Raw genomic sequence first — 67,733 nt, 5'->3', positions numbered from 1 at the left:
GAGTCCAGTAATGTTGAAGATAGTGGCTTCTGTTCAAATGAAGTGAAATCAAGCCCAAATCTGCTCAAAACTTGTCTCTCTATTAGAGAAAGCTGTTTCATTCAATATTCAGTGCAAATCTTGCCAAAACTGAAACATGCTTATGTCTTATGAAATAAAATGTTTTCTGCAATGCTGTAAGACAGTTTTTAATGGTGTTAGAAGTTATATGCACAAAAACTAATGTTAGGACTTCAATGATCAGATTGTCAGTTTACAGCTTTCTGAGTCAGTAATGTTGAAATAGTGCTTCTGTTCAAATAAAGGGAAATCAAGCCAAATTGCTCAAAAACTTTTCTCTCTATTAGAGAAAGCTGTTTCATTCAGTATTCAGTGCAAATCTTGCCAAACTGAAACATGCTTATGTGCTTATGAAATAAAATGTTTCTGCAATGCTGTAAGACAGTTTTTAATGTGTTAGAGTTATATGCACAAAAACTAATGTAAGGACTTCAATGATCAAGATTGTCAGTTTACAGCTTTCTGAGTCCAGTAATGTTGAAATAGTGCTTCTGTTCAAATGAAGTGAAATCTAGCCCAAATCTGCTCAATAGCTTGTCTCTCTATTAGAGAAAGCTGTTTCATTCAGTATTCAGTGCAAATCTTGCCAAACTGATAGATGCTTATGCTTATGAAATAACAATGTTTTCTGCAAGGCTGTAAGACAGTTTTTAATGTGTTAGAAGTTATATGCACAAAAACAAATGTTAGGACTTCAAAGCTCAAGATTGTCAGATTACAGGTTTCTGAGTCCAGTAATGTTGAAATTGTGCTTCTGTTCAAAATGAAGTGAAATCTAGCCCAAATCTGCTCAAAAGCTTGTCTCTCTATTAGAGAAAGCGGCTTCATTCAATATTCATTGCAAATCTTGCCAAACTGAAAGATGTTTATGCCGTATGAAATACAATGTTTTCTGCAATGCTGTAAGACAGTTTTTAATGTGTTAGAAGTTATATGCACAAAAACTAATGTTAGGACTTCAATGATCAAAATTGTCAGTTTACAGCTTTCTGAGTCCAGTAATGTTAAAATAGTGCTTCTGTTCAAATGAAGTGAAATCAAGCCCAAATCTGCTCAAAAGCTTTTCTCTCTATTAGAGAAAGCTGTTTCATTCAGTATTCATTGCAAATCTTGCCAAACTGAAAGATGTTTATGCCGTATGAAATACAATGTTTTCTGCAATGCTGTAAGACAGTTTTTAATGTGTTAGAAATTATATGCAAAAGAACTAATGTTAGGACTTCAATGATCAAGATTGTCAGTTTACAGCTTTCTGAGGTCCAGTAATGTTGAAATAGTGCTTCTGTTCAAATAAAGGGAAATCAAGCCCAAATCTGCTCAAAAACTTTTCTCTCTATTAGAGAAAGCTGTTTCATTCAGTATTCAGTGCAAATCTTGCCAAACTGAAAGATGTTTATGCCTTATGAAATACAATGTTTTCTGCAATGCTGTAAGACAGTTTTTAATGTGTTAGAAGTTATATGCACAAAAACTTATGTTAGGACTTCAATGATCAAGATTGTCAGTTTACAGCTTTCTGAGTCCAGTAATGTTGAAATAGTGCTTCTGTTCAAATGAAGTGAAATCAAGCCCAAATCTGCTCAAAAGCTTGTCTCTCTATTAGAGAAAGCTGTTTCATTCAGTATTCAGTGCAAATCTTGCCAAACTGATAGATGCTTATGCCTTATGAAATACAATGTTTTCTGCAATGCTGTAAGACAGTTTTTAATGTGTTAGAAGTTATATGCACAAAAACTAATGTTAGGACTTCAATGATCAAGATTGTCAGTTTACAGATTTCTGAGTCCAGTAATGTTGAAATAGTGCTTCTGTTTAAATGAAGTGAAATCAAGCCCAAATCTGCTCAAAAGCTTGTCTCTCTATTAGAGAAAGCTGTTTCATTCAATATTCAGTGCAAATGTTGCCAAACTGAAACATGCTTATGTCTTATGAAATAAAATGTTTTCTGCAATGCTGTAAGACAGTTTTTAATGTGTTAGAAGTTATATGCACATAAACTAATGTTAGTACTTCAATGATCAAGATTGTCAGTTTACAGCTTTCTTAGTCCAGTAATGCTGAAATAAGTGCTTCTGTTCAAATGAAGTGAAATCTAGCCCAAATCTGCTCAAAAGCTTGTCTCTCTATTAGAGAAAGCTGTTTCATTCATTATTCAGTGCAAATCTTGCCAAACTGATAGATGCTTATGCCTTATGAAATACAATGTTTTCTGCAATGCTGTAAGATAGATTTTAATGTGTTAGAAGTTATATGCACAAAAACTAATGTTAGGACTTCAATGATCAAGATTGTCAGATTACAGCTTTCTGAGTCCAGTAATGTTGAAATAGTGCTTCTGTTCAAATGAAGTGAAATCAAGCCCAAATCTGCTCAAAAGCTTTTCTCTCTATTAGATAAAGCTGTTTCATTCAGTATTCAGTGCAAATCTTGCCAAACGGATAGATGCTTATGCCTTATGAAATATAATGTTTTCTGCAAAGCTGTAAGACAGTTTTTAATGTGTTAGAAGTTATATGCACAAAAACTAATGTTAGGATTTCTATGATCAAGATTGTCAGTTTACAGCTTTCTGAGTCCAGTAATGTTGAAATAGTGCTTCTGTTCAAATGAAGTGAAATCAAGCCCAAATCTGCTCAAAAGCTTGTCTCTCTATTAGAGAAAGCTGTTTCATTCAATATTCAGTGCAAATCTTGCCACACTGAAACATGCTTATGTCTTATGAAATAAAATGTTTTCTGCAATGCTGTAAGACAGTTTTTAATGTGTTAGAAGTTATATGCACAAAAACTAATGTTAGGACTTCAATGATCAAGATTGTCAGTTTACAGCTTTCTGAGTCCAGTAATGTTGAAATAGTGCTTCTGTTCAAATAAAGGGAAATCAAGCCCAAATCTGCTCAAAAACTTTTCTCTCTATTAGAGAAAGCTGTTTCATTCAGTATTCAGTGCAAATCTTGCCAAACTGAAAGATGTTTATGCCTTATGAAATACAATGTTTTCTGCAATGCTGTAAGACAGTTTTTAATGTGTTAGAAGTTATATGCACAAAAACTTATGTTAGGACTTCAATGATCAAGATTGTCAGTTTACAGCTTTCTGAGTCCAGTAATGTTGAAATAGTGCTTCTGTTCAAATGAAGTGAAATCTAGCCCAAATCTGCTCAAAAGCTTGTCTCTCTATTAGAGAAAGCTGTTTCATTCAGTATTCAGTGCAAATCTTGCCAAACTGATAGATGCTTATGCCTTATGAAATACAATGTTTTCTGCAATGCTGTAAGACAGTTTTTAATGTGTTAGAAGTTATATGCACAAAAACTTATGTTAGGACTTCAATGATCAAGATTGTCAGTTTACAGCTTTCTGAGTCCAGTAATGTTGAAATTGTGCTTCTGTTCAAATGAAGCGAAATCAAGCCCAAATCTGCTCAAAAGCTTGTCTCTCTATTAGAGAAAGCTGTTTCATTCAATATTCAGTGCAAATCTTGCCAAACTGAAACATGCTTATGTCTTATGAAATAAAATGTTTTCTGCAATGCTGTAAGACAGTTTTTAATGTGTTAGAAGTTATATACACACAAACTAATGTTAGGACTTCTATGATCAAGATTGTCAGTTTACAGCTTTCTGAATCCAGTAATGTTGAAATAGTGCTTCTGTTCAAATGAAGTGAAATCAAGCCCAAATCTGCTCAAAAGCTTTTCTCTCTATTAGAGAAAGCTGTTTCATTCAGTATTCATTGCAAATCCTGCCAAACTGAAAGATGTTTATGCCGTATGAAATACAATGTTTTCTGCAATGCTGTAAGACAGTTTTTTATGTGTTAGAAGTTATATGCACAAAAACTAATCTTAGGACTTCAATGATCAAAATTGTCAGTTTACAGCTTTCTGAGTCCAGTAATGTTGAAATAGTGCTTCTGTTCAAATGAAGTGAAATCAAGCCAAAATCTGCTCAAAAGCTTTTCTCTCTATTAGAGAAAGCTGTTTCATTCAGTATTCATTGCAAATCTTGTCAAACTGAAAGATGTTTATGCCGTATGAAATACAATGTTTTCTGCAATGCTGTAAGACAGTTTTTAATGTGTTAGAAGTTATATGCACAAAAACTTATGTTAGGACTTCAATGATCAAGATTGTCAGTTTACAGCTTTCTGAGTCCAGTAATGTTGAAATAGTGCTTCTGTTCAAATGAAGTGAAATCTAGCCCAAATCTGCTCAAAAGCTTGTCTCTCTATTAGAGAAAGATGTTTCATTCAATATTCAGTGCAAATCTTGCCAAACTTAAACATTCTTATGTCTTATGAAATAAAATGTTTTCTGCAATGCTGTAAGACAGTTTTTAATGTGTTAGAAGTTATATACACAAAAACTAATGTTAGGACTTCAATGATCAAGATTGTCAGTTTACAGCTTTCTGAGTCCAGTAATGTTGAAATAGTGCTTCTGTTCAAATGAAGTGAAATCTAGCCCAAATCTGCTCAAAAGCTTGTCTCTCTATTAGAGAAAGATGTTTCATTCAATATTCAGTGCAAATCTTGCCAAACTTAAACATTCTTATGTCTTATGAAATAAAATGTTTTCTGCAATGCTGTAAGACAGTTTTTAATGTGTTAGAAGTTATATACACAAAAACTAATGTTAGGACTTCAATGATCAAGATTGTCAGTTTACAGCTTTCTGAGTCCAGTAATGTTGAAATAGTGCTTCTGTTCAAATGAAGTGAAATCTAGCCCAAATCTGCTCAAAAGCTTGTCTCTCTATTAGAGAAAGCTGTTTCATTCAATGTTCATTGCAAATCTTGCCAAACTGAAACATGCTTATGTCTTATGAAATAAAATGTTTTCTGCTATGCTGTAAGACAGTTTTTAATGTGTTAGAAGTTATATGCACAAAAACTAATGTTAGGACTTCAATGATCAAGATTGTCAGTTTACAGCTTTCTGAGTCCAGTAATGTTGAAATAGTGCTTCTGTTCAAATGAAGTGAAATCAAGCCCAAATCTGCTCAAAAACTTTTCTCTCTATTAGAGAAAGCTGTTTCATTCAGTATTCAGTGCAAATCTTGCCAAACTGATAGATGCTTATGCCTTATGAAATACAATGTTTTCTGCAATGCTGTAAGACAGTTTTTAATGTGTTAGAAGTTATATGCACAAAAACTTATGTTAGGACTTCAATGATCAAGATTGTCAGTTTACAGCTTTCTGAGTCCAGTAATGTTGAAATAGTGCTTCTGTTCAAATGAAGTGAAATCTAGCCCAAATCTGCTCAAAAGCTTGTCTCTCTATTAGAGAAAGCTGTTTCATTCAGTATTCAGTGCAAATCTTGCCAAACTGATAGATGCTTATGCCTTATGAAATACAATGTTTTCTGCAATGCTGTAAGACAGTTTTTAATGTGTTAGAAGTTATATGCACAAAAACTTATGTTAGGACTTCAATGATCAAGATTGTCAGTTTACAGCTTTCTGAGTCCAGTAATGTTGAAATAGTGCTTCTGTTCAAATGAAGTGAAATCAAGCCCAAATCTGCTCAAAAGCTTGTCTCTCTATTAGAGAAAGCTGTTTCATTCAATATTCAGTGCAAATCTTGCCAAACTGAAACATGCTTATGTCTTATGAAATAAAATGTTTTCTGCAATGCTGTAAGACAGTTTTTAATGTGTTAGAAGTTATATACACACAAACTAATGTTAGGACTTCTATGATCAAGATTGTCAGTTTACAGCTTTCTGAATCCAGTAATGTTGAAATAGTGCTTCTGTTCAAATGAAGTGAAATCAAGCCCAAATCTGCTCAAAAGCTTTTCTCTCTATTAGAGAAAGCTGTTTCATTCAGTATTTATTGCAAATCCTGCCAAACTGAAAGATGTTTATGCCGTATGAAATACAATGTTTTCTGCAATGCTGTAAGACAGTTTTTAATGTGTTAGAAGTTATATGCACAAAAACTAATCTTAGGACTTGTGGGATTACAAATTTAGAAAATGTAAATCTAGGTTCCTATATAATAGCAGAGTTTTTTGGGGTAATAAAGTTGACATCCAAGAAGCTCAAATCAGGAAACTCAAGTGTCTGAGACATTAACCTTTTGTCTTTGTGCTCTTCCTTGCCATTTGGCTTTTTAAGCTCAAGACACAGATGTGCCTTTTGTCTCTGATACTGTCAGGCACCTCTGTATTTAAATGACACTGTTATGCTGATAAGATCAAGGCTGGGAAGATGCCAGTGTCTGGTATCTTCCTGATTGCATTTGCATGCTTTGTTAAAATGGTCTCCACCTCTACTGTATGGATCCCTCCCACTTGAATGTATAAAAACTACAATGTCTTAAGGACAAATTAGACCTCTTGATGACTGCAGCGCCACGCAGAGCGTTCTCAATAAAGAATCCTGCTGAAGATTACCCAAGAGTCTCCTGGTCTTCGTTTCTGAGTTCCCAACAGTTTTTGGTGCCGTGACCCGGATAGAGCTTCTCACCTGAATCCAGATTGAAACTGCAACCTCAACAGAGATCAGACTTCATTCCACACTGAATCTTTCTGTACAACCAATGGTTGGTGAGTGTACCTCTATCCAAAAGAACCTTTAAGACCAGAACAAATTTGTTAGCCTCTGCACCGTCAGAGAAGAGTTAACAGACAGCTGTAGGGTTTGGTTAACTAAGTTACCCTCTAAAAAGGATATTTTAGAGATGAAAATAATCCTCTGTATAGGCAGGGAATATTAGCATCACAAGCTAATATTTTGCTACCCTCTGTGTCTGACAGGGAAGTTTAGCATAAAGTGCTAGAAGTTTGTGTTAAGTGACCCTCTAAAAAGGATATTTTAGAGATGAAAATAATCCTCTGTATAGGCAGGGAATATTAGCATCACAAGCTAATATTTTGCTACCCTCTGTGTCTGGCAGGGAAGTTTAGCGTAAAGTGCTAAAAGTTTGTGTTAAGTGACCCTCTAAAAAGGATATTTTAGAGATGAAAATAATCCTCTGTATAGGCAGGGAATATTAGCATCACAAGCTAATATTTTGCTACCCTCTGTTTCTGGCAGGGAAGTTTAGCGTAAAGTGCTAGAAGTTTGTGTTAAGTGACCCTCTAAAAAGGATATTTTAGAGATGAAAATAATCCTCTGTATAGGCAGGGAAGATTAGCCTCACAAGCTAATATTTTGCTACCCTCTGTGTCTGACAGGGAAGTTTAGCGTAAAGTGCTAATAGTTTGTGTTAGAAGTGTCCTTTTGTGTCAGAAAGACATTACAAAATGTTGAGAAGAAATCCTAAGCTGATTCCAACAACTAAGAAAGGTGGACTAGCTACTCCTTCATGGACAGACAGTGAGTTCAAATCATTGTTAGGACAGCACATGGACTCAATAGTGACAGAGTCAGTCAGATTGGATTTGATAAAGAAATTTTGTATTGATCCAGAAAAAGTATGGTCAATTGAAGAATGTAAAAAGGTACTAGGATCATGTATTCGCAAAAACAATACGAAAGGCATTATCTGCTGCCACAGAGAATTTGGTTTAGCACTAGCTACACAACATTCTCAGCGTACCTCAGAACTAGAGGAACAGATCAAAGAGCTCAGAGCTGGAGTATCGTCTTTGACTAAGAAACTGAATCGCAACAAAGCTGCAGCAAAAACTGATGTGGAAGAAGTTAGTCAGACTGATAACAATTATCCTGACTTACAAGCTTTCTTTGAAACAGATGTAGCCATCCAGTCAGTAACTGATGTAACTGTAGATTCTGTAGACAGTGTAGCTACTTGGGAAAGAAACTCTGATATCAAAGCCACAGTAAAGATTGCAGCAGCATCTTTTCAGGTCAAAACAGAGAACCGACCTACAGTATTGTTCAAAATAATAGCAGTACAATGTGACCAACCAGAATAATCAAGGTTTTTCGTATATTTTTTTATTGCTACGTGGCAAACAAGTTACCAGTAGGTTCAGTAGATTCTCAGAAAACAAACAAGACCCAGCATTCATGATATGCACGCTCTTAAGGCTGTGCAATTGGGCAATTAGTTGAATTAGTTGAAAGGGGTGTGTTCAAAAAAATAGCAGTGTGGCATTCAATCACTGAGGTCATCAATTTTGTGAAGAAACAGGTGTGAATCAGGTGCCCCCTATTTAAGGATGAAGCCAACACTTGTTGAACATGCATTTGAAAGCTGAGGAAAATGGGTCGTTCAAGACATTGTTCAGAAGAACAGCGTACTTTGATTAAAAAGTTGATTAGAGAGGGGAAAACCTAGAAAGAGGTGCAAAAAATGATAGGCTGTTCAGCTAAAATGATCTCCAATGCCTTAAAATGGAGAGCAAAACCAGAGAGACGTGGAAGAAAACGGAAGACAACCATCAAAATGGATAGAAGAATAACCAGAATGGCAAAGGCTCAGCCAATGATCACCTCCAGGATGATCAAAGACAGTCTGGAGTTACCTGTAAGTACTGTGACAGTTAGAAGACGTCTGTGTGAAGCTAATCTATTTTCAAGAATCCCCCGCAAAGTCCCTCTGTTAAAAAAAAGGCATGTGCAGAAGAGGTTACAATTTGCCAAAGAACACATCAACTGGCCTAAAGAGAAATGGAGGAACATTTTGTGGACTGATGAGAGTAAAATTGTTCTTTTTGGGTCCAAGGGCCACAGGCAGTTTGTGAGACGACCCCCAAACTCTGAATTCAAGCCACAGTACACAGTGAAGACAGTGAAGCATGGAGGTGCAAGCATCATGATATGGGCATGTTTCTCCTACTATGGTGTTGGGCCTATTTATCGCATACCAGGGATCATGGATCAGTTTGCATATGTTAAAATACTTGAAGAGGTCATGTTGCCCTATGCTGAAGAGGACATGCCCTTGAAATGGTTGTTTCAACAAGACAATGACCCAAAACACACTAGTAAACGGGCAAAGTCTTGGTTCCAAACCAACAAAATTAATGTTATGGAGTGGCCAGCCCAATCTCCAGACCTTAATCCAATTGAGAACTTGTGGGGTGATATCAAAAATGCTGTTTCTGAAGCAAAACCAAGAAATGTGAATGAATTGTGGAATGTTGTTAAAGAATCATGGAGTGGAATAACAGCTGAGAGGTGCCACAAGTTGGTTGACTCCATGCCACACAGATGTCAAGCAGTTTTAAAAAACTGTGGTCATACAACTAAATATTAGTTTAGTGATTCACAGGATTGCTAAATCCCAGAAAAAAAAAAAAAATGTTTGTACAAAATAGTTTTGAGTTTGTACAGTCAAAGGTAGACACTGCTATTTTTTTGAACACACCCCTTTCAACTAATTCAACTAATTGCCCAATTGCACAGCCTTAAGAGCGTGCATATCATGAATGCTGGGTCTCATTTGTTTTCTGAGAATCTACTGAACCTACTGGTAACTTGTTTGCCACGTAGCAATAAAAAATATACTAAAAACCTTGATTATTCTGGTTAGTCACATTGTACTGCTATTATTTTGAACAATACTGTAAACGTAGAAGTCCTAAGAAGGAGGGCAGTTGTCATTTTTGTGGTAAAACTGGACACTGGTTGAAAGAGTGTAGGAAAAGAAAGAAGACATTAAGAGAAAATTACTCAGCTCCTACTCAGTCTACTTACCACTCTGAAGCTGCCCCTCCCCACGTCACCTAACTGCTGGAGCAGCTTGCTCAGGTGTTAACTGTGAGGGCTGTGAGTGCTTAACTTCCCCAGTAATGTGCAACAAAGATGAAACATCCTTTGTAAACACATTGACTGTCACTTCCTTTCATTGAGAGAACGTTAAGTACACTCACAGCCTTCAAAGCTATACTAAAGCACACTCCAGTCACTCCTATTCTTTTTGGGTTATGATGTCTTGTTATGACTGATGTTTCATTAGAGGATGGAGATGTCACACAGTAAAGTTTTCACACCAGCTACAGGGACAGACTAGGACACAGACAGACCAGTGAGGAGCCCAGGGAAGAACCGAAGTGCAACAGGCCTCGGGGGCCAACCCTGTGGTGAAGACTTCCTCATAGGTTTCCCCTATCCGTAGTTTTATCCCCACCTCACTGGTCCATAGGTGTCAAATTACTTAAAACTAGTTTGAGAAAAACACTATACGATCACCAGACTTAAAACCACTATACGATCAACAGAAGTCTAAAAATGTCTATGCATGAATACTGCTTGTCTGCTGTTTTCTTTGTTTTTCTTGTGTTGCAGGTATGCGTGCATGAGAAGTCATTTCCATATGTGACACCCTGGTGTAAAGCATCACTTCAGACATCCATGAACAAGCTTCATGAGGACAAAGAGTCATCTGAGTGAATCAACATGCGAAATGGACTACAGAAAACAGACTTCACAGCTATTCTTACGCCATGGACTTCAAGACTTCCACTCTTATGCTACAAGATTTTTTCTGTGTCATCATGTAGTTTTTACAACGTGTTACCATCCATGCCATATGTGTCAACAGTTATGGTTCTAAAAATACACCTAAGTAAATCTAGTATAAGACACAGAATAAGTTAAACGTGCCTGTAACCTTTTCAAGTTACATGACTGAAGATGGGGCTTATGTTAACAAACATAGGCCATATAATGGACTTTTAAATGTTTAAATTTTTATTATTGTGAGAGTTATTAGAACTCTCAACGGGAGGACTGTGGGATTACAAATTTAGAAAATGTAAATCTAGGTTCCTATATAATAGCAGAGTTTTTTGGGGTAATAAAGTTGACATCCAAGAAGCTCAAATCAGGAAACTCAAGTGTCTGAGACATTAACCTTTTGTCTTTGTGCTCTTCCTTGCCATTTGGCTTTTTAAGCTCAAGACACAGATGTGCCTTTTGTCTCTGATACTGTCAGGCACCTCTGTATTTAAATGACACTGTTATGCTGATAAGATCAAGGCTGGGAAGATGCCAGTGTCTGGTATCTTCCTGATTGCATTTGCATGCTTTGTTAAAATGGTCTCCACCTCTACTGTATGGATCCCTCCCACTTGAATGTATAAAAACTACAATGTCTTAAGGACAAATTAGACCTCTTGATGACTGCAGCGCCACGCAGAGCGTTCTCAATAAAGAATCCTGCTGAAGATTACCCAAGAGTCTCCTGGTCTTCGTTTCTGAGTTCCCAACAGACTTCAATGATCAAAATTGTCAGTTTACAGCTTTCTGAGTCCAGTAATGTTGAAATAGTGCTTCTGTTCAAATGAAGTGAAATCAAGCCCAAATCTGCTCAAAAGCTTTTCTCTCTATTAGAGAAAGCTGTTTCATTCAGTATTCATTGCAAATCCTGCCAAACTGAAAGATGTTTATGCCGTATGAAATACAATGTTTTCTGCAATGCTGTAAGACAGTTTTTAATGTGTTAGAAGTTATATGCACAAAAACTTATGTTAGGACTTCAATGATCAAGATTGTCAGTTTACAGCTTTCTGAGTCCAGTAATGTTGAAATAGTGCTTCTGTTCAAATGAAGTGAAATCTAGCCCAAATCTGCTCAAAAGCTTGTCTCTCTATTAGAGAAAGATGTTTCATTCAATATTCAGTGCAAATCTTGCCAAACTTAAACATTCTTATGTCTTATGAAATAAAATGTTTTCTGCAATGTTGTAAGACAGTTTTTAATGTGTTAGAAGTTATATACACAAAAACTAATGTTAGGACTTCAATGATCAAGATTGTCAGTTTACAGCTTTCTGAGTCCAGTAATGTTGAAATAGTGCTTCTGTTCAAATGAAGTGAAATCAAGCCCAAATCTGCTCAAAAGCTTTTCTCTCTATTAGATAAAGCTGTTTCATTCAGTATTCAGTGCAAATCTTGCCAAACGGATAGATGCTTATGCCTTATGAAATATAATGTTTTCTGCAAAGCTGTAAGACAGTTTTTAATGTGTTAGAAGTTATATGCACAAAAACTAATGTTAGGACTTCTATGATCAAGATTGTCAGTTTACAGCTTTCTGAGTCCAGTAATGTTGAAATAGTGCTTCTGTTCAAATAAAGGGAAATCAAGCCCAAATCTGCTCAAAAACTTTTCTCTCTATTAGAGAAAGCTGTTTCATTCAGTATTCAGTGCAAATCTTGCCAAACTGAAAGATGTTTATGCCTTATGAAATACAATGTTTTCTGCAATGCTGTAAGACAGTTTTTAATGTGTTAGAAGTTATATGCACAAAAACTTATGTTAGGACTTCAATGATCAAGATTGTCAGTTTACAGCTTTCTGAGTCCAGTAATGTTGAAATAGTGCTTCTGTTCAAATGAAGTGAAATCTAGCCCAAATCTGCTCAAAAGCTTGTCTCTCTATTAGAGAAAGCTGTTTCATTCAGTATTCAGTGCAAATCTTGCCAAACTGATAGATGCTTATGCCTTATGAAATACAATGTTTTCTGCAATGCTGTAAGACAGTTTTTAATGTGTTAGAAGTTATATGCACAAAAACTTATGTTAGGACTTCAATGATCAAGATTGTCAGTTTACAGCTCTCTGAGTCCAGTAATGTTGAAATAGTGCTTCTGTTCATAAGGCATTGTATTTCATAAGGCATAAGCATCTATCAGTTTGGCAAGATTTGCACTGAATACTGAATGAAACAGCTTTCTCTAATAGAGAGAAAAGTTTTTGAGCAGATTTGGGCTTGATTTCACTTCATTTGAACAGAAGCACTATTTCAACATTACTGGACTCAGAAAGCTGTAAACTGACAATCTTGATCATTGAAGTCCTAACATTAGTTTTTGTGCATATAACTTCTAACACATTAAAAACTGTCTTACAGCATAGCAGAAAACATTTTATTTCATAAGACATAAGCATGTTTCAGTTTGGCAAGATTTGCAATGAATATTGAATGAAACAGCTTTCTCTAATAGAGAGACAAGCTTTTGAGCAGATTTGGGCTAGATTTCACTTCATTTGAACAGAAGCACTATTTCAACATTACTGGACTCAGAAAGCTGTAAACTGACAATCTTGATCATTGAAGTCCTAACATTAGTTTATGTGCATATCTGCTCAAAAGCTTGTCTCTCTATTAGAGAAAGCTGTTTCATTCAGTATTCAGTGCAAATCTTGCCAAACTGATAGATGCTTATGCCTTATGAAATACAATGTTTTCTGCAATGCTGTAAGACAGTTTTTAATGTGTTAGAAGTTATATGCACAAAAACTTATGTTAGGACTTCAATGATCAAGATTGTCAGTTTACAGCTTTCTGAGTCCAGTAATGTTGAAATAGTGCTTCTGTTCAAATGAAGTGAAATCTAGCCCAAATCTGCTCAAAAGCTTGTCTCTCTATTAGAGAAAGATGTTTCATTCAATATTCAGTGCAAATCTTGCCAAACTTAAACATTCTTATGTCTTATGAAATAAAATGTTTTCTGCAATGCTGTAAGACAGTTTTTAATGTGTTAGAAGTTATATACACAAAAACTAATGTTAGGACTTCAATGATCAAGATTGTCAGTTTACAGCTTTCTGAGTCCAGTAATGTTGAAATAGTGCTTCTGTTCAAATGAAGTGAAATCAAGCCCAAATCTGCTCAAAAGCTTGTCTCTCTATTAGAGAAAGCTGTTTCATTCAATATTCATTGCAAATCTTGCCAAACTGAAACATGCTTATGTCTTATGAAATAAAATGTTTTCTGCAATGCTGTAAGACAGTTTTTAATGTGTTAGAAGTTATATGCACATAAACTAATGTTAGGACTTCAATGATCAAGATTGTCAGTTTACAGCTTTCTGAGTCCAGTAATGTTGAAATAGTGCTTCTGTTCAAATGAAGTGAAATCTAGCCCAAATCTGCTCAAAAGCTTGTCTCTCTATTAGAGAAAGCTGTTTCATTCAATATTCATTGCAAATCTTGCCAAACTGAAACATGCTTATGTCTTATGAAATAAAATGTTTTCTGCTATGCTGTAAGACAGTTTTTAATGTGTTAGAAGTTATATGCACAAAAACTAATGTTAGGACTTCAATGATCAAGATTGTCAGTTTACAGCTTTCTGAGTCCAGTAATGTTGAAATAGTGCTTCTGTTCAAATGAAGTGAAATCAAGCCCAAATCTGCTCAAAAACTTTTCTCTCTATTAGAGAAAGCTGTTTCATTCAGTATTCAGTGCAAATCTTGCCAAATTGATAGATGCTTATGCCTTATGAAATACAATGTTTTCTGCAATGCTGTAAGACAGTTTTTAATGTGTTAGAAGTTATATGCACAAAAACTTATGTTAGGACTTCAATGATCAAGATTGTCAGTTTACAGCTTTCTGAATCCAGTAATGTTGAAATAGTGCTTCTGTTCAAATGAAGTGAAATCTAGCCCAAATCTGCTCAAAAGCTTGTCTCTCTATTAGAGAAAGCGGCTTCATTCAATATTCATTGCAAATCTTGCCAAACTGAAAGATGTTTATGCCGTATGAAATACAATGTTTTCTGCAATGCTGTAAGACAGTTTTTAATGTGTTAGAAGTTATATGCACAAAAACTTATGTTAGGACTTCAATGATCAAGATTGTCAGTTTACAGCTTTCTGAGTCCAGTAATGTTGAAATAGTGCTTCTGTTCAAATGAAGTGAAATCAAGCCCAAATCTGCTCAAAAGCTTGTCTCTCTATTAGAGAAAGCTGTTTCATTCAATATTCAGTGCAAATCTTGCCAAACTGAAACATGCTTATGTCTTATGAAATAAAATGTTTTCTGCAATGCTGTAAGACAGTTTTTAATGTGTTAGAAGTTATATACACACAAACTAATGTTAGGACTTCTATGATCAAGATTGTCAGTTTACAGCTTTCTGAATCCAGTAGTGTTGAAATAGTGCTTCTGTTCAAATGAAGTGAAATCAAGCCCAAATCTGCTCAAAAGCTTTTCTCTCTATTAGAGAAAGCTGTTTCATTCAGTATTCATTGCAAATCCTGCCAAACTGAAAGATGTATATGCCGTATGAAATACAATGTTTTCTGCAATGCTGTAAGACAGTTTTTAATGTGTTAGAAGTTTTATGCACAAAAACTAATCTTAGGACTTCAATGATCAAAATTGTCAGTTTACAGCTTTCTGAGTCCAGTAATGTTGAAATAGTGCTTCTGTTCAAATGAAGTGAAATCAAGCCCAAATCTGCTCAAAAGCTTTTCTCTCTATTAGAGAAAGCTGTTTCATTCAGTATTCATTGCAAATCCTGCCAAACTGAAAGATGTTTCTGCCGTATGAAATACAATGTTTTCTGCAATGCTGTAAGACAGTTTTTAATGTGTTAGAAGTTATATGCACAAAAACTTATGTTAGGACTTCAATGATCAAGATTGTCAGTTTACAGCTTTCTGAGTCCAGTGATGTTGAAATAGTGCTTCTGTTCAAATGAAGTGAAATCTAGCCCAAATCTGCTCAAAAGCTTGTCTCTCTATTAGAGAAAGATGTTTCATTCAATATTCAGTGCAAATCTTGCCAAACTTAAACATTCTTATGTCTTATGAAATAAAATGTTTTCTGCAATGCTGTAAGACAGTTTTTAATGTGTTAGAAGTTATATACACAAAAACTAATGTTAGGACTTCAATGATCAAGATTGTCAGTTTACAGCTTTCTGAGTCCAGTAATGTTGAAATAGTGCTTCTGTTCAAATGAAGTGAAATCAAGCCCAAATCTGCTCAAAAGCTTGTCTCTCTATTAGAGAAAGCTGTTTCATTCAATATTCAGTGCAAATCTTGCCAAACTGAAACATGCTTATATCTTATGAAATAAAATGTTTTCTGCAAAGCTGTAAGACAGTTTTTAATGTGTTAGAAGTTATATGCACAAAAACTAATGTTAGGACTTCTATGATCAAGATTGTCAGTTTACAGCTTTCTGAGTCCAGTAATGTTGAAATAGTGCTTCTGTTCAAATGAAGTGAAATCAAGCCCAAATCTGCTCAAAAGCTTGTCTCTCTATTAGAGAAAGCTGTTTCATTCAATATTCAGTGCAAATCTTGCCACACTGAAACATGCTTATGTCTTATGAAATAAAATGTTTTCTGCAATGCTGTAAGACAGTTTTTAATGTGTTAGAAGTTATATGCACAAAAACTAATGTTAGAGCTTCAATGCTCAGGTTTGTCAGTTCACAGCATTCGGAGATCACTAATGCTGAAATAGAGTTTCTTTTGAAATTAAGTGAAAACATGCCCAAATACGCTAAAAATCTGTTAACTCATCAACGTTCTCAGTTAGAGAACGTTGCTTCATTCCATGTTAAATACAAATCTTGCCAAAATGAAAGATTCCTCTGTCTTGTGAACTGAAATGCTTTTTGCACGACAGAAAGACAGTTTTCAATGTGTTAGAATGCCTATGCACATAAACTTATGTTAAAGCCTCAATGCTCAGGTTTGTCAGATCACAGCATTCTGAGATCACTAACGCTGAAATAGTGTTTCTATTGAAATGAAGTGGAAACAAGCCCAAATATGCTAAAAACCATCTCTCTCATTTAGATAATGTTGCTTCATTCAAAGTTAAATACAAATCTTGCCAAAATGATATACAAATCTTGCCAAAATGATAGATGACTCTGTCTTGTGATTAGAAATGCTTTTTGCAAGACAGAAAGACAGTTTTCTGTCTTTCTAAATACAAATCTTGCCAAAATGATAGATGACTCTGTCTTGTGATTAGAAATGCTTTTTGCAAGACAGAAAGACAGTTTTCAATGTCTTAGAATTCCTATGCACATAAACTTGTGTTAGAGCCTCAATGCTCAGGTTTGTCAGTTCACAGCATTCTGAGATCACTAATGCTGAAATAGTGTTTCTGTTGAAGTGGAAACAAGCCCAAATATGCTAAAAACCATCTCTCTCAGTTTAGATAATGTTGCTTCATTCAAAGTTAAATACAAATCTTGCCAAAATGATAGATGACTCTGTCTTGTGATTAGAAATGCTTGCTGAGGCACGGCGGCGACCGCGATAGCAGGAATCGCACATAATCTGGCGAACGGGTTGGAGACGGCTCGTCCTATCTCCACCCGTGTTTACTAGATCTATAGCTCATTCTCGAGGCTTGGAAACCAGCGCTGCAGTTTCTTCACCCTCTGAGACAGCTCGCTGCAGCATCCATAGTTCTCTGAGGAGATTTATGTTATTTGTGTGACTGAGTAGCATAAGATAATAAATATATAAAAAAGACATGAGCGCTGCCGAGGCAACGTGTGTATTACATGGTTTGGTTTCATTTTTATGTGAGTTTTCTACACCAGATCGAGTTTACTAGTCTGGTTGCTGACTACATTTAATTCTAAGGAATAAAATGACATATTTATCTGACTATGTGAAGTTAGATGTACAGGGGCTCTAGGGATGTGATTTCGTTTGTGAGAACACGTGTGTACCGCTCTTCCTCTGAAGAGGTTGAGGCGGTCAGGGGCTGCTGGGCGGAGCAGTCCCAAACGTGTTCCAGCCCCACGTGCCGGGGGTGTCACTTTTGTACTCCGCAGACGCTAGAGTCAAAGTGGCGCTCCCAGGCCAAAGGCTTCTAGTGGAAAGCAGTTCTACGGACCGTTGTTTTCGCTGGATAGCCTTCATCATAACATCCTGACGCCTAGGACGTTTTGAGGGCCAGCTCCCTCTGGGGAAGAGTGGTGTACACCGCATTACACGGTGCCCGTCTCTCCTCAGTGCCCTCAGGAGATCGTTCTGCCAACCCTGCCGTTGTTCCAGGGCGCAGTGATCTCCGGCGAGCGCTTCTCTCAGTTACCGCCCGGAAACGTAGCGGTGCTGAGAGGCTCGCTACCTCTACGGAGGTCTCTAGAGCAGCTAGTACGGTTATCCCCTGCCGGTCCACCGCTTCAAGGCACCGAGCTAGTGGCTCTAGGCGCACCAGAGGCCAGTCTCGCGAGACTGGTTCCCTTAGGAGGTCACATGGCGGTGTGGGAGCCCCTGCCAAGTGTACTTCACGGGGTCCTGCCCCGAGCAGGCTCTGGTCTTCCTGACAGACGATATGGGTCTGAGGACCATCGTTTTTAGGAGACTTCAGCTATGATAGTACTGATGCTGCGGCTCAGGACCTCGGAGGGCAGGCCCCTCTGGGGAAGAGCGGTGTACACCGCATTACACGGTGCCCGTCTCTCCTCAGTGCCCTCAGGAGATCGATCTGCCAACCCTGCCGGTGTTCCAGGGCGCAGCGGTCTCCAGCGATCGCTTCTCTCAGTTACCGTCCTGAAACGTATCGGTGCTAAGAGGCTCGCGACCTCCTGGGAGGTTTCCAGAGCAGCTAGTTCGGCCGTCTCCTGCCGGTGCGCTGCTTCAGGGCACCGAGCTAATTGCTCTGATACAACCAGACATCAGTCTTGAGAGGCTGATTCCCTTAGTAGACTATATTGCAGTGTGAAAACTACTGCCAAATGTGTCTCAGTGGGTCCTGCACACTGTAGTGAGAGGCCACAGAATCCAGTTCTGGTGGGCCCCAAGCAGGCTCTGGTAATGGAACAGAAGTAGACTCTCTCTGAGGATGGAGACCATTGATGGTGGCCCCTCCTTGGGCTGCAGAGTCCGGGTCCTACAGCCGGTACTTCACTGTTCCGAGGAAGGATGAGGTGTTGTGTCCTTTTCTAGATCTGTGCTTTTGAACCTCTCAGTCAGGGGACTGAAGTTTAGCACGCCTGCACAGGCCAAGTCCGAGGACTCGTGTGTCACGATCTATCAAAAGATGCACTTATCTCCATCCTTCTTCATCGGAAGTTCCTGAGGTTTGCTTTTGGGGGCAAAAGCATACCAATAAGGATCTTCCACTGGCCTTGCACTCTCACCCCACACTTTCACGACTCAACCACATTGACGATTGGTTGATGTCAGCTCAATTTGAGCAGATGACGGTTCGGCACCGAGGTGTCGTTCTCACTCACATGAAAGAGCTGGGGTTAAGACTTAACCCCAAGGAAAGTGTGCTTCCTCCAGTTCAGAGAACCACTTATCTGGGCATGGTGTGGGATTCGACCACGATGCAGGCACGTATGTCACCTGCTCAGATCGAGTCGATCCTCACTGCAGTCGCGAGAGTGAGAGAAGGCCGGTCACTCACTGTCAAGCAGTCACGGAGATTGCTGGGTCTGATGGCAGCTGCGTCCAACGTGAATACTATTGGCCTGCTGTACATGAAACCCCTACAGTGGTGGCTCATGACCAAGGGGTTCTCCCTGAGGGGAAACCAACTTTGCATGCTAAAGGTCACGCGGCGCTGCCTACGTGCCTTGGAAATGTGGAGGAATCCTTGGTTCTTGTCCCAGGGCCTGGTGCTGGGAGCTCCTTGTCGCCGCGTGATGCTAGCGACGGATGCGTCCCTCACCGGCTGGGGTTTGGTCATGAGTGGCCACCCTGCCCGTGGTCTGTGGAGTGGTCGCCATCTGACATGGCACATCAACTGCTTGGAGATGCTGGCCGTGCTTCGTGCACTTCGTTAATTTCTCCCAGACCTAAGAGGTCACCATGTGTTGGTGCGCACCGACAACACAGCGGTGGTCTCTTACATCAACCACAAGGAGGTCTGCACTCACCCCATTTATACAACTAGCATACCAGATCCTTGTGTGGGCCCAGGACGAATTCCTCTTGCTCAGAGCAGTTCACATTTCTGGGCATCTTAATATGGGAGCAGACATCCTGTTGAGCAGGGGCCGAGGCCCGGGGAATGGCGGCTTCACACTGAGGTGATGAAGCAGAGTTGGAGATGTTGGCCAGACTCGGGTGGATCTGTTTGCGACTCGAGAGACATCGCACTGTCCCCTGTGGCTTCCTCTGACTCATCCAGCTCCACTGGGGCTGGACGCCATGGTACACGACATGGCCGAGGCTTCATCTGTACATTTTCCCCTGAATGCTCTGCTCTCGGGAGTTCTGGAGAGAGTGTGCCGGGACGGAGTCCGGCTGCTGTTAGTAGCCCCGTTCTGGAAGGGCCGGGTATGGTTCCTGGGCCTGATTTCTCTTTTTGATGGCACTCCATGGGAGGTTCCCGTCAGGAGAGATCTCCTCTCGCAGGCGGAGGGTGTGCCCCCGCATGGAGCTTAGAGGCTGTAGGTGTTGTCTCTGAGGAGGCACAACTCTTAGCTTCCGGTCTCTCAACCGAGGTTGTAAGACCGTTCTCCAATCCAGAGCTCCCTCAATGAGGAAACTGTATGCCTTGAAGTGGAAGCTTTTCACTTCTTGGTGCGGAGACCGCCAGCTCGACCCAGTTAACTGCCCGGATGGTACAGTGCTGGAATTCCTGCAGGCTCTCCGCAGGGTTGACCCACTCCACCTTGAAGGTCTACATGGCGGCCATGGTGGCCTACCACACCCCTCTCGGTGGCCAGTCAGTGAGCAGAAACCCTCTGGTTACATGTTTCCTCCATGGTGCGATGAGGCTGAGGCCTCCGGCCAGAAGAAGCTTATGCTAAGCGGTGATCAGGATGCTGTCCTAAGCCTCGAGTCCTCTGATCTCCCCTCTCCTGGGGGTCAAGGCTCACTCCACTAGAAGTGTGGCGGCCTCCAAGGCCTTCCTAGCAGGTGTCTCTATGCGTGACATCTGCGAGGCCTTGACCTTCGTAAGATTTTACGGTCTAGATTTACTCTGACGTCACCCGCCTATGACGTCTCGCCCTTCCTTTGGACTGATTATACTTATTATTCAGAGACGTCACGCTGGACACGTTCCCCAATCGTTCTCGACGCAGCGTCTCATTCCTTCGAGGAACCAGGGTTACATACGTAACCTTAGACATTTTCAATGTGTTAGAATTCCTATGCACATAAACTTGTTAGAGCCTCAATGCTCAGGTTGGTCAGTTCACAGCATTCTGAGATCACTAATGCTGAAATAGTGTTTCTGTTGAAATGAAGTGGAAACAAGCCCAAATATGCTAAAAAACATCTCTCTCAGTTAGAGAATGTTGCTTCATTCCATGTTAAATACAAATCTTGCCAAAATGAAAGATTCCTCTGTCTTGTGATTAGAAATGCTTTTTGCAAGACAGAAAGACAGTTTTCAATGTGTTAGAATTCCTATGCACATAAACTTGTGTTAGAGCCTCAATGCTCAGGTTGGTCAGTTCACATCATTCTGAGATCACTAATGCTGAAATAGTGTTTCTGTTGAAATGAAGTGGAAACAAGCCCAAATATGCTAAAAACCATATCTCTCAGTTAGAGAATGTTGCTTCATTCCATGTTAAATACAAATCTTGCCAAAATGAAAGATTCCTCTGTCTTGTGAATTGAAATGCTTTTTGCAAGACAGAAAGACAGTTTTCAATGTGTTAGAATTCCTATGCACATAAACTTATGTTAGAGCCTCATGGCTCAGGTTTGTCAGTTCACAGCATTCTGAGATCACTAAGGCTGAAATAGTGTTTCTGATGAAATTTAGTGGAAACAAGCCCAAATATGCTAAAAACCATCTCTCTCAGTTAGAGAATGTTGCTTCATTTCATGTTAAATACAAATCTTGCCAAAATGAAAGATTACTCTGTCTTGTGAATAGAAATGCTTTTTGCAAGACAGAAAGACAGTTTTCAATGTGTTAGAATGCCTATGCACATAACCTTATGTTAGAGCCTCAATGCTCAGGTTTGTCAGATCACAGCATTCTGAGATCACTAATGCTGAAATAGTGTTTCTATTGAAATGAAGTGGAAACAAGCCCAAATATGCTAAAAACCATCTCTCTCAGTTAGAGAATGTTGCTTCATTCAATGTTAAATACAAATATTGCCAAATGAAAGATGCCTCTGTCTTATTAATTGAAATGTTCTTTGCAATGCAGAGAGACCGTTTTTAATGTGTTAGAATTCCTATGCACATAAATTTATGTTAGAAGTTCAATGCTCAGGTTTGTCAGTTCACAGCATTCTGAGATCACTAATGCTGAAATAGTATTTCTGTTGAAATGAAGTGGAAACAAACCCAAATATGCTAAAAACCATCTTTCTCAGTTAGAGAATGTTGCTTCATTCAATGTTAAATACAAATCTTGCCAAAATGACAGATGCCTCTGTCTTATGAGTTGAAATGTTTTTTGCAATGCAGAGAGACAGTTTTTAATGTGTTAGAATTCCTATGCACATAAACTTATGTTAGAGCCTCAATACTCAGGTTTGTGAGTTCACAGTATGCTGAGATCACTAATGCTGAAATAGTGTTTCTGTTGAAATGAAGTGGAAACAAGCCCAAATATGCTAAAAACCATCTTTCTCAGTTAGAGAATGTTGCTTCATTCCATGTTAAATACAAATCTTGCCAAAATGAAAGATGCCTCTGTCTTGTGATTAGAAATGCTTTTTGCAAGACAGAAAGACAGTTTTTAATGTGTTAGAATTCCTATGCACATATATGTTAGAGCCTCAATGCTCAGGTTTGTCAGTTCACAGCATTCTGAGATCACTAATGCTGAAATAGTGTTTCTGTTGAAATGAAGTGGAAACAAGCCCAAATATGCTAAAAACCATCTCTCCCAGTTAGAGAATGTTGCTTCATTCCAAGTTAATAATATTAATATAATATTGGAAGGAGTCTATCATAGTTCCAGTTAGGGCTGTGCGATATATCTAACGATATGATCATGCGCATCTAATCAGTAAAGCTGCTTCCGTGGTCATTATCCGAAGGCGATTCGTCTGCGATAATGAACGCGATATGGCATGGCTTGTCAGTGATCTACGGCTCTGTCTATTAAATGCAACTCCAATTATAAGCAGGTGATTGAAATTTTAGCGGTGATCACGGAAGCAGCTTTACTGATTAGATGCGCATGATCATATCGTTAGATATATCGCCCAGCCCTAGCCAAATCTAGGCTATCCAGGTTTTTTTTTTCTTCTTCTTTTTTTTTCATTGCATCTGAAAATGACTGTGCAGCTCATTCGCTCTGGCACAGATCCGCCTCTCGCGATGCTCAGCTGTGGACGATTTAAAAATGGGTGCGTTTGACTTGAAGCACTACTGCAGACGGTGGATTCGCTTTTTTGCTGTTCTGTTTTCTATCAGGATCAAAAATACAACAAATTAAAGTGTTTATCTGTATTTCCGACTGATGAGAACTATGCACATACATTCATAAATCAGTCAATTTTGTATTTTATTATGAGATATTTCATTATAATGTGATCAGTGCCTCAAGCACTGATGGACCAAAGAGCGCGCATTTCGACATTTGCAGTTAAAACCTGAAATATAAAATATCAGAAATATTTTAAAACGTTATATTGAAACGTCTGTTTATATAATAAAGGAGTCCAGACATTGGAAAAATATCAGTCCACATGCATTTCATATTTAATATGAGGGAAATAGACATGGATGCATGAGTGACAAAAAAAATCTTTAACTTTTAGGTTGCAAAATAATTTGTATGAATTCTGTCAATTATACTATGGTTATTACATTGTCTGCTATATATTAGCTTCTTATGTATTAAATACGGGCAATTGATTGATAAAACATTGATCAAAATTAAAATACAATTTATACAAAACAAATAACTTTTAAAAAGAGTTTTCTATAAAACAAAACTTAATGAAGTTAAAAATCATGTTTTACCAAAAACAGCCCCGTTGCTAGGAGGGCGCCAGCGCCTCTGCCTTGCAAGTGGATGATAGCCATGATGATAGCTTCTTATGTATTAAATACGGGCAATTGATTGATAAAACATTGATCAAAATTAAAATACAATTTATACAAAACAAATAACTTTTAAAAAGAGTTTTCTATAAAACAAAACTTAATGAAGTTAAAAATCATGTTTTACCAAAAACAGCCCCGTTGCTAGGAGGGCGCCAGCGCCTCTGCCTTGCAAGTGGATGATAGCCATGAAGACGCCTATCAATGATATACCTTTATATATATATATATATATATATATATATATATATATATATATATATATATAAATATACCTTTATTATATATATATATATATATATATATATATATATATATATATATATATATATATATATATATATATATATATATATATATATATTACGCACAGATAATATAACAGCTATATTAGTCAATATTTTTTTATTAAGCAGTGATTGGATAATGTTCTTTATATATATATATATATATATATATATATATATATATATTGTTTTTTTAACAATTTTAATTTAAGGCCCACCCACAATTGGTCTGGCCCATACAAAACTGGAATCCTGGCTCCGTGCCTCGGCCACAATGAGCTGTGTGTAACACCCACAGACGTGAAGTGAATGAGACAGAGGCTGTCCTGTACTGTCTGAAATGGTTAACTCTGTGGCGATGCATGTGCAAAACAGATTTAACTAATCGTAAAGTCAATCGGGATACATTACACAGCCTACTGTAGGCCTCACTAACACCCCCAATCCCGCCCCCCCTCTCACAATATAGTTCCCAAATCCCTGGATGCGCTCCAGTTCACGTGCAGAGACCACGCTGGCGCCTCCATGACTGTTATATTTGCTTCTTATTCATTAAATTCAGACAATTGGTTGATGAAAATGTATACAAAATAAGATACAATTTATACAAAACGAAAATCACTTTAAAGAAAGGCTTTCTACAAAACAAAACTTAATGAAGTGCTGTTCGCATTCTTACTCCTGCTGTTCACTTTTCATAAATCAAGATAAATGGAAAAATTATAATAATAACAACATTATATAATATTTTTACAAATATTAAACTAAATGGCTTAGGCTATTTAATGACTACAACAATATAGTAGGGCCTATTTGTACAAATTGCTGCACATTCATTTAATTCTGAATTTTGCACACACAAGTTGAAAGGCATTTGTTCAAATCAAATTCAAGGATAATTGTGCGTGCATTTATTAATCATGGCCCGGTTCCCCAAAACGTTCTTATCGCTAAGTAGTTCTTAACCTATTCCTTAACCTCTCTCTTAACCTTATGGCATGATTCCCGACACGTTCGTAGGCTAAGTATATCTTCTTTAAGTCACACTTTCGTAAGGTTGGTCTGGACCATTGGTAAGCTCTCTCTTAGCGTTGTTTCTGATTGATTCTGACAATTCTGATTGTAAAGTACCTTACCATTAATATAAAAGTGTATTATATATTTTTTTATAAGTCGTTAAACCCATGTCAAGAAGCGGCACAAGTGGCACAACGGGATAAGGAGGGTGGATGATTAGCGAGGGATACCCGGTTCATCTAACCATCACAACATTATCGTGTGAACATATTACTGACCATTTGATAATTTAATTTATAGTCTATATTCTGCTGATAACTTAAACTATGTTAAAAAAATGTTACTGTTATAATTTGAGGAATGTTTCATTTGCATAGAACGTGTTGTCTTTCTTAATGCTGTAATGCACCTTCGCGTGAAGTGGAAAATCGATTCCTGAGCAATCAATGCCAACTAATTCAGCACCCTCACTTTGGACAGCGCTCTTGTAACGTCGGACGTAAGAGGCAGCGTGCTAAGAAGATTCCCAAGGGACACTTCGGGGAACACACTTAACATAAACAACTTTGGTAAGATATATCTTTCGAGGTCCTCTTAGCACGCTAAGAGTGAGCGTTATCGAGAACCAGGCCTTGACTAATATAGCGGTTATATTATCTGTGCATATACATAATAGAGAGTTTAATAGTTTGATGCTCTTTAAATATTTTGTTGCATTGTTAAAAGTTTCGGTGCATAGGACAGACCTATCCTCGATCGCTTTCCATGGTTCTAACCAAAGAAAAAGGCCCAGTTCCCCAAAACGTTCTTATTGCTAAGTAGTTCTTAACCTATTCCTAACCCTTTCGAGTCGATTAATGCATATATGCGTTTTGAGTCATTTTCTCCTGATAACCCCGAAAAGAACTTAAATTACACTTTCAATTTTAATCGTACAGATAAGAGCAATACATCAATCGAATCTGTAAAGGGTCTACTTTTTTTTGGATACAGACATAATAACAACAAAACTTTGTGCACTTATAAAATAAAGATAACAAACAAGGTGTGCTGTCTGCAGCCTTTGTCTGCGCTGATCGTCATGTACATACATGTCATTAAAATGAACTGTAACTCCATGAATACTTAACGAAAGACATGAGAGAGATATCTATAGCAAGCTTGACATGTCTATTGTTAAACTAAACAAGTCCCATCGAAAACATTTATTCTGTGATAAAGTCATATGAAAAAAAAATGCGATGTCTGTTTTTCACTTCTCCCTTCATTATATCTAATGTGACCACGCCCCCGCACTGAACGCGCTATTCAGATTCAAACTGAAGCGCGCTGCTTGAATACACCCACACAGAAGAAAAAGCAGTAAAACTGTTCAAGTTTTTAATTTTATTTTACTGTTTGCTTCGCGAAGAGAGGAATAAGACATAAATCACTCCAAAAAGATGTGATGTGTTTGAGGATTTGAGAAATGGATTTCCTCAGAAAAAAAAGAATGAAGCACTTTATTCAGCAGAGATACACAGCAAAAACCCCAGTGTTAATTTAACACTCTGAGTGTGGACTCATATAAACACTGAAGCAGAGTTGAAGTTAATGAGATAATTAAGAAGTTAATTGAGTTATGATTGACCATTATTGAAGACACCTGATTTTAACAAGCAGAATCACCAAACGAGAAAATCACAATTTGTGTGTCACCATTATAGTGGTCAGTGTTTGTTTTAGTTGGGATCTTGACCCTTCAGTTATTATCTTTAAATTTTGTGGGGCTGTGGTAACTGAACAATATCATAAAGACGGACCACAGCAAAAGCAATCATGTGTTCTATTGATTGTGGTTTGAGCTGTTTGTTACGGAGTGACCTGAATGCCTGAGTTTAGGTTTCTTTCCTGCATACATAACTTAAGTGAAAAAGAAAAGTAAGCAAACCAGCATTTTTGCCAAAATATGACATATTTTTAATAGTTAGTTCTACATTTAAAAAAAAAAGAGGTCTTTCGTTTAGACACACAGACATCAGGAATCAGCGTGACCATCAAAAAAGCATGTTGTATCCAAAAAAAAATCATCCATGGCTCCCATCATGCATTGCGGCATGAATATATTATGAGCTGAACTGTCTTTTTAACTTTTTATTCTAACTATATTTTATTTTTGCTGTTTTTATGTAATTTCTTTGTATCTAGTTTTGTGATGTTTGGAGTTGGTCTGTTTATCTGAATACCGTAAAACTTCAAATAATAGCCCGGGCTTCTATTTACCCAAATCGCCGAACTGCACCGACTTGTATTTGAGACAGGCGTCTATAAGAGACAGGCCTTTAATTCAGTGTTGAGATGATCAAGCATGACAGTGGGAGGTTACCACATTATATCACGTTTTATTTATAATTAATGTGAATGTGTTTAACAAATCATTTAATGTAAGAAATGTCTTTGGCTATTGGCAGCTTAAAAAAAAATATCATAAAAAACGAAACTATGTGACCGCAATGGGAGGAACAATACAAGTTAACTTGTTAAACAAATGTGTTCAACAAATAATTTAGTGTAAGAAATGTCTTATATTATTGGCAGCATAAAAAAACGAAACGATGTGACAGCAAGGGTCAGAACAATATTACCGCTAAAATCCATCGAGCATATCAACAAGAAAGAATGAAGGCTACCCTGTAAAACAACTTCAATCATGTGATAGAAAATTGCTCTATTCATCACTATCATCATCCCTGCGATCCTCTATTATAAGTTCATTGGCGAATTCCTCCTCCACGTCGCTCTGCTCCACTTCTCCCTCTCCAGCCTCCGCTAACTCTGCCTGCCTTGCTTGCACTAAACACAGCTCTCGCCCAGATGCGCACGGCTCTCCCTCTTTGAAACAATGGATAAGGTGATCCTCACCTCTATCAGATGCTACTGTCAGGCCACATACCTAAGGATAACACCCCGAAGTTAATGAAATAGGTTAGCACTCGTTAGCTTGTCATTATCGTTTTCTTTTCTCCTCTCCTCTCTCTTGCTCCAGTTTTTCACAAGTTCATCAAACAACCGCAGTAAGAATATTTCATCAAGCACGGTGAGTAATGGCTTCGCCTACTACCGTTATTTGCACCTCTTGCCACATGTACAGTTTATCTATCTCTGTCGATGATGAGGGATTCACATGTGATAAATGCAGGGAAATAGTTAGGCTGACAGAGAAGATTTCAGAATTAGAGACACTCATCCAAACTTTAATTGAGGACAGTAAGAATGTTAGGGCTATAGATACGGCTTTGGATGCGTCTAGCTCAGGGACTCCTATACATTGTCCGGTTCCAGCAGAGCCCCTGCAGCAGGGCAACTGGGTGACGGTAAGGCAGCGTAGTCGTGGGTCAAAACACCGCTCTTCTGTTCCGATCAAAACATTAAACAGGTTCTCCCCACTCAGTGATGCACCCACTGAGAAACCTGGTGAAAGTGCTCTAGTTATTGGTGATTCTATTGTACGGAACGTGAATATAGAGACACCAGCCACCATAGTCAAATGTTTACCGGGAGCCAGAGCGCCTGAGATCTTGGCAAATTTAAAAGTGCTGGCTAATGCTAAACGTAAATACAGTAAGACTGTTATTCATGCCGGCGCTAATGATGTTCGACTTCGCCAGTCGGAGATCACTAAAAATAACTTTAAAGAGGTGTGTGAACTTGCAAGCACGATGTCAGACACTGTAATATGCTCTGGTCCCCTCCCTGCTTACCGTGGTGACGAGATGCATAGCAGATTGTCATCACTCAATGGCTGGATGTCTAAGTGGCGCCCACAGAATAACATAGGTTTCATAGACAATTGGACGAGCTTTTGGGGCAGACCTTACCTGTTTAAAAGAGATGGTCTTCATCCGTCCTGGGGTGGCGCCACTCTTCTGTCTAGAAATATGGCACATAGTCTTAGTGTTTATACTTGACTAACTGGGGCCCAGGTCAGGAAGCAGACAGACTGGCTAAACCGACCGTCTGCTAGCTGCCTCCCGTCACAGAGGTCAGTTAATTCTCAGCACATAGAGACTCTTTCACCTAGATATCACACTATAGAGACTGTGTCTGTTCCCCGAACTAGAAAATACAAAAAACGTCCAAACCAAGTTAAGGTTAACAATTTAATTGAGGTTCAACAAATAAAAAACAAATGCAATATGGATAAACAAATGATAAAGATTGGCTTATTGAATATCAGATCCATTTCTACGAAAACACTTTTTGTAAATAATATGATCACTGATCATAATATAGATGTGCTCTGTTTGACAGAAACTTGGCTAAAACCTGATGATTACATTATTTTAAATGAGTCCACCCCCCAAGATTACTGTTATAAACATGAGCCGCGTTTAAAAGGCAAAGGGAGAGGAGTTGCTTCAATTTATAACAACGTTTTCAGGATTTCTCAGAGGGCAGACTTCAAGTATAACTCGTTTGAAGTAATGGTGCTTCATATAACATTATCCAGAGAAACCAATGTTAATGATAAATCCCCTGTTATGTTTGTACTGGCTACTGTATACAGGCCAGCAGGGCACCATACAGACTTTATTAAAGAGTTTGGTGATTTTACATCTGAGTTAGTTCTGGCTGCAGATAAAGTTTTAATAGTTGGTGATTTTAATATCCATGTCGATAATGAAAAAGATGCATTGGGATCAGCATTTATAGACATTCTGAACTCTATTGGTGTTAGACAACATGTTTCAGGACCTACTCATTGTCGAAATCATACTCTAGATTTAATACTGTCACATGGAATTGATGTTGATAGTGTTGAAATTATTCAGCCAAGTGATGATATCTCACATCATTATTTAGTTCTGTGTAAACTTCATATAGCCAAAATTGTAAATTCTACTTCTTGTTACAAGTATCGAAGAACCATCACTTCTACCACAAAAGACTTCTTTTTAAGTTATCTTCCTGATGTATCCAAATTCCTTAGCATATCCAAAAACTCAGAACAACTTGATGATGTAACAGAAACTATGGACTCTCTCTTTTCTAGCACGTTAAATACAGTTGCTCCTTTACGCTTAAGGAAGGTTAAGGAAAACAGTTTGACACCATGGTATAATGAGCATACTCGCACCCTAAAGAGAGCAGCCCAAAAAATGGAGCGCAGCTGGAGGAAAACAAATCTAGAGGTATTTCGTATTGCTTGGCAGGAAAGTAGCATATCCTATAGAAAAGCATTAAAAACTGCTAGATCTGATTACTTTTCTTCTCTTTTAGAAGAAAACAAACATAACCCCAGGTATTTATTCAATACAGTGGCTAAATTAACGAAAAATAAAGCCTCAACAAGTGTTGACATTTCCCAACACCACAACAGTAATGACTTTATGAACTACTTTACTTCTAAAATCGATACTATTAGAGATAAAATTGCAACCATTCAGCCGTCAGCTACAGTATCACATCAGACAGTGCACTATAGACCCCCTGAGGAAAAGGTTCCACTCATTCTCTACTATAGGAGAGGAAGAATTGTATAAACTTGTTAAATCATCTAAACCAACAACATGTATGTTAGACCCTATACCATCTAAGCTCCTAAAAGAGGTGCTTCCAGAAGTCATAGGTCCTCTTCTGACTATTATTAATTCCTCATTGTCATTAGGATATGTCCCCAAAACCTTCAAACTGGCTGTTATTAAGCCTCTCATAAAAAAACCACAACTTGACCCCAGAGAACTTGTTAATTATAGACCAATCTCGAATCTCCCTTTTCTGTCCAAGATACTAGAAAAGGTGGTATCCTCACAATTATATTCCTTCTTAGAGAAAAATGGTATATGTGAGGATTTCCAGTCAGGATTTAGACCGTATCATAGTACTGAGACTGCTCTCCTTAGAGTTACAAATGATCTGCTCTTATCATCTGATCGTGGGTGTATCTCTCTATTAGTTTTATTGGATCTTAGTGCTGCGTTTGACACAATTGACCACAACATTCTTTTGCATAGACTTGAACACTTTGTTGGCATCAGTGGAAGTGCATTAGCATGGTTTAAATCGTACTTATATGACCGCCATCAATTTGTAGCAGTGAATGAAGATGTATCATATCGATCACAAGTGCAGTATGGAGTACCTCAAGGCTCAGTACTAGGGCCGCTACTCTTCACGCTTTATATGTTACCCTTGGGAGATATCATCAGGAAACATGGTGTTAGCTTTCACTGTTATGCTGATGATACTCAGCTCTATATTTCCTCGCAGCCCGGTGAAACACACCAATTTGAAAAACTAATGGAATGCATAGTCGATATAAAAAATTCGATGACGAGTAATTTCTTACTGCTAAATTCAGAAAAAACAGAGGTGTTAATCATAGGGCCTAAAAACTCTGCTTGTAATAACCTAGAACACTGTCTAAGACTTGATGGTTGCTCTGTCAATTCTTCGTCATCAGTTAGGAACCTAGGTGTGCTACTTGATCGCAATCTTTCCTTAGAAAGCCACGTTTCTAGCATTTGTAAAACTGCATTTTTCCATCTCAAAAATATATCTAAATTACTGCCTATGCTCTCAATGTCAAATGCAGAAATGTTAATCCATGCATTTATGACTTCAAGGTTAGACTATTGTAATGCTTTATTGGGTGGTTGTTCTGCACGCTTGGTAAACAAACTACAGCTAGTCCAAAATGCAGCAGCAAGAGTTCTTACTAGAACCAGGAAGTATGACCATATTAGCCCGGTCCTGTCCACACTGCACTGGCTCCCTATCAAACATTGTATAGATTTTAAAATATTGCTTAATACTTATAAAGCCCTGAATGGTTTAGCACCTCAGTATTTGAATGAGCTCCTTTTACAATATACTCCTCTACGTCCGCTACGTTCTCAAAACTCAGGCAATTTGATAATACCTAGAATATCAAAATCAACTGCGGGCGGCAGATCCTTTTCCTATTTGGCGCCTAAACTCTGGAATAACCTACCTAACATTGTTCGGGAGGCAGATACACTCTTGCAGTTTAAATCTAGAATAAAAGACCCATCTCTTTAACCTGGCATACACATAACATACTAATATGCTTTTAATATCCAAATCCGTTAAAGGATTTTTAGGCTGCATTAATTAGGTAAACTGGAACCGGAAACACTTCACATAACACCGTACTTTCTACATCATTAGAATAATGGCATCTACACTAATATTTGTCTGTTTCTGTCTTATTCCGAGGTCACTGTAGCCACCAGATCCAGTCCGTATCCAGATCAGAGGGTCACTGCAGTCACCCGGATCCAGTACGTATCCAGACCAGATGGTGGATCAGCACCTAGAAAGGACCTCTACTGCCCTGAAAGACAGCGGAGACCAGGACAACTAGAGCCCCAGATACAGATCCCCTGTAAAGACCTTGTCTCAGAGGAGCACCAGGACAAGACCACAGGAAACAGATGATTCTTCTGCACAATCTGACTTTGCTGCAGCCTGGAATTGAACTACTGGTTTCGTCTGGTCAGAGGAGAACTGGCCCCCCAACTGAGCCTGGTTTCTCCCAAGGTTTTTTTCTCCATTCTGTCACCGATGGAGTTTCGGTTCCTTGCCGCTGTCGCCTCTGGCTTGCTTAGTTGGGGTCACTTCATCTACAGCGATATCGTTGACTTGATTGCAAATAAATGCACAGACACTATTTAAACTGAACAGAGATGACATAGCTGAATTCAATGATGAACTGCCTTTAACTATCATTTTGCATTATTGAGACACTGTTTTCCAAATGAATGTTGTTCAGTGCTTTGACGCAATGTATTTTGTTTAAAGCACTATATAAATAAAGGTGATTGATTGATTGAAATATATTACCTCACCTTTCTCCCTCGATAACACGCGCACGCGCGCAAGTATATCTTCAGCCGCTCCGTATCCAGCTCTTTTTGTATCAACCGAGAAATGTCGCAGCTTCTCCTGAATTTTGTTCACCAAATTTGAAAACTTCCAGCTTAAAATGTCAAATCATACTTATTTATTTTTGTCTCCATGGAGGTATTGAGAGAATTAAGAAAAACTGAAGACTAAAAGAAAGTTCGTTAACCTCTTTATTATGTTGCCATAGTGAGTCGTTCATGAACTGTTGTTGTGTCTGTCACGTGAAATCTAATCAAAACATACAACAGACGATCTGACAGGTTTGAGAAGATCAAATACAATCCACTACCCAAAAAATACAGACCAGGGGCCTGTTGCACAAAAGTAGGATAAGGGATTAAGCCAGGATATCTTGGTGATCCTGGCTCAATTGATCCCTAATCCGGTTGCACTAAAGCTGGATAGGGGGCAGGAGGATATGTTATGGTATAAATTACCATGGAGATTTATTCTGTGGAGCTAGCCTGCTCCAGACCAGGCTAAATTTCAGGATCTATTTAATCTCATCCCTAATGTCAGTCAGCAGTCGCCACAAATGGAAACCAATAGTTATTTCACTGCTCACTATACATTGTTATCACATATAACTAGACCCACTGTCATTATTTAAACGTTTGTGATCATTAATTTCAATCATTTTGAATTAATGATTTTTAGATGATGTTGCTATCATTAGATAATTTACAGTTTCCCATAGACTATAAGGCTATTTATAAAATGATAGAATATTAGGGCCACAGAGGGGAAAAAAAAGACAAGTCATAATATTGTAACCAGTTGTTTTAAAGGAGGACAGTTGTTAAAATGACAGATGTGGGGCATTTCATGAAATTGTACTTCAGTATGGTTTCATAAACAAAGACATGCTGATGTGCCAGAATATGAAGTATCACATTGTCATTACTATCAAAACTGTAAAAAGAATATGTTGCTTTTCTGCAGAAAGAACCAGCCTCATAAATTTATGACTTTATCCTTTTTCCTCAGTGGGGCCCTAGTACTCTGTCATATAAACAAATACACATTCCATATCAATATAAAAACACAATGTGTAACATTATGTTCCTTTATTGAATAAGGACAAAACAAAGCAGGTAAACTATCAGCTCCTTTCGAAACTGAAGTCACAGTGACTCTACAAGATGGAAAGCACAGAATCAAAGCATATTATACAAAATGATACATACACATTCAAAGGTCTGTATATAACACACCCTGGATGTCTGCACACTGAAATAAATGCAGGACAAATCCATACACATCAACTGAACAGACAAATGAATGGATGCAGTAGCCTCCCTGCAGCCTTGTATTACACACAGTATACCGCACAAACATCATAAGAGGCCAAATTCGTAAAAAAACCAACCCAAAAAAAACCTATTTCCTCTGCCACAGCAGGACATTTTTTACCTAAATTGAAAGCACACATACTAACTAAAATAATTCAACACATATTGGTCCCTCAGCAGCCGACCACTGTCGTCATCAGGGAAGATTGCCGGATTGTCCCAGTCCATGGCTGGTGGCACTCTGGGGGCCCTCTCCTTCCTCAGGCAGGCCACATTGTGGAGGACAGCACAAGCCACAGTAATATCACATGCCCGAACAGGGTTGACCCTTAATTTGTGAAGGCAGTGAAAGCGTGCCTTCAGGAGGCCAAAGGTCATTTCAACTCTGGCCCTGGTCCTGGCATGGGCATGGTTGTAGGCCTGCTGTGCTTCCTGGGGGTCTGTGAAAGGTGTCAGGGGAAAAGGCTGGCAGCCATACCCCCGGTCTCCCAGCAACACACCAGAGAATTCACCTGTCAACACAAAATCTCATCATTACTACCTCATAAACACAGTGATATTCTTGACACAGCCATGATGGTTATAAACAGGGGTTGTGTGGCTTACCTTGTGATAGGCACTGATAGATTTCAGAGGCCCGAAAGATTCTGGAGTCATGGACTGAGCCAGGCCATTTCGCCACAACATTGCTGATCACACAGTCAGCATTGCAGACCATCTGAAATCATAAGATGAGGAATATTACACCAATCAATGCACATCATTGGCAATGCAGAGTGTTCGTCAATGGACAATATCAAAAAGTTATGTTCACCTGAACATTAATGCTGTGAAAGGATTTCCTATTCACAAAATCGGCCTCATGGGCACCTGAGGGGGCTTTTATCCTTATGTGTGTGCAGTCCACTGCACCAATGACATTGGGGAAACCTGTCACACAAAGTAATGAGTATCCTACTATGTGTTAACAGTTGTCCTGTAATTTGTAGATCCTCTTACCAGCAATCCTATAGAACTCCTCTTTCATGTCACAGAGTCTTCTGTGGCCAGGGAAGGAGATGAAGACATCTGCTAATGCTTTGATAGCCAGACACACACTCCTTATTGTGCGGCAAATTGTGGCCTTGTTCAGCTGTTCTGCATCCCCCACTGAGTACAGGAAGGCTCCACTAGCAAACAAGCGCAAGGCCACACAAACCATTTGCTCCACACTCAGTGCATGGCTCCGTGCAGTGCGGTGCTTAATCCTGGGACCCAGTAGTCTGCATAGATACCTGATGCCATCTGCAGAAAACCTGCATCTTTCATATAGATGGTCATCAGGGAAGGCCAGTGGGTCCAACCGGTCCCTGAAGACCCTTTCTCGCCTGAAGGCTCTCCTCAGCACAAGTGCTTCTTCATCCACCACATCTCGCAAGAATGGGCATGCCATTGTCAGAGCAGAAAGGAACACACAATTTTGGGCCTTCATATAGGCTAGTGGCCACACCTGGTGCTGGGGGGGTGGGCAAAAGAGGCTGGTGCCTTATAACGATGACTTGGTTGTACTGATTGCTGTGAAAATAAAAAATACCTTAGAAAGATGCCACCGTCCTGTGTGCTCACAATAAGAGCTCATATGTCATGGCTCACTTGACTTTACGAGAATATACCTAATTTTTATTTTGAGCTGTGTCATCGAAAGAAAAATAATGATTAATACATTTGTGTTACAGTTAGCATTCAGTGTACATTGAAGGCATATCTCACCTCCCGCTCAAGTTTTTTTATTTCAAGGGTCCAGTTTCCTAATTGTCCTCTTTTTTATTTCGGACTCCAGTGCAAGATTTTCTATCTTTTTCTTCTTGTACTGAATGTCTATGTCTGCCAGTTCTATTTGGCGCCGGAGGTGGTTGCCATACAACTTTCTGATAGCTTGTGAGCTCTGTGAACACAATACAATTAGCGCTGCTGGAATTTGGCAGGATGTGGTGTCCTTTTATTAATACGCACTATGTTGCCAGGCTGGTTTTCCCACTGTATAGCATCTGGGTCCTGTAAAAGAAATTAGATTTTTTGATTTTGATGAGGACTCCTCACCATTGTAGAGTAAATAGTACTTTCACAGTCTTAACATGATACCTCATGCCTTCTGGAATCCAGAGAGATGGTCTCCTCCTCATCATCGTCTCCATCATGTGCTGTTGCTGCTGCACTGGGGCTTTCACCCTATCACATTTAATCGGATTCATATTGAAGCTAGTAGACAAGACATGCCAGGCCTACAGTATGCCTTTGATGGAGTACTCACTGGATCAGCATCGTCTGGTGCTTGTGCTGGTGGCTCTAACAGGAACACAGTGCTGCCAGACACTGCAAGGCAATAGGTAAACCAAAGTCAGACAGTCCAAATTGATTCAATATGAATGTGATTGTATTCCATGTAGAGATGGAAGGACATACCTTGAATGAAGCGGGTGGCATCTTGGGAGGGACCTATGCTCGTCTCTTTCCCCCCAGGGATCCCCTCTAAGACGGGCCTGCCTTTATTTAGCTCCAAGGCCATGTCCTCTGCTGGGGTAAGGTCAGCCTTTGGTGACCCACCACCCGTGCCTTGTCTGTGGGTATTCTTTTTCACTGCTAAAACAGTACAGACAATGTGTGAGCAGGCACCTTCTGGGTACAATATATGCTTGTGCTTTGTTAAATATTAGTCAGGGACCATACCATTCTGCAGAATGTTCTTGTATTTGATTTTGACCTGCTGCCATGTCCGTTTTGGCCTGTTCATGTTTAATCTACATCACACGCGCACACACACATTATTTATCACAAGAACATTTAATGGAGTCACACTGACAAAAATGACTTGGTATTTTTGTATTGTTTTCAGTAAAAATAATAAAAAAAAAACAATAAAGATGTATTTTCTTGATTTTCTAAATGACCTAGCAAAATAAGTATAGGTTTAGACCAAAAATATAAACTTCAAGTAAATGTGTGCTTAAAACAAGCAAAAAATTTAAATATCTGTCAATATAATAAGAAAAATTCTCTTGAAATAAGTTTACTTTTTCCATAAACACTTACTTTTAGAAAAGTTCTCTTGTTTCACTGGCAGAGTTTTTTGCTTATTTTCCTAGGTTATTTTGCTCTAGAAAATATTTAAGATTTTTTTTAGATTTTTTTTTTTTTTACTGAAAACAAGACAAAAATACTAAGTAAGAAAGACATTTTTGCAGTGCAGTGAGCAACCGACCTTGGGTCCTTTGAAAGGCGCTATATAAATTAAAGTGATTATTATTATAGCTCATCTATGTATTCAAGAAAATTTTATTTATATAGCACTTTTCACAATTGTTTCATTCGGTCAAAGCTGCTTTACATTAATAAAAGCAGGGGAAACACAAAAAAACCGGTGGACAACATAATAAGCAGAGTACAACGGCTAATATTAAACCGCACTGAGCGTAGTAACGTAAAATAATAATGTAAGGCTTTAATAATAATATATCATAGCTTTATACAGTGTGATGGAGTTACGTTACACAATTTCACTCATATATGCAGTGCATTTCAATAAAAAAATGAACCGTTTCATAATTACAGTACAACTGCGTTTTTGGAGATGTGAATTAAATATTTGATTTGTAATTGTGACGTTTCAGCGGAGCGGTGAGTGTGTAATTGTGCACTACTTACGCATTCAGGCGGTCTGCAATACTTTGCCACGCTTTTTCTCTTTGCTTTATCACTGTGGCGGTGTTGCCTTTCTTCTTAATTATATCTTTTACCTCCTCGTATGCCTCCATGAGGATTTGTGCTTCCGACGGGGAAAAGTACGCGGCTCTAGTTGCCATGGTAAATCAGTTAATCTGTGATCTGTGGCGGGGTCTATTTGAGTGAGCCGTGAGCGCGCACCTATCCAGGATTGGTTTCACCTGGCTTAATGAATCCGTGTCTGCTCATCCTGGCTTGGTCTTTGTGCAACCAATTAAGCCTGGACGCACATGTTTTGGCTTTATTGAGCTCAGCTTAGTCATTTATCCCGGATGTCTTAATTCTACTTTTGTGCAACAGGCCCCAGGCCTCTATTTGAGACCGGCCTTTATTTACCCAAACCTGTTGTCACACCAGGCGTTTAAAAGAGACAGGCGTCTATTTGGGACTCGGCTATTATTTGAAGTTTTACGGTATGCTGTTTGTCACCGTTGTTGAGATTCATACTCTGATTGTTGTTATCTGTGTGTGCCTAAAATTAAAACTCTTTAATAAAAAATAAAAAAAACTGAATCACTTGCAAGAGATACCTACAAAATGTATAGAAAATGCAGACTTTTTCATTGAGGAATCAAAGCTGTGATAATCGATAATGGAAGTTTTATGATAAATATAAAACGCATGTGGACTGATTTTTTCCAATGTCTTGACTCCTTTATTAATGGAGTATATAAACAGACTTTTCAATATATTGGCATTAAATGCATTTTCTGAGAATTTATATTTTAAGTTTTAACTGCAAATGTCGAAATGCGCACTCTTTGGTCCATCAGTGCTTGAGTCACTGATCACATTCGAATAAAATATCTCATAATAAAATACAAAATTGACTGATTTATGAATGTATATGCATAGTTATCATTAATCAGAAATACAGATAAACACTTTCATTCATTGTATTTTTGATGCTGATAGAAAACATAACAACAAAAAAGCGAATCCACTGTCTGCAGTAGTGCTTCAAGTCAAACGCACCCATTTTTAAATCGTCCACAGCTGAGCATCACGAGAGGCGGATCTGCGCCAGAGCGAATGAGCTGCATAAAGTCATTTTCAGATGCAATGAAAAAAAAGGAGAAAAACAACAACCCTGGATAGCCTAGATTAGGCCCAAATTCACAAATGTGTTAGCTATCTATGGTATGAAATATCTGATATTCCGATTGTCAAATACATGCAAGTGGAAGTGTATTGTTGTTTAAACACCTTTATAACGATCGCGTTAGTTGAGCTTATGCACGATATAATTTTATGACACAAAATTTTTAAATGCAGGCTTAAATCAAACACATTTTGATTCAGATTCTGCATTTTTATATATATATATATATATATATATATATATATATATATATATATATATATATATATATATATATATAAATGAACGGGGAAAAAAACAATGAAAAAAACAGCTGGCTGACCCCTACAGGGGTGGGGAAAAGTGTTGGGAGGGTGGGCGCGTCTATGAGCACATCTCATCCTTAACCGAAACACAGTGTATGCCTCACACAGACATGAGATATAAAGGGGATAGCAAAATATATTGTCAAGGGAAGGCAAAAGAAACCTATATAGCGAGGAATGCACTAAGAAGGGCCTTCTCTCCATTCTGCCCTTTGTCTGATAACCGTGTTTACATTTAGGCTATTTCAATATATTTTTTCAGTCAGTTAAGCCAAATAATTGGGTAACAAATAGCATGCATGTAGACTATTCATTTTTTTTTATAGACTATTAATTGTAGAGGCTAACAAATGCAGTGTGGGTAAACTCTTAATTTGAAAAATAATGAATGTATTTCCTGCTAATCAGATTTAGCACCACCCACAGGGGAAAATCGAAATATCAAGTGGTATTTCTGATTTCCGTGCAAAAACGGGTAAACCAAAAATCAAGTCATAATTTCCAAGAAAAAGGAGCTGTTTTCTCGTTTTTCCGTTTTTATATGTGAAAGCAAAAACAAATGAACGAACAATACCCGGACCTCTGTGATCACACTTAATGACTTCAGACCAGTGGCATTGACCTCACTGGTCATGAAGTCATTTGAAAGGATTGTTAAGCGGCTTCTGCTGTTCAGGGTGCACTCACAGAAATATTTCACCCCAAATTTAAGATTTATGTAATTTTATTACATGACAAATTCCCATTTATATATTTTTTCATAACTTTGATGAAAACCAATCACATAAACTTTAAATAACAGAATCTTGTTTGTTTTATAACTCTTATTACACTGTGAAACCTGACAAGTAAACTTAACTCAAACCGTTTGAGTAAACAGATTGCCTTGATTTAAACCATGTAAGTTTTAAAACTTTGCATTCAAGTAATTAAGTGATTAACTAAGTGCTGATTGAGAATTAGTGATGAACAGCTGCTGTTAACAAACAGAATCACTGAAAAAAAGAGAAACACAAGAACTACTACAACTGACTTCAGACACAGCCTTAGATGAAATCAACTGAAATAAAATACATGAAATCTCTCAAGATCTGATTAAAAAACCCCACAAACAGCATCACCAGCTCCACTTATTAATAACCAGACTGACTTTATTTCTGTCAGACGTCTACAGAAGATCTTATTGAGAATGAACTAAGGTTTAGAAGTTGATTTTTTGTTTCATTTGAAGTAACCATGTTAGAGATCAGTGTTTGCTTTAGTTGGGCTCTTGACCCTTGATTTCTGTCTTAGTCTTTAAACCGTGTGTTTCTAAAACACATTTGTTGTAACTCAATTTAATATAAGTTAATATACAAGTGACTTTCCAAACATTTTGTACACATAATTTTTCTGCTATGCCAGCAGTTGGTCAAACACAGACATTAATAATCAGAATATGAACCTCTACAATGGTGACGAAAAAAACATGCTGCAATGCATGCTGGGTACTATTGTAGTACAAAACTCATCCATGGCTCCCAGCATGCTCTGCAGCATTTTTTTTAATAGTCACCATTGTTGAGGTTCATATTCTGATTATTGATGTCTGTGTGTGACTAATTGACACCATAGAAGTCTAAACTGTTTGGAAAGTCTTTTGTATTAACTTTTTACAGAACCACTTGCTCTTAGAATCACTTTTACTATAGTCAATCAAATTGCACAACACCTATTTCATCAGAGATTAGACTCTGTACAGTTCAATAATTGATGATTATCATCACCAATATAAAGTATAACAACCTACACCTAGGTACAGGTTAACACCTGATGGGATTCCATCTGGGCTTTTCGTTTACAACAAATGTTTTAGAAACACACAGTTATAACAGCCAGAAATAAAGACTAAGACAGAAGTCAAAGGTCAAGAGCCCAACTAAAGCAAACACTGATCTCTAACATGGTTACTTCAAATGAAACAATAAATCAACATCTAAACCTTAGTTCATTCTCAATACAATCTTCTGTAAGAGTTAAACAAACAAGATTATGTTATTTAAAGTTTATGTGATTGGTTTTCATCAAAGTTATGAAAAAAATATAAATTGGAATTTGTCATGTAATAAAATTACATAAATCTTAAATTTGGGGTGAAATATTTCTGTGAGTGTGGGTGGGGCCCTGGACTCTTTGCAATTTGCATATAGGGCTACCAGAGGGGTAGAGGATGCCCAGATTACACTCTTAGATCTCCTCTATAGACATTTAGACGGTCCTGGTACACATGCCATGCTCTTGTTTTGGGATTTTTCTTCTGCTTTTAATACTATCCAGCCACATGTTTTAGTCAGATAATTTATTATCAGAATTTAACATTTAGAGTAATCTTGTGTGCTGGATTATGGACTTTTTAACTAACAGAACACAGTGAGTTAAGGTGGTTGTCTCTCTTGAAGGCGTGTCTCTTCCACTGGCTCCCCGCAGGGTTGTGTACTTTCACCTTTACTATACATCCTCTACACTAACGATTGTAGGAGTCAGTATAGTAATAGACACATCCTGAAATATGCGGATGATACAGTTATTGTCAGTTTACTGCAGAAACATGAATCTCAGCATGGGCCAGTGGTCGATGATTTTGTAAGTTGGTGTGACAGGTTTTTTCTCCATCTTAACACCTCTAAAACCAAGGATATGCTCATAGATTTTAGGAGAAAACAATCTGGTTGTCCTCCACCCACCTATATAAAAGGAATCAGCATAGACGTGGTAGAGCAGTACAAATATCTGTGATAGACAATAAACTTAAATTTAACATAAATGCAGAGATGATCTGTAAAAAGGGACAACAACGATTGTACTTCCTAACGAAGCTTAACTCTTTTAATGTTGATAAGGTTATCCTGTCTTTACTTTATAAATCTTTTATTGAATCTGTCCTTACTTTTGCTTTTATTGCCTGGTGTGGGGGCATCAGCCTGAGGGAGAAAAATAACCTCAGCTATATTGTAAAGGTGGCTGGTAAGTCAATAGGCTGCCCACAGGTTTCCTTGGCAAATATTTATGAGAAGCAGGTTATGAGGAAAGCAGATTCCATATTGGACTGTGTAAATCACCCCTTCATTGTTCTTTTGAGGTCCTCCCCTTAGGCCGGAGATTCAGAGTCCCTCGTTTTAAATCCAATAGGACAAAGAACTATTTTATACCAAGTGCAATTCGGTTGCTAAACTTGCATAATTCTTGATCTAGATGAGAAGTAGTGTAACAGTGTTTTTAATTTGTAGTTTGTATTGTTATTTGTATGTGTATGTGGTGTTTACCTGTTGTGCCACCTGTGTGTTTACCTGACTGTAAGTTTCCCTTAGGGGACAATAAACTGAAACTGAACTTAACTGAAGTTAATAATGTTCATCATCTGGCTGACTACGTCTTGTATTCATTTTTTCTAAAAATCCTGTCAAACATGCACAAACTGACAGTCACCATCATAAGCTACTACTCAATATTGTAGAAACATAACTTTCTGTATAGTTGCTTTGTAACGATTTGTATTGTAAAAAGCGCTATACAAATAAACTTGAAATGAATTGAATTTGTAAATGTGTTATTGGAATATTAAAATAAAATCAGTAATTTACAACAAAGTAGTTTCAAAATATGGTTGTATTAAGTAATTTTTAATAAAAATACTGATGTTAATTAATGTAAATAATTAACTCAACTGTTGGATAACTTTTAACCCAACAGGATTTTAACCCAATGGGTTGGGTTGAAATAACCCCCAGATGGGAAGGTGCTATACCAACCCATTGGGTTACAGGTTGGGTTATTTTTAACATATGGGTTGTAGGACTTGTTGAATCTGTATATTTAAGCCCTGATATGATCATCGTTTGCTCTCGTTTATGGTAATGTGTAGTTTGTTGTTTTGTTTTCTGTGTTTATGAAATCTCCTTGTAAACCACCTTCGTTGTGTGCTTTATTTACATTGTACTACACAGAAACATAACAAAACTTAATAAGTGCAAGCTCCACTATTTTTACTGCAAATGTAAACTAATTCTGACTTGTAAAGAACCTTTAAAGCATATGTGTGATTTCTTTTCCCGCTTAAACTAACTAACATTCTGTTGCTGTGCATAGAAGCTCTAACATACAGTATACCTAATACGCTATACTTAAAACCACTAAAACATTAGAATGTTCCTTCTGAATTGCAAATACTAACACAATATAATTGTTTTCCTGCATTGCAAATAAGAACTGTATTTAAAAAGAGAGAACCATATTAATAAGTTCAAGCTCAAGCCTTAACATTGCATATACTTGCATACATATACATTGCATTGCATACATATACAAAGTAACTGCAGCTGGCAAAGGAGCTTTACAGTATATGTATGCTTGCTTTCAATGTATTCACCTGAATTGCACAACAAATATGGCTGAGAAATGACTCGCAAAATAAATTTTAATTTCATTATTGTGTTAAATGAGAAAAGCATATCAAATAGACATTACAAAAAAAAATGCTTTTTTTCAGAAGCTGCATATGAGTTGGTATTGAGATTAATTTACAGATAATTTGTTGCAGTTTCAAAAGAGTTTACAACGATTACTTGTAGTTTTTGAGAAGTGTTTCTAGAGTATTTATGCAGTGGGATAATAGGTAAATCTTACAAGCAATTACATTTTATCCCAAAATCAAATGAAAGAAATAGAAATAAAATAAAATAATCAGTTACAAGAAATCACCAGACCATTATGGGTTTAGCGAGCAACCACACGTAATGAGTGAGCAGAGCGGAATATTCAGAAATGCACTCTCCGCTCACGAGCTCTGATCGGAACAAACCCGAACCACACTGTCTGCTGAACTTGCAGAAACATCAAAATAGACATAGCCAGACTAGACTATTTAAGTACAAATTATGGGCTCACTGACAAGTTTTGATAATTCTTGACAAAATTAGAATCTTTTGTAGAAAGTTTTTTTTTTTTTTTTTTTGCCTAGTTCCTACTGTACGTCTATGCCCCAATGACACTACAATGAGCATTTACTACTTGTAAAAAATGCGGTCAGGAAGCGTGCAAGGTACAATATTTTCTTTTTCATTTTTTGCGGTCCAAGTTGCGGGCGGGTTAGTTGAAAACGTCGGCCGGGTGCTGGTTGTTTATGCATTGACCTGCACATCACTGATATATATATATATATATATATATATATATATATATATATATATATATATATATATATATATATATAACATTTACATTTAGCAGATGCTTTTATCCAAAGCGACTTACAACTTAGGACATTTAAAGCAATCAAAAAGTCTCAGTTTGCTTAAACGCAGTACACATAGCAAGGGCTTTTAAATAATACAATAAATAAAAAGAAAACAGATAGAATAGTAAAAGAATAGAGCAAGCTAGTGTTATAGGTCTTTTTTAATAACTGTATAATAAATGGAAAGAAAATAGAAAACAAAAAGATAAGATAGTTAAATTTTAGATTTTCTTTTCTCTTTTTTGGACAGTGTTCATACTTCTCATTTAAAAAAATAAGAATAAAATCAAGAAATTATGGTCCTAAAAGAAAACTAAATATATCCTTAAACAAATTATCATGTTCTTATCATTTCTTTTGATTTTGAGGTGAAATGTGTACTAGACATGATGTCTCGAGATTCACTTTTACAGGGGTTTGATAGTGATCATCAGGTCTTTGCCAAGAGGAGGGACAATGTATTTTTCCTCTCTGAGTAAACGCAGTAACATGTCCTTAGCATCCTCAGGCCACCGGTACAGACGAGTGCTCTGTAGCCACAGTGGAACATGACTCTGCCAGAGAAAGCAACATATTTTAAACTCATGGTTTTTATCATACATACATGTTTATGCATTTAATTATTTCCTTACTACACATATCTCCCATCTCATGCCCTCAACATTTGAGTTTTCTTCAAATTTTTTGATGACTTACTTGGTTAGCACTGGGAAACAGCACTGGTACCAATCTGAAGTTTAGACATCTTTGAAGAATGAATTCATTTTGGATCTGAAAAAAAAGGAAACAATATAAAACATAAACCAAAGGAGCAGTAGATCTATACACACCGAGTATCAAAATCTAAAGTACCCTTTTAAAATTGCCATTTTTTGAGTTAAGTTTTAATATACATAATACATTTGAAGTGTGTTAGAGATAGCTCAGAATAATTAAAACAATGTGATGTAGTTATAACTTCAACAACAGCATTCCCTGATGGATAAAATGCTGTATCTTATAAGATCTGCCTTATCAAAACATTCAAAGAAGCTTTTACAAAGACTTCTAGAAGGATGAGAAGAGACAGTTATCAGCAGGTCTCACCTGAGTGTGGATGTACTTGGTGTGTAGTCCATGTTGATCAGATCCATCTCCCTCAACATCTGTCTTATACTTTGGACTGATCACTACAATTATTAACACTGACTTCTGCAAAACAAATTAATCAGATTCAAGTAGAAGGCACAGAATCGAAATACAAAAATGAACCGGTCAGTTTTGCCTAAAAAGTACCCGTTTATAGAATGGATATATACAGACAATTACACCTGTGATCATTTTCACAATAGCATTCCTGCACATGATATTGCTTAGTTTTTACTTTCAGCTCACGACTGTGAAATCTATAGTCAGTGTTGTTCAATTTCAATTTCAAATAATATTGTCATGGTCAGTTGCATTGAAGGAGAAATGTAACTCAGTTTTATGAAAACTCAGCAGTTTTATCCTCTGTTCATCTCAATAAGAACTTTTGTAAATGTATGACAGAAATAGATTTAACCTGGTTTATAATAAATGAAGTTGGAAATACTGTTTTTGGAGATATTTAATGAAGTTGGAAAAGTCTGGGTTTTTACTTTCAAACAAAATTTGACTTGCAACATTTAAGTCCACATTCATTATCCAATGGAAAGTTTTCCACTTAAATCTTAATTATAATGTTAGGGAAAAATGTTCTAATAATGTTATTAATAAACATTTTTAGAATGTCTTTAGATAATGTTATCCTAACTTTTAGGAGAACATTCTGGGAACTAAAATAAAACTTGCAGCTGAAAACATTCCCAGAATATATAACATTCTCTGAACATTCTTAGAACAATAAAATTCCTAGCTGGTTTATGGGGAAGAATACTTTTTGGTTGCTTCACTTTTATGGCACAGACTGGTTTGTATTTACTCTCCTGTGAAATTGATGGCAGAGATTCAAACAGTTTTTGTTGACATTTTCTGGGACGAGCTTCATTGGATTCCACAGAGTGTTTTATTATTACCCAAGGAGGAAGCGGGACAGGGGTTGATTCCTCTGCAGAGTAGGATTGTAGCACTCCGGTTGCATTTTTTACAAAGACTTCTTGATGGACCAATGTAAGCTGGGGGGGCGATCATGTTCATTCTATTTTTTGGCTGTTGAAGGATCTTTGATTCTTAAGGCAAGACTGGATATTTCTTAATCTAATTTTTTACCAGGATTCATGAAGACCTCTCATAGCCGTTTTCGCGCATCAACTCGATGTCGGCACATCGCCGAAACCGATGGATGCGAGAAGAAAACTTTCATTTCTTTTCGATCTCTGTATGGAGATCAGGCAGAAATGGAAGGCTCACCCAAGCTGGAGGGCTATGGTCAGAAAGATAATGCTCATCAAGGTGGCCTCATGGCGTCACCTTGTTAGCGCACTTTCATGGCAAGTCCAACTTTGCTGTGGTGCGATCCATAACCTCCAACAGCTCTACATATGCAGAAGGCTCAGCCTCAGCTTCTTCACCATCCCCAAATATCTCCTGATTTTCCTGGGTAAAAACCCAGCAGAGCACTACCCTCAGTATCAGAAAGTGTTATAGTCGCGCCGGTAGTGGCGTCAGAGGCTGTTGCCGGCCAACTCGTTGGTGTTTTTTAAAAATATTCTTCATACACGGGTCACGACGAGGTGTTTTCCATAGAGCCCCCTAGAGGACGCAGTTCGAAGTTCCCTTGAAAGGGAACTGGGTTTTACATCTGTTCGTTCAATTACTCGTTTTTGATAAGGTTAAAAGTTTTCACATATTTGTTTTAGAGGATTTCTTTTTTAGGACTAGTGTCCCTGAAAGTGAAGATCCTTTTCCTTGTTTGTTAATTTAACCAAGTTTTGAAGAGTTTTCAGGTTGTTGTTTTTTTTCTACAAAAAAAAAAAAAAAGTTTTCTGTTGTTGTTTTTTTATGTATGGAGAAAGATTTGTATAAAATGTGTGTTTTCATGCTTAACAAGAAGATGCTTGATGAGAGAGTTGGAATATTAATTTAATATTAGGTAATGTAAGAACTGAATGGAGAGTATTGTACAAGCCACCATTATCATAAAGAACAGGAGATTTGCAGTGGAGAAACCTTCATTGAGCTATTGCGGTGAATTATTTTGTTTCAATGTTGGATTCTAAGAATGACTCAAGTTGTCGTTCTCATGCTTTTATGCAACGTTTCAGGATTGCACCAGTTTGCAATGGTGCAAGCAATGTGTAACACGTTTATCGAATGTTTTAATCCTGAAACATTTATTGTTGGTTTTAAATATGTGCAAAAAAGTGTGTTAACCCGTAAACCTTCAAACTGGCTGTTATTAAGCCTATCGTCAAAAAAAAACACAACTTGACCCCAAAGAACTAGTTAATTATAGACCAATCTTGAATCTCCCTTTTCTGTCCAAGATACTAGAAATGGTGGTATCCTCACAATTATATTTCTTCTTTAAAGAAAAATGGTCTATGTGATGATTTCCAGTAAGGATTTAGACCATATCATAGTACTGAGACTGCTCTCCTTAGAGTTACAAATTACCTGTTCTTATCATCTGATCGTGGTTGTATATCTCTATTAGTTCTATTGGATCTTAGTGCTGCGTTTGACACAATTGACCACAACATTCTTTTACATAAACTTGAACACTTTGTTGGCATTAATGGAAGTGCATTAGCATGGTTTAAATCGTACTTATAAGACCGCAATCAGTTCGTAGCAGTGAATGAAGAGGGACCATATCGATCACAAGTGCAGTATGGAGTACCTCAAGGCTCAGTACTAGGGCCGCTACTCTTCACGCTTTATATGTTACCCTTGGGAGATATCATCAGGTAACATGGTGTTAGCTTTCACTGTTATGATGATTATACTCAGCTCTATATTTATTGTGCTATTTGATCGCAATCAAAACTGCATTTTTCCATCTCAAAAAATATATCTAAATTACAGCCTATGCTCTCAATGTCAAATGCAGAAATGTTAATCCATGCATTTATGACCTCAAGGTTAGATTATTGTAATGCTTTATTGGGTGGTTGTTCTGCACGCTTAGTAAACAAACTACAGCTAGTTCAAAATGCAGCAGCAAGAGTTCTTAATAGAACCAGGAAGTATGACCATATTAGCCCGGTCCTGTCAACACTGCACTGGCTCCCTATCAAACATTGTCTAGATTTTAATATATTGCTTATTACTTATAAAGCCCTGAATAGTTTTGCACCTCAGTATTTGAATGAGCTCCTTTTGCATTATAATCCTCTACGTCCGCTACGTTCTCAAACTCAGGCAATTTGATAATACCTAGAATATCAAAATCAACTGCGGGCAGCAGGTCCTTTTCCTATTTTGGCGCCTAAACTCTGGAATAACCTACCTAACATTGTTCGAGAGGCAGACACACTCTTGCAGTTTAAATCTAGATTAAAGACCCATCTCTTTAACCTGGCTTACACATAACATACTAATATGCTTTTAATATCCAAATCCGATAAAGGAGTTTTAGGCTGCATTAATTAGGTAAACCAGAACAAGGAACACTTCCCATAACACCTGATACACTTGCTACTGTACATCATTAGAAAAATTGCATCTACGCTAATATTAGTCTGTTTCTCTCTTATTCCGAAGTCACCGCAGATCCAGATCCAGTCTGTATCCAGATCAGAGGGTCACTGCAGTCACCCGGATCCAGTTAGTATGCAGACCAGATCGTGGATCGGCACCTAGAAAGGACCTCTACATCCCTGAAAGACAGCAGAGACCAGGACAACTAGAGCCCCAAATACAGATCCCCTGTAATAACCTTGTCTCAGAGGACCACCAGGACAAGACCACAAGAAACAGATAATTCTTCTGCACAATCTGACTTTGCTGCAGCCTGGAATTTAACTGCTGGTTTCGTCTGGTCAGAGGAGAACTGGCCCCCCAACTGAGCCTGGTTTCTCCCAAGGTTTTTTTCTCCATTCTGTCACAGATGGAGTTTCGGTTCCTTGCCGCCATCACCTCTGGCTTGCTTGGTTGGGGTCACTTCATCTACAGCGATATCATTGACTTGATTGCAAATAAATTATTCAGATGCTTATTTCAGATGCCATTTCACTCAGATATGTCACAGCAAAGAAGACAATTGCAACTTCCGTTTCATGGTGACTTTAAAATAAACTAAACTAAAAAGAAAAACAAAACAAACACAAAAAATTCACTTTTTTTCTGCTCCCTTACAACAATTATACATAGATTTTCTTACATTTTTTAAAAAACTGTCCATCCATTTGTTGACATCCATTTGTCTAACTCTGTCTTCAAATATATCAATCTGTAAAAAAAAAAAAAAAAAAAAAAAAAAACAAGGAGAGATTTGTTTAATATATCTATTATACACATCACAAACAATAAATGTTTTATGAAAAGTAGGCATTCTTACAGCCGGTCTGAATCCCTGATTAATTAAAAAATTCACAAAGGGCATCAACTCCGCTGCAGTGTCCACAGAATATGTTATGAAAATGTCTCCTGAAAATCATAAAAATTATAAGTTGTCAGAGTTTCATGTTGATCTGAAAAACTGATTTTGAAGCATCACTCACTGCAGTCATCAGGAAGACTGATGTTGCGCCTCAATGTTTGAGGGTGGCCGACAGAAGCTGGTTGGGAAGGCTGGACACACACTTCTGATATGAGCTCTCTCACAGGGGCTGTACTCTGACGGGATGTGACTTGAGGGGGCCTCACAACTGCCACTTGTCTAGAGATGGACCTCCAAAGGGGAAGCAAAGCGTGGTTATGATAATCAATACAACTTTTTCGTAAAAAAAAAAGTATTACTTTAAGCATATTTAAAGTCTATCACTCTCTATACTAATTCTAAGAAGAAAAAAAAAAACACTTGACCCCTAACACTTACTCTCTATAATTTTTCTATTCTTACTAGTCGTTTTCTTTGTAAAAAAAAAAAAAAAGGAAAAAAAGAAAATAGCCTCTAACACTATAGTGTTCTCTCTTCTATCTTCTTGTTTTCTTTTTATATATTATAAAAAAATGTCTCTCTAACACTAGTATTTTCTATTATTTTGACTTATTTTATTTATATTAAAAAACGACCCTCCTAAACTAGCATCCCCTATTCTTTTTCTAATGTATTTACTTTTTTTTTTTTTTTATTATAAAAAAAAAAACAAAAACAAAAAAAAAAACACTTGCTATGTGTACTGCGTTAGGCTAACAGACACTTGTCACAGCATTCACAAGATATGTCCCCAAAACCTTCAAACTGTCTGTTATTAAGCCTCTCATCAAAAAAACACAACTTGGCCCCAAAGAACTAGTTAATTATAGACCAATCTCGAATCTCCCTATTCTGTCCAAGATACTAGAAATGGTGGTATCCTCACAATTATATTCCCTCTTAGAGAAAAATGGTATATGTGAGGATTTCAGTCAGGATTTAGACCGTATCATAGTAATGAGACTGTTCTCCTAGAGTTACAAATGACCTGCTCTTATCATCTGATCATGGTTGTATCTCTCTATTAGTTCTATTGGATCTTAGTGCTGCGTTTGACACAATTGACCAAAACATCCTTTTGCATAGACTTGAACACTTTGTTGGCATTAATGGAAGTGCATTCGTTAAAAATAAAAAACTGGATGACGAGTAATTTCTTACTGCTAAATTCCGAAAAAACAGAGGTGTAAATTAAAGGGCCTAGAAACTCTGCATGTAATAACCTAGAACACTGTCTAAGACGTGCTATTTGATCGCAATCTTTCCTTAGAAAGCCACGTTTCTAGCATTTGTAAAACTGCATTTTTCCATCTAATAAACTTGGATAAAAGTAAAACACAAAATATTTCTTAATATTAACTACTGCATGTGGCATTTTACAGCTAAAATGTTGAAGTTTAGCTGTTTTAACAACTGTAATCATTAAAAATGTAGCAGCCTTAATATCACTTCCTAAGTTCATCCCTATTAAGTAACTCTCTTTCTCCTTTCATGTTCAATACTTACTAGGGCTGGGATAAACAATTATTTTTTAAATGATTAATCTAGCGATTATTTTTTCGATGCATCGATTAATCTAACGATTAATTTTTTCAGACCGATTCGACTTCGATTGTCTCCCCATTAATTGACTACTAACAATTTATAAATGTTGATTTACATATCTGAATGAAAAAAACATGAATTCCTTAACATTGCAATATATGTTTATTGCTTTTAAAATTACAAAATAAAAGACTAAGAATGCATTACTTTGCACTTGTATAGAGATAGCATTCAATAAAACCTTGAAGCCTTGAAAACACATAGCTTACTGAAACAAGCTTTCTGAACACATAAGGCCTAGCTTACTGAAAAAAAGTTCTTCTTTCAGATGAAAATAACAACAGCATTCAAAAAAAAGGTCACCCAAAATATTTGTTTAGAGCAATTGTAAGAATACAGTAACGAATGTAAACTTGAGGGCTTTAAGCTTATACAGAGAGTGCTTTTGCAAAAAAAAAAAAAAAAAAAACATTTAACAGTGAGAGCCAGCAGCCTGTCATGGAGAAAAAAATCTCAGAATGCTCCACGTGAAACTTTGGCATTCCGCCCTTTTTCTATGGTGTCTGATGATTTTGTTAATATGCACGAGGGAGAGAGAGAGAGAGAGCAAGAAAGCTCTCGTGTAGTTTGAAGACTGTGCAGTATAAATCTAAAAAATCTAAAAAATATTTTTTTCCTCCCACCCGACATTTTTTCACTCACTCTGATTTTTTTCCACCAGAATGACCCTTAAGGGGCTCAGTACTAAAGCGATGTGTCACGTCACATTTTCTGACGCCAAAACGGTATTGTCTGAATTTTGTAATAAAATGGACAGAACCTGAGAGCTGAGAATTGTAAATGTAATTTATATAGATCAGTGAGTGGTGGCATATTACAGCTGGAATATCCTAACTTTTTGAAACAAAACAATGCAGTAGCCTACGTGTATCATCACATATCTGTCTCACCTCAGCAGTCAAGTCCCGCCCTGCTGACGTCTTCACTTAAGTCTTTTGCCTTCCAGCAAATAATTTATATATCTTGACACATTTGGTGGCATCTGCCTCAAGTGCTTGTCGTTTTCTCTCTCTCAACGTTCGGCCCCTCCATTACGCTTAGATATTTTATTATTTAACATATTGAATTTCGTTGCAGTTGTAAAGCGGCCGCTTTTCAAGGCTAGAACTTGATTCTGATTGGCCAATGAGCAGTGAACACGTCACGTCTCGCAGCTCGCATCAGCATCATGCATACGCGTCGTTTTATCTGTTCTTTATACTGCTTTTTGTAATGTTTTAAATAAATTATTGTGACTAACGTAAAAAAAAAAACATAATTCAGCTTCATGAGAGAGACACATAAGGCCGGAATTGTACCATACAACAATATAATTACGAATCTATTTGTGATTATTAATGATTTAAAAACAAAATACATAACACACCGGCCCAACCAGACCGCGGCCCACCGGGAATCTCCCGGTAGTCCCGATGGCCAGAACATGCCTGCTTATAGTCCAAAAAATACAGTACTTGCCCTGGATCTGCCTGTGGAACCAGCTCATCTTTCTGTCCATCAGCATCATGACAGGTGGAATTTTGCTGCATAGCTGTCTGGCTCACTTCTTCACTGCTGCTAATATTTAACTGTGAAGTGCTGCTGCTGGAAAATATTGCTATATATTTCAGTTATTTTGTGATATTTAGTGGCTTCACTATCTAAATTCCACTTTTTGTTTTCTCTCCTTCTCAGCCCCACCCTTTTCTTTCCATCTTTTATCCACGGCTTTTATTTCTTCCTACTCTTCCACTTCTTCTCCTTACTTGGTGGCCACGGCCAGTGCAGCTGGCATCCAACTTAAATGTGCATTGTTGCTACTTACAGTACTGGAGTCTAAACAGATTAGTGGGGGAAAAAAAAAACAGGTGATGACTGCGTGCATGGTGGATGGTGGGCCGGCCCACCGGCCATCCTGGAGTACCGGCCATTCTGTCATTCTCCAGATCACACAGATGGCCAGTCCGCCCCTGACTGTCATCGTTGAAAAGTTAATCAATTATTAAACATGGCAACTCTGCAGAATATGATAATGACAAAACTTTCATTATCCAGCTCAGTTTAGTTCAAGTTTTGTTTTCACCCGATAGTGTCATTCAAATTAGTAATTTGGTAATATCTGTGATTTTGAATTGTCTTTTTAAATCCCATCTGTCTGACATCAAATATTGTAACTTTACAAGTTGTTTTTTCAGCTGTATTATTATTATTATGACAAGTCATTGGGGCCTATTTTAACGATCTAAATGCAAAGGGTAAAGCGCACGGCGCAGATGCACTCAGGCGTATCCAAATTCACTTTTGCTATTTTAACGACGGAAAAACGGTCTGTGCGCCGGGGCGCATTTTTGGAATGGGTTGTCTCTATTCTCTTAAAAAGTAATAGGCATAACATTCAGTAAACCAATCAGAGTGTCATCTCCCATTCCCTTTAAGAGGGAATCACTATTTACATGGCGGAATTTGATGAATGCTTCTCAAGCAAAGAAACTGATCTACACTGACATATTAAACACACTGATTAAACTGAGGAGTTCAACAAGTGGTGTTTTGCTGAAATTATCTGTTAAGTGGCCAGTCAATCTTTCAGTCGTCCGCGTTAGATGCAGGCTTTCAAATAGCTCTGCACGATGAGTTAGTTAATATATATGTGTGTGTGTGTATTGGCACAATTGTTCAATTAATTAGCCAATTTCATTCAACATGACAATAGTAGGCTGAACTGCAAATAGGTAGCCTAATTCTAATACATGCAATGACTATCCATCATTACATTTCTAAATTTATGTTTCCTACACAATAATTTTCTTTTAAACTGTAATCCTTTTGTTTTTAATATTTAGCATGTTTTTGTGATGCGCATCCCTGTGTGTATTAAGCAAAATCAAAACGCACTGTGGACCCGCCCAGAGGCGCATTTTCTAACAACGCACTGTTCAAATAACAAAAAAAAAATATTGCACCATTGACTTTAGACTTTAGACCAGGTTTGAGTTAATTAAATAACATGGCGCTGAACGGGAAAATGCAAACAACGCCGGACTGAAACTGGCAAACACACTTGCGCTGCGCCTTGCGTTGCATTGCTCCGGGTGTATGATAGGCCCTAAATTTCATTGGATAGGAAGTTTCAAATGGTCCCAAGTTTTTTGCCTACAGTGTGTTTTCATAGTACATTAAGCTCTTTTAGAAAAAAAAAAAATCTATATATATAGTTTTGTCAAGATACATTATGACTGCTTTAAAGGTGCTGTAGGGAACTTTTGTAAAAAAAATATTTTTTTACATATTTATTAAACCTGTCATTATGACCTGACAGTAGAATATGAGACAGATAATCTGTGAAAAAAATCAAGCTCCTCTGGCTCCTCCCAGTGATCCTATTGCCATTTGCAGAAACTCCATCGCTCCCGGTAAAAAATAACCAATCAGAGCTGCGGTCCGTAACTTTGTTTGTGTTCAAAATGTAGTAAATTGTATATAATAAGCGAGTACACCATGAATCCATTTTCCAAACCGTGTTTTTGGCTTGTCCTGAATCACTAGGGTGCACCTATAATAAGTGTTTATATTCAGACTATTTTAGATTGCTTCGGGGGGACCGTGGCGGAGTATCGGATTGATACAATTGTAATTTAATCGAAATTTTAATTTAATTGTTTCTCATCAACGTTCATTATACTTTGCGCGTGTCTTCTACCTCTAGAATGAGCAAACGCTGCTTTCACATCCTGGCCCACTTTGCTACTCCTCACCCTCCTGCTGCTCTGCTGTGATTCGTTGTTGTGTCGTCACGTGACTCACTGACACAACGCGCCGAGGAGCAGCGAACAGAGGGAGTGAAGCTGTTAGCACATTCAGAAGGGGGGCTCAGGGGATGTAATTTCACAGGTATATTTGTTCTTTGTTTGTTCTTCAGTAATAATTGTGTGCAATTTATTTCATTTGCTTTTAAAACCAGAAAAAAGGGAGAGATTTTTTTTTAGCTTTTTTTATCACTAATAATTTTGTGGACTTCAATATATTAATAAAAAATATTGCCTAAATAATTGATCATTCATCCACCTCAGAAATAATGACATAGACCTACTGCACTCCTCTACACAAAAGTTTTTTTTTTTTTTTAAGTAAAAAGTATCATATTGGTTTCAGTATCGGCGATACTGACCCTATATGTATTTGGTATTGGATCGATACCAAATTTTGCAGTATCGCCCACCACTACAGATAACCCCGAAAATAACTTAAATTACACTTTCAGTTTCGATCGTACAGATAAGATCAATACATCAATCGAATCTGTAAAGGGTCTACTTTTTTGAATACAGAAATAATAACAACAGAACTTTGTGCACTTATAAAATAAAGATAACAAACAAGGTGTGCTGTCTGCAGCCTTTGTCTGCGCTGATCTTCATTTACAAGCAAGTCATTAAAATGAACTGTAACTCCGTGAATACTCAACGAAGAGACATGAGAGAGAGATCTATAGAAAGCTTGACATGTCTGCTTTTAAACTAAACAAGTGCCATGCGAAAACAAATATTCTGTGATAAAGTAATCCATATGAAAACAACGCAATGTCTGTTTTTCACTCCCTTCATTATATCTAATGTGACCACGCCCCCGAAAAGAATAAGACATAATTCACCCACTGATCTATATAAATTCTATATTATAGATCAATGAATTCACCCCACAAAGATGTGATGTGGTTGAGGATTTTGAGATTTGGATTTTCTCAGAAAAAAAGGATGAAGTGCTTTATTCAGCAGAGATCATAAACATAAGTAAGTCTCTTTTTATTTATTTATATACTTGTACTAGTTTTCACATAACGTCTAAACATTTTACTAGTTAGACTTTTTCCAAAGACTATTTCCAAACTATAATTCCTGACTAAATGTATAATCAAGTTAAACATTATGAAGTTTCAGTAACAATATTATACAATTCAAAAGATTGATGTAAATAATATAAATGTAACAAATAAATGAAACTGTAACAAATGTAATAAACAATGCTATTTCTTTCAATTTATCCCCCCTAATAAACCTGAAAAAATATTCTCAGCTCTTTTCAACATTAATAATAATGATAATGATAATAATAACAATAAATGTGTTGTTTTTTTTTTGTTTTTTTTTTTGTAGAAAATCAGATTGTTAAAAGGATTTCTGAAGGATTGTGTGACTGGAGTAATGATGCAAAAAGTTCAGTTTGAAAGTCAGCTTTGATTGTTTATAATAAACAGTTTAACTGCTCCCCCAAGTGGATATTAAATTATGTTGTGGGGTAATTAAATATATTCTGGGAACCATTGTACTTTATGTGTTTTATGGCCTTATTAAATTGATTTACCATTTTTAGTTTTTCACTAACCACGCATAATTTTTTTTTTCTCAAAAACACAATCATGTACATACATGCTGCACACATATTATTATAGCCAATTATGTGCTGATTACAGTGATATTAGACTTTAGCCATTTAGGTATTTATAAGAAACTGAAAAAAGTACAAATGTCACGGCATGACAAAACTTCTCCAGGCCCCAAAAATACCCTTAGACCCCAGAGGGTAAAATTAAAATGCCATATTCAAGAATCTTTATTTGACCCTCTTACTTTAGCATTCACTATTCTAATTAAATTCTTATATATAAAAAAAAATTCTAACTACCTTTCTAAACTTTATGTATTCTATACGTTTATTATAAAAGTATAAAAAAGACATATAACACTAGCTTGCTATATTATTTTTCTATTCAATCTGTTTTCTTTTTATTCATTATATTACTTAAAAGCCCTTGCTTCATGTTCTGCGTTTAAGCTAACTGAGACTTGTTATGTCACTTATATATCATTGCTCTTTTGTTGTTTTTGAATGCTTCCATTGCCCTCATTTGTAAGATGCTTTGGATAAATGATAAATGAAAATGTACTGTAAATACACACACACACACACACACACACACACACACACACACACACACACACACACACACACACACACACACACACATATATATATATATATATATATATATATAAAGTTATGTGTTACGGAAATAATACCTTGCATCTGGTAGGGGGTGATAAAGTGGATAGTTGGGCTGTGGATAATTTGCAGGCTTCTTCTGCCAGTGATACAAAACCTCTGGTGGGTACTCACCTATAAAGATACATATTAACATATGATGTTAAACACAGAATTACATTTGTGCATAGTTCAGTTATGGCTGCATTATCTGCAAAGGCAACTAATTCAGACCCACACGGAATCAGATCCACACAGAGCCCTATAGATTTATGCATAATTGGAGCCCCCATTTTCATGGGAGACATTTAATTTTTGAGTCAGGGGCAAGAAAAAAATCTGCACATCATAAATCTGCAGACAATGAAAAATCGGTCACACTTTATTTTAGGGTCCAATTCTCACTATTAACTAACCATTAACTATGACTTTTGCCTCAATTAACCCCTTATTTGCTGCTTATTAATAGTTTATAAGGTAGTTGTTAAGTTTAGGGTATTGGGTAGGATTATGGATGTCATGCATTATAAGTACTTTATTAGCATTTATAAACAGTCAATATGTTAATAATAGACATGCTAATAAGAAAGTAGTTATTAGTGTGAATTGGACCCTATACTAAAGTGTTACCGAAAAATCTTTACCAATAGAAGTATTAGAACAATGACTGGCATTTGGAATAAAGAGACACACCATTTTTCATTAGATTAAACAAATCAATTATTCATTAGATTAAGAAATAGTCACAGACCTCTTGCTGAATTAACATACTGGGTGCCAGGATGTCTCTGAACGAAATCACAGACACACACATTTTGACAGTTAAGATTTAACCTTGGAGAAATACTTTAAGATTATTCCATTTTGGAGTATCACTCTTGGTCTTGACTAACATATTATTAGGGCCCGAGCACCGATGGTGTGAGGACCCTATTGGAATTGCTCCGTTTATTATTATTATTATTAGGGCCCGAGCACCGATGGTGTGAGGACCCTCTTGGAATTGCTCCGTTTATTATTATTATTATTATTATTATTCCGCTTCTCCAAAATGAATCGCATTTTTGAGGGCCTAAACATGCTCGAAAAGTCATGAAACTTTGCACACACCTCAGAACTGGCGAAAATTTACGTCTGATATGGGTTTCAGAAGTGGGTGTGGCAAAATGGCTCAACAGAGCCACCTATACACGTTCAACGGTGTGCGCCTCGAGCTACGTTTCATGTACATGTATGAAAATCGGTATACACATGTAAAACTCCAATACCTACAAAAAAGTCTCTTGGAGCAAAATCCGAAACCCAACAGGAAGTCGGTTATTACTAATATTGAGCAAATTTTGTGTCATTTTTGTCGTTTCCATGCGTTGTATTTTAACGAACTCCTCCTAGAGATTCATTCAGATCAACACCAAATTTGGTATGCCTAATCTGAAGGCCTTTGCGATGTTAAATTGCGAAGCTTTTGAGTTTTCGTTAATGGGTGTGTCCGTGGCGGCCTGGCGAATTTCGATGATTCGCCATGAAACAGGAAGTTGCTATAACTCAGACATACAATGACCAATCTGCCCCAAACTTCACATGTTTGATGAGACTCCTGACCTGAACAGATTGACATGCCCATATTCAGTTATAGTCATAGCGCCACCTGTTGGTAACAGGAAGTGACTTATTTCACGCTGCGATGAACTACTCATAGAAATTTTATGACATCAATGTCTTTTTTGTGGTCCGTCTGATCTAAAGGCCTGTGCGATGTTAAGTTGTGAAGATCTTGAGTTTTCGTTAAAAGGCGTGTCCATGGCGCCGTCACGAAGTTTGATGTCTCGCCATGGGAATAAAATATGTTATAACTCAGGCATAAAATGTCCGATCTTCCCCAAACTGCAAATGTGTGATAAGAGTCCTGGCCTGAACACATCTGAAGGCCAAAATTCCATCAGGTGTGGCAAAATGGCTCGATAGCGCCACCTGTACACTTTCAACAGAGTGCGCCTCGAGCTATGTTTCACGTACATGTACAAAAATCGGTATACACATGTAACACAAAAAAGTCTCTGGTACGAAATCCGAATCCCAACAGGAAGTCAGTTATTTAGAATTTTCTCTGCAAAATTGGCGTTGTTTTTGCCATTTTCAGGGGTTGTACTTTAACGAACTCCTCCTAGAGATTTATTCAGATCAACACCAAACCTGGTCAGTGTAATCTTAAGCCCTTTGCGATGTTAAATTGCGAAGATCTTTAGATTTCGTTAAAGGGCGTGTCCATGGCGGCCTGACAAATTTCGATGTTTCGCCATGAAAAAGGAAGTTGCTGTAACTCAGACATACAATGTCCAATCTGCCCCAAACTTCACATGTTAGATAAAACTTCTGCCCTTAACAGATCTACATGCCCACATTCAGTTATAGTCATAGCGCCACCTATTGGCAACAGGAAGTGACATGTTTTACGCTGCGACAAACTACTCCTATAATTTTTTTGAGATTAACATATATTTTGTGGTCAGTCTAATCTAAAGGCCTGTGCAATGTTAACTTTTGGAGATCTTGAGTTTTTGTTAAAGGGCGTTTCCATGGCGCCATGATAAAAATTGATGTCTTGCCACAGCAAGAGAAGTTGTTGTAACTCAAGCATAAAATGTTCAATCTTCCCCAAACTTCACATGTTTGATAAGAGTCCTGGCCTGAACACATCTGAAGGCCAATATTCCATTATAATGATAGCGCCACCTGCTGGCAACGGTAAGATTGGCACATATATGGGATATACTTTGATATATTCCACTTATATTTAGGACATTAAATGCATATTTCTCAACGTTCACCTTTTTACTAGAGCCACACGATGGCGGTGAGCCCGGGTGCGAGGGCCCGTTCATCGCTGCTTGCAGCTTTAATTATTATTAGGGCCCGAGCACCGATGGTGTGAGGACCCTCTTGGAATTGCTCCGTTTATTATTATTATTATTATTATTATTATTATTATTATTATTATTATTATTATTATTATTATTCTCCAAAATGAATCGCATTTTTGAGGGCCTAAACATGCTCGAAAAGTCATGAAACTTTGCACACACCTCAGAACTGGCGAAAATTTACGTCTGATATGGGTTTCAGAAGTGGGTGTGGCAAAATGGCTCAACAGCGCCACCTATACACGTTCAACGGTGTGCGCCTCGAGCTACGTTTCATGTACATGTATGAAAATCGGTATACACATGTAACTCTCCAATACCTACAAAAAAGTATCTTGGAGCAAAATCCGAAACCCAACAGGAAGTCGGTTATTACTAATATTATAAGCAAATTTTGTGTCATTTTTGTCATTTCCATGCGTTGTATTTTAACAAACTCCTCCTAGAGATTCATTCAGATCAACACCAAATTTGGTATGCCTATTCTGAAGGCCTTTGCGATGTTAAATTGCGAAGCTTTTGAGTTTTCGTTAATGGGCGTGTCCTTGGCGGCCTGGCGAATTTCGATGATTCGCCATGAAACAGGAAGTTGCTATAACTCAGACATACAATGACCAATCTGCCCCAAACTTCACATGTTTGATGAGACTCCTGACCTGAACAGATTGACATGCCCATATTCAGTTATAGTCATAGCGCCACCTATTGGCAACAGGAAGTGACATATTTTACACTGCGATGAACTACTCCTAGAAATTTTATGACATCAATGTATTTTTTGTGGTCAGTCTAATCTAAAGCCCTGTGCGATGTTAAGTTGTGAAGATCTTGAGTTTTCGTTAAAAGGCGTGCTGGCAACGGTAAGATTGGCACATATATGGGATATACTTTGATATATTCCACTTATATTTAGGACATTAAATGCATATTTCTCAACGTTCACCTTTTTACTAGAGCCACACGATGGGGGTGAGCCCGGGTGCGAGGGCCCGTTCATCGCTGCTTGCAGCTTTAATTATTATTAGGGCCCGAGCACCGATGGTGTGAGGACCCTCTTGGAATTGCTCCGTTTATTATTATTATTATTATTATTATTATTATTATTATTATTATTATTATTATTATTATTATTATCATTCTCCAAAATGAATCGCATTTTTGAGGGCCTAAACATGCTCGAAAAGTCATGAAACTTTGCACACACCTCAGAACTGGCGAAAATTTACGTCTGATATGGGTTTCAGAAGTGGGTGTGGCAAAATGGCTCAACAGCGCCACCTATACACGTTCAACGGTGTGCGCCTCGAGCTACGTTTCATGTACATGTATGAAAATCGGTATACACATGTAACTCTCCAATACCTACAAAAAAGTATCTTGGAGCAAAATCCGAAACCCAACAGGAAGTCGGTTATTACTAATATTATAAGCAAATTTTGTGTCATTTTTGTCATTTCCATGCGTTGTATTTTAACAAACTCCTCCTAGAGATTCATTCAGATCAACACCAAATTTGGTATGCCTATTCTGAAGGCCTTTGCGATGTTAAATTGCGAAGCTTTTGAGTTTTCGTTAATGGGCGTGTCCTTGGCGGCCTGGCGAATTTCGATGATTCGCCATGAAACAGGAAGTTGCTATAACTCAGACATACAATGACCAATCTGCCCCAAACTTCACATGTTTGATGAGACTCCTGACCTGAACAGATTGACATGCCCATATTCAGTTATAGTCATAGCGCCACCTATTGGCAACAGGAAGTGACATATTTTACACTGCGATGAAATACTCCTAGAAATTTTATGACATCAATGTATTTTTTGTGGTCAGTCTAATCTAAAGCCCTGTGCGATGTTAAGTTGTGAAGATCTTGAGTTTTCGTTAAAAGGCGTGTCCATGGCGCCGTCACGAAGTTCGATGTCTCGCCATGGGAATAAAAGATGTTATAACTCAGGCATAAAATGTCCGATCTTCCCCAAACTTCACATGTGTGATAAGAGTCCTGGCCTGAACACATCTGAAGGCCAAAATTCCATCAGGTGTGGCAAAATGGCTCGATAGCGCCACCTATACACTTTCAACAGAGTGCGCCTCGAGCTATGTTTCACGTACATGTACAAAAATCGGTATATACATGTAACACACCAATACCTACAAAAATGTATCTTGGTACGAAATCCGAATCCCAACAGGAAGTCGGTTATTTAGAATTTTCTCTGCAATATTGGCGTTGTTTTTGCCATTTTCAGGGGTTGTACTTTAACGAACTCCTCCTAGAGATTTATTCAGATCAACACCAAACCTGGTCAGTGTAATCTTAAGCCCTTTGCGATGTTAAATTGCGAAGATCTTTAGATTTCGTTAAAGGGCGTGTCCATGGTGGCCTGACAAATTTCGATGTTTCGCCATGAAAAAGGAAGTTGCTGTAACTCAGACATACAATGTCCAATCTGCCCCAAACTTCACATGTTAGATAAAACATCTGCCCTTAACAGATCTACATGCCCACATTCAGTTATAGTCATAGCGCCACCTATTGGCAACAGGAAGTGACATGTTTTACGCTGCGACAAACTACTCCTATAATTTTTTTGAGATTAACATATATTTTGTGGTCAGTCTAATCTAAAGGCCTGTGCAATGTTAACTTTTGGAGATCTTGAGTTTTTGTTAAAGGGCGTTTCCATGGCGCCATGACAAAATTGATGTCTTGCCACAGCAAGAGAAGTTGTTGTAACTCAAGCATAAAATGTTCAATCTTCCCCAAACTTCACATGTTCGATAAGAGTCCTGGCCTGAACACATCTGAAGGCCAATATTCCATTATAATGATAGCGCCACCTGCTGGCAACGGTAAGATTGGCACATATATGGGATATACTTTGATATATTCCACTTATATTTAGGACATTAAATGCATATTTCTCAACGTTCACCTTTTTACTAAAGCAACACGATGGCGGTGAGCCCGGGTGCGAGGGCCCGTTCATCACTGCTTGCAGCTTTAATTATTATTAGGGCCCGAGCACCGATGGTGTGAGGACCCTCTTGGAATTGCTCCGTTTATTATTATTATTATTATTATTATTAGGGCCCGAGCACCGATGGTGTGAGGACCCTCTTGGAATTGCTCCGTTTATTATTATTATTATTATTATTATTATTATTATTATTATTATTATTATTATTATTATTATTATTATTATTATTATTACTAATATTCTCCAAAATGAATCGCATTTTTGAGGGCCTAAACATGCTCGAAAAGTCATGAAACTTTGCACACACCTCAGAACTGGCGAAAATTTACGTCTGATATGGGTTTCAGAAGTGGGTGTGGCAAAATGGCTCAACAGCGCCACCTATACACGTTCAACGGTGTGCGCATCGAGCTACGTTTCATGTACATGTATGAAAATCGGTATACTCATGTAACTCTCCAATACCTACAAAAAAGTCTCTTGGAGCAAAATCCGAAACCCGACAGGAAGTCGGTTATTACTAATATTATGAGCAAATTTTGTGTCATTTTTGTCATTTCCATGCGTTGTATTTTAACGAACTCCTCCTAGAGATTCATTTAGATCAACACCAAATTTAGTATGCCTAATCTGAAGGCCTTTGCGATGTTAAATTGCGAAGCTTTTGAGTTTTCGTTAATGGGCGTGTCCGTGGCGGCCTGGCGAATTTCGATGATTCGCCATGAAACAGGAAGTTGCTATAACTCAGACATACAATGACCAATCTGCCCCAAACTTCACATGTTTGATGAGACTCCTGACCTGAACAGATTGACATGCCCATATTCAGTTATAGTCATAGCGCCACCTATTGGCAACAGGAAGTGACATATTTTACACTGCGATGAACTACTCCTAGAAATTGTATGACATCAGTGTATTTTTTGTGGTCAGTCTAATCTAAAGGCCTGTGAGATGTTAAGTTGTGAAGATCTTGAGTTTTCGTTAAAAGGCGTGTCCATGGCGCCGTCACGAAGTTCGATGTCTCGCCATTGGAATAAAAGATGTTAGAACTCAGGCATAAAATGTCCGATCTTCCCCAAACTGCACATGTGTGATAAGAGTCCTGGCCTGAACACATCTGAAGGCCAAAATTCCATCAGGTGTGGCAAAATGGCTCGATAGCGCCACCTATACACTTTCAACAGAGTGCGCCTCGAGCTATGTTTCACGTACATGTACAAAAATCGGTATATACATGTAACACACCAATACCTACAAAAATGTATCTTGGTACGAAATCCGAATCCCAACAGGAAGTCGGTTATTTAGAATTTTCTCTGCAATATTGGCGTTGTTTTTGCCATTTTCAGGGGTTGTACTTTAACGAACTCCTCCTAGAGATTTATTCAGATCAACACCAAACCTGGTCAGTGTAATCTTAAACCCTTTGCGATGTTAAATTGCGAAGATCTTTAGATTTCGTTAAAGGGCGTGTCCATGGTGGCCTGACAAATTTCGATGTTTCGCCATGAAAAAGGAAGTTGCTGTAACTCAGACATACAATGTCCAATCTGCCCCAAACTTCACATGTTAGATAAAACTTCTGCCCTTAACAGATCTACATGCCCACATTCAGTTATAGTCATAGCGCCACCTATTGGCAACAGGAAGTGACATGTTTTACGCTGCGACAAACTACTCCTATAATTTTTTTGAGATTAACATATATTTTGTGGTCAGTCTAATCTAAAGGCCTGTGCAATGTTAACTTTTGGAGATCTTGAGTTTTTGTTAAAGGGCGTTTCCATGGCGCCATGACAAAATTTGATGTCTTGCCACAGCAAGAGAAGTTGTTGTAACTCAAGCATAAAATGTTCAATCTTCCCCAAACTTCACATGTTCGATAAGAGTCCTGGCCTGAACACATCTGAAGGCCAATATTCCATTATAATGATAGCGCCACCTGCTGGCAACGGTAAGATTGGCACATATATGGGATATACTTTGATATATTCCACTTATATTTAGGACATTAAATGCATATTTCTCAACGTTCACCTTTTTACTAAAGCAACACGATGGCGGTGAGCCCGGGTGCGAGGGCCCGTTCATCACTGCTTGCAGCTTTAATTATTATTAGGGCCCGAGCACCGATGGTGTGAGGACCCTCTTGGAATTGCTCCGTTTATTATTATTATTATTATTATTAGGGCCCGAGCACCGATGGTGTGAGGACCCTCTTGGAATTGCTCCGTTTATTATTATTATTATTATTATTATTATTATTATTATTATTATTATTACTAATATTCTCCAAAATGAATCGCATTTTTGAGGGCCTAAACATGCTCGAAAAGTCATGAAACTTTGCACACACCTCAGAACTGGCGAAAATTTACGTCTGATATGGGTTTCAGAAGTGGGTGTGGCAAAATGGCTCAACAGCGCCACCTATACACGTTCAACGGTGTGCGCATCGAGCTACGTTTCATGTACATGTATGAAAATCGGTATACTCATGTAACTCTCCAATACCTACAAAAAAGTCTCTTGGAGCAAAATCCGAAACCCGACAGGAAGTCGGTTATTACTAATATTATGAGCAAATTTTGTGTCATTTTTGTCATTTCCATGCGTTGTATTTTAACGAACTCCTCCTAGAGATTCATTTAGATCAACACCAAATTTAGTATGCCTAATCTGAAGGCCTTTGCGATGTTAAATTGCGAAGCTTTTGAGTTTTCGTTAATGGGCGTGTCCGTGGCGGCCTGGCGAATTTCGATGATTCGCCATGAAACAGGAAGTTGCTATAACTCAGACATACAATGACCAATCTGCCCCAAACTTCACATGTTTGATGAGACTCCTGACCTGAACAGATTGACATGCCCATATTCAGTTATAGTCATAGCGCCACCTATTGGCAACAGGAAGTGACATATTTTACACTGCGATGAACTACTCCTAGAAATTGTATGACATCAGTGTATTTTTTGTGGTCAGTCTAATCTAAAGGCCTGTGAGATGTTAAGTTGTGAAGATCTTGAGTTTTCGTTAAAAGGCGTGTCCATGGCGCCGTCACGAAGTTCGATGTCTCGCCATGGGAATAAAAGATGTTAGAACTCAGGCATAAATGTCCGATCTTCCCCAAACTGCACATGTGTGATAAGAGTCCTGGCCTGAACACATCTGAAGGCCAAAATTCCATCAGGTGTGGCAAAATGGCTCGATAGCGCCACCTATACACTTTCAACAGAGTGCGCCTCGAGCTATGTTTCACGTACATGTACAAAAATCGGTATATACATGTAACACACCAATACCTACAAAAATGTATCTTGGTACGAAATCCGAATCCCAACAGGAAGTCGGTTATTTAGAATTTTCTCTGCAATATTGGCGTTGTTTTTGCCATTTTCAGGGGTTGTACTTTAACGAACTCCTCCTAGAGATTTATTCAGATCAACACCAAACCTGGTCAGTGTAATCTTAAGCCCTTTGCGATGTTAAATTGCGAAGATCTTTAGATTTCGTTAAAGGGCGTGTCCATGGTGGCCTGACAAATTTCGATGTTTCGCCATGAAAAAGGAAGTTGCTGTAACTCAGACATACAATGTCCAATCTGCCCCAAACTTCACATGTTAGATAAAACTTCTGCCCTTAACAGATCTACATGCCCACATTCAGTTATAGTCATAGCGCCACCTATTGGCAACAGGAAGTGACATGTTTTACGCTGCGACAAACTACTCCTATAATTTTTTGAAGATTAACATATATTTTGTGGTCAGTCTAATCTAAAGGCCTGTGCAATGTTAACTTTTGGAGATCTTGAGTTTTTGTTAAAGGGCGTTTCCATGGCGCCATGACAAATTTGATGTCTTGCCACAGCAAGAGAAGTTGTTGTAACTCAAGCATAAAATGTTCAATCTTCCCCAAACTTCACATGTTTGATAAGAGTCCTGGCCTGAACACATCTGAAGGCCAATATTCCATTATAATGATAGCGCCACCTGCTGGGCAAACGGTAAGATTGGCACATATATGGGATATACTTTGATATATTCCACTA

The 67,733-nt window shown here is 37.7% G+C and overlaps 2 protein-coding genes across 3 annotated transcripts; both read right to left on the bottom strand.

The window, feature by feature from the left end:
- Window positions 1-33,936: 33,936 nt before the first annotated feature.
- LOC113087668 (putative nuclease HARBI1) lies at window positions 33,937-38,391 on the bottom strand. 2 transcript variants are annotated; one of them, XM_026255615.1, is made up of 10 exons: window positions 36,881-38,391; window positions 36,617-36,793; window positions 36,465-36,526; window positions 36,296-36,382; window positions 36,167-36,208; window positions 35,924-36,098; window positions 35,174-35,728; window positions 34,989-35,104; window positions 34,781-34,892; window positions 33,937-34,686 (listed from the first exon to the last, which is right to left on the bottom strand). In XM_026255615.1, exons 7-10 carry the CDS (start codon window positions 35,643-35,645, stop codon window positions 34,316-34,318), a joined length of 1,071 nt encoding a protein of 356 aa, XP_026111400.1. In that variant the 5' UTR covers window positions 35,646-35,728; window positions 35,924-36,098; window positions 36,167-36,208; window positions 36,296-36,382; window positions 36,465-36,526; window positions 36,617-36,793; window positions 36,881-38,391; the 3' UTR covers window positions 33,937-34,315. The 2 variants fall into 2 exon arrangements, with proteins under 2 accessions (XP_026111400.1, XP_026111401.1); XM_026255616.1 differs by lacking the exons at window positions 35,924-36,098; window positions 36,167-36,208; window positions 36,296-36,382; ... (1 more) ...; window positions 36,617-36,793; window positions 36,881-38,391 and adding an exon at window positions 35,827-35,854.
- A 6,364-nt stretch (window positions 38,392-44,755) lies between these two features.
- On the bottom strand, window positions 44,756-57,949 carry traf3ip2a (TRAF3 interacting protein 2a). The gene is made up of 7 exons (XM_026255614.1): window positions 57,816-57,949; window positions 50,237-50,406; window positions 50,074-50,162; window positions 49,897-49,965; window positions 45,699-45,803; window positions 45,309-45,383; window positions 44,756-45,166 (listed from the first exon to the last, which is right to left on the bottom strand). Exons 1-7 carry the CDS (start codon window positions 57,932-57,934, stop codon window positions 45,020-45,022), a joined length of 774 nt encoding a protein of 257 aa, XP_026111399.1. The 5' UTR covers window positions 57,935-57,949; the 3' UTR covers window positions 44,756-45,019.
- Between the last annotated feature and the right edge of the window lie 9,784 nt (window positions 57,950-67,733).

The sequence above is a fragment of the Carassius auratus genome, unplaced genomic scaffold, assembly GCF_003368295.1.
Source record: "Carassius auratus strain Wakin unplaced genomic scaffold, ASM336829v1 scaf_tig00045065, whole genome shotgun sequence".
Classification (NCBI taxonomy): Eukaryota; Metazoa; Chordata; class Actinopteri; order Cypriniformes; family Cyprinidae; genus Carassius; species Carassius auratus.
The sequence above is the reverse complement of the archived record's forward strand: the minus strand, read 5'-3'. Positions and strand labels throughout refer to the sequence as shown.

Excerpts from the sequence above, each read along its gene's own strand:
- LOC113087668 (XM_026255615.1), bottom strand. The coding sequence starts at position 35,645 with ATGAAGGCCCAAAATTGTGTGTTCCTTTCTGCTCTGACAATGGCATGC. Across the intron at positions 35,105-35,173 it reads GGAGTTCTATAGGATTGCTG|GTTTCCCCAATGTCATTGGT; the intron begins GTAAGAGGATCT and ends TTTGTGTGACAG. Across the intron at positions 34,687-34,780 it reads CTATCAGTGCCTATCACAAG|GTGAATTCTCTGGTGTGTTG; the intron begins GTAAGCCACACA and ends TTGTGTTGACAG.
- traf3ip2a (XM_026255614.1), bottom strand. The coding sequence starts at position 57,934 with ATGTTAATATGTATCTTTATAGGTGAGTACCCACCAGAGGTTTTGTAT. Across the intron at positions 45,804-49,896 it reads TGGACAGTTTTTTAAAAAAT|AAGTCAGTGTTAATAATTGT; the intron begins GTAAGAAAATCT and ends TTTGTTTTGCAG. Across the intron at positions 45,384-45,698 it reads CCAAGTACATCCACACTCAG|ATCCAAAATGAATTCATTCT; the intron begins GTGAGACCTGCT and ends CTTTTTTTTCAG.